At 47.8% G+C, this 72,089-nt stretch overlaps 1 protein-coding gene, 3 non-coding genes and 1 pseudogene across 4 annotated transcripts; 4 read left to right on the forward strand and 1 right to left on the reverse strand.

Annotated features, from left to right (window-relative positions):
* Positions 1-21,962: 21,962 nt before the first annotated feature.
* LOC136965724 (U5 spliceosomal RNA) lies at positions 21,963-22,080 on the forward strand. Its single transcript, XR_010879331.1, has one exon. It is a non-coding gene; the product is annotated as a U5 spliceosomal RNA (small nuclear RNA).
* An 873-nt stretch (positions 22,081-22,953) lies between these two features.
* LOC136965736 (U2 spliceosomal RNA) lies at positions 22,954-23,145 on the forward strand. The gene has a single exon (XR_010879342.1). It is a non-coding gene; the product is annotated as a U2 spliceosomal RNA (small nuclear RNA).
* Positions 23,146-27,019: 3,874 nt separating this feature from the next.
* LOC136965738 (U2 spliceosomal RNA) lies at positions 27,020-27,196 on the forward strand (annotated as a pseudogene).
* Positions 27,197-27,894: 698 nt separating this feature from the next.
* LOC136965725 (U5 spliceosomal RNA) lies at positions 27,895-28,012 on the forward strand. The gene has a single exon (XR_010879332.1). It is a non-coding gene; the product is annotated as a U5 spliceosomal RNA (small nuclear RNA).
* Positions 28,013-47,750: 19,738 nt separating this feature from the next.
* On the reverse strand, positions 47,751-48,539 carry LOC136965582 (uncharacterized). The gene has a single exon (XM_067259765.1). It carries the CDS (start codon positions 48,495-48,497, stop codon positions 47,751-47,753), a length of 747 nt encoding a protein of 248 aa, XP_067115866.1. The 5' UTR covers positions 48,498-48,539.
* Positions 48,540-72,089: the final 23,550 nt, after the last annotated feature.

Raw genomic sequence — 72,089 nt, forward strand, 5'->3', positions numbered from 1 at the left:
AGGGGAACTTGGAAATTTTAAAGTGTCATTATGATAATATGTTGGTCTTTTTACTGGGTGACTTACCTGGGATGGATGAGGAGGCTTTTCGAGTGGCGGTGGGCTGGGGAAGGTTGAGATACAAACGCAAATTCACAACAACATCAGTGAAAACATTGCGGGAATTACTCACCTCTCCAGGAGAAAAACCATCTCCTCAAGCCCTCCGGCCGATGAGTCCGGAGGACTTCCCACCATTGCCGGCATCCATGGATATGGGGGTCCTAACTCCAATACAGGAGGACTCCCATACCAGTGTGGTCACCCAGGGAGATGGATACTTACCTTTGGTAGGGATGAGGGAAACCCCAGAGGTCTCTGGAACATCTCCTGTGGGGGAAACAAAAAACATCAAACAGTCACATGGGCTAAACACAGTTGGAACTACCTTACTTACCTTTAAAGAGGCCCTGAACTTTACACCTGGGGTCTCTGAAATTGTGAGGGAGAGGGTCCAAGTTGCCCCCAGTAGTGGCAGTGAGGTGGCAATTAGCCCGACTATTGCCAGCCCACCCCCAACAGTGGAGACCAGTTTCCCTCCCAAAGTGCTGTTGACGCGGTTGAGTGACACTATGGTGGGTACAAGGGGCCCTAACCCCACCTTGACCCTGAATCCTAACCCCAACCCTCCCTTCCCCATATCTAATCCTCCCCCTTCCCCAAACCCCATGGTGGAAGGGGGACTTAACCCCTCCCTGATCCCTCATCCTAACCCCAACCCTCCCTCTCCTATACCTCACCCCAACCCTCCCCCCTCCCCCCTCCCCCTGGAACCTACTTACCGTCACGCCCTCAGCCAGTCACAGCCAAAGGTCCTCCATCGAGAGGAGCCCGTTATCCATCCGACCTGTTGGAGGAAAATACAAGATTGGCAGTTAGACGTAGTGAAACCCATAGTGGTAGTGGGTGACAATAATCTCTCGGCTATCCCTACTTTTAAGGATGATCTTATCCAAGTTGACAGTTTCCCAGGGGCGAACTGCCATCATTTAAGGGGGGTGCTAGAGAAATTGACACCAAACTCTAACACAGAGCATGTCATCCTGTCAGTGGGGATGGTCAACTGTCTCGACAGACAGAAACCCATGACCACCGTGAAGCAACTGCAGCAGCTTGGGAAAACCTGCCAAAAACAATTTCCCAGAGCTGTTATCTACGTGCCATTCATTAATTTCTCGGACAGGTTGGCTAAGGACCAGCAAAAATTATTTAACGCTTTTAACTTTTATATTTTTAGTAAATCTCCTTTTCAAAAGTTACCTGAGATGGATGAACTCCAATTCCAGGTAACGGGACGGGATCCAGTTCTCTGGACCACTAAAACCGCAGAGAGAATGCTAAGATTATGGATCAGTGATTTATTAATATAAACATCTAAAGGTTGCATACCCCCTGCTGTCTTCCGGGTGGGAGGTGAGGGATTCCTGGGGAAAGAGAAAAAAAGTTATTTAACAATTCCAGGATTCAGAAAAGAGTGTATATATGCACATACCTACTTACCTGTGATACTTACCTGGGATGACCAGTGGGGGGCAGAAGGGTTCCTGTAGGACAACAAAATAAAAAAGATCAACACAGATCTAAAGTATAGGGTATTGAGTTGTTTACTTACCTGGGATACTTACCTACTAGGATACCTACCTTGATGGGAATATAAATCCTCCTCTTCACCTTTTTACCTGGGGATTATAAAACCATTAAATTAAAACATAAGACTTGTGCCAGTGCAACTCTAGCCCTAGATTGGGCTAAGACTTCTTCACAAACCTAACCCTAACCCTAGGACCACCCAGTTTTTCTTTTAACCCTACCCTAACCCAAACCTAACCCTAACCCTAACCCCAACCGGTGAGGGTTCACGCCTGAACATAATCGTCACTTCCCCCTGATGGATTTAGCTCCAGTCCCTGGGCGACCTCACTGAGTCATCTATTCTAATCCCTACCAGTGAGAGTTGACGCCTTAACATAACTGTCGCCTCCCCCCCGTATCAACTCGTATCATATTCCCAATGGTGTTTACCTTGACCCCCTGAAATCAAGGACCCTGGGATCAGCTATAACGATTATGAAGAATACTCACAATCCTTTAACACTCTGATGATGTTAACCACGACCCCCTCTGGGTCGGGACTCTGATGGGAATCCATTTGACTAATGATAACCAACACTCGGGTTATGGAAGACAGAAGAGGAGACTCATTATTTTAGCCATCTATTGACTTTGCACCTGTCATCAAAGACCCTCCCTGCCAATCAAAGAACTAGGAGAGACCTTCGGTTTTTACATTTTATTCTCATCACAACTTTTGGCTGCGGTACTTTTGAATCCGCGCCGAGGGGCTTTTCTGACTCTGAGCACGCTTCCGCATTAACCCTGCTACCAGAACATGTCAAGTGGATTCGGAGACGGCTATCCATGTGCTCGACCTATACTCATAGATTATGCATTGTTTCTTGTTGTATGTTTGTGTGTTATTATCCCTCTGAGTGTTCCTCACTCACCTTGTGGCGAGCATTTCAGGGGCACCCGGCCTGGGTTCCCTTCGGGGTTCCTGGAGGGGCCTAGCCCCTGTTCGGATGTGGTGGATGACTCAGCATTGGCATAGCGAGTGCCTCAGTCCTGAGCCTAAGTGGGTCGAAGTACTGAACTACTGGGCTCGGGGGATTTTCAGACATAAAACCTAACACGCCGGAGCATACAAGGCTGTGATCTGAATCCACATCAGAATGTCAACAATTTACCCGCTTGTTAGATTGGAACCACTGACTTGTTCGCACCGTCTCCCTCCACTAGCGTGCCCCTTCATGCAACACTTCCTAGCCGGGCACTGGGATATGCCCCCCTGATTTGTGCAAGGCGGATCTCCTAGTCAGAGACATGGAACTAGATGTGCTGAGACTTCCGTTTGGACAATTTTTGGAGATGATACCGGCCGTTCAGTGGGTTGATGTGGCGAGGGGACTGGTTTTATATGATTTACCCGCATGTGACAACTCACAGCCATGTATCTCGCTTCTCCTGATTCTCGCGGTGTGACTAGGGACCCACCGGGCGGGCATCCACTTTTTTCACAAGGAACTCAGGTTATATACTAGGACATCGCGTCTCGGGTCTACCTGGCTTAGTTTAGCATTTTTTAGCTTAGCTTAGCATCATTAGCCTAGCCCGACGTGGCATTCGGCAGGTTTAATATGACCCACACGTTTTTTTCTAACTCAGACATTTTTGGTAGCTTAGCTTAGCTTAGCATTGTTAGCTTCTACCTAGCACGTTAATTGGCATGGTAGACATGTTCCACACGGTTTTTTACCCATCTAGGCCATTTTGTTAGCTTAGCCTAGCTTAGCATTGTTAGCTTAGCCTCTCAGTTTTTCGCCGATTTGCATTTTCCACGCGTTCTATACCGACTGGATTGTCTTTGCTATCTTAGCCCTACCTAGCGTTGTTAGCCTAGCCTGATCCTATGTTAGAATTCTAGCTATTTTGAATTAGCTTAGCACTTAGCTCACGGTTTTGAGGCTTCTATACCTGATTCCTACTAATATGAGCCCCTAGGTTAGCCGAGCCCCCCTTCAGAGGGACGCTCCATTCCTGGTGGGCACTCTAGTCAGTTACCTTCGACCCCAGGCCTATCATCTCCGTCTCTCCGGTGTCCCTCCCTGTAACCAGGTTTTGTGGGGACCCACACACTAGTTGGGACTTGGGGCTCTCTCACATCATGGAGTGTGATCCCCCTCCCTGTGTTCGGTTTGGTTTTTTGAGTACCTGGCCATCGTCACCTCTATCAGGGTCCGCCTCCCCTGGATACACTTAGGTGCTCTGGCTGGGACCCCCCATTCTCTACCTGACTTGGATCGTATCGCCTATTAGACACAAACAAATCTGATGTGGAGCCCGCTGCGGGAAGAAACAATATTCTTGTTTTGGATTTAATTGCCTCCATTGATCGCGTACGCGCGTCTGGACTTCTACTCCGGATCTGGGTCCACGTTACAAACTGTCCCTAATGTCCCCTGCATTCACAACATTCTCACCTAGAAGACCGTGGATGTGTTCGCTGGGGTATCGACTAATTGGCCCTACCAGCTTGCACAGTGGGGGGACCGCTTAGGGGGTGTGGATTTAGTATGGGACCAGGGTGGCCCCCATCAGACTGTCCATGGAATGGTAGACTCCCCTACTTAGCCTGCCACGGTTAGTGGCCATCTGTTAGCTGTACTTCCTTCGCCGTTGGATTTTAGCCTTCAGCTGGTTCACCTACCAGCAGCCCCCTACCCTGACCTCTACTACCATGAATGGACCTAGATTGTGTTGCATGACGCTCGGCTCCTGGTTCTGCTGGCCTCCTCGGCCAGTCCCCCACCAGGAGCTACCTGACGCCCAATGGCATAGTCAGAGGACATGGCTCTACAGCAGTAAGTTAACCTAGCATGCGGAAGCCACTACTCAGAGTTTATTCACATCTAACAGCCTACGTATTTCCAATTTTTCCTCTCATTTGGATTCACATCCAAGGACACTGAGGCCTGGATCGGTACCAGGGGCTATCACCGTGTGTTGGCCACCTAGGGATGTTCCTTTTGTACGTTCCCTCACTCCCACACGTGATGATGGAGCCCCCACCGGGTTACCCCCCTCACCACATGTGGAGAAGAATGAAGTGGATGCCACGCCCTGTACTCTCACAATACACATCCCTGTACAACTGCAGAAGTTGTGACCAGGTGACATCTACCCACAGAGGTGGTTTTACCTGTGGCTGTGCCAGTAGGTTACCTGTGGAGAGGCGCCCTGGCGCCTACTTTGTGTATACACACCACTCTATGTGGTCATCTTCCTGGAGGGATTACACTGAAGACCAAGAGACAGTGGATGCTACGGCCTGTTCTCTCCAAATACACATCCCTGTACAACTACGGAGGTTGTGACCAGGTGACATCTACCCACGGAGATGGTTTTACCTGTGGCTATGCCATTAGGTTACCTGTGGAGTGGCGCCTTGACGCCTACTTTGTGTATACACACCACCTTTTATGGTCATCTTCCTGGAGGGATTACGCTGGAGACCACCATATAGACTGGACCACATTTTTTCACACACATATGGATTTAGGCCTACTCTCTACTCTAAGAACCAAGACCGTTCTGTCCATTGAGGCCTAGGCCGGTGTCTTGATGAGTATCTTGTTCGCTGGCTAATACCATAATCTCTGGACCACCTGGACTCACTGCGGGGCGTTTTACCCTCAGCGGTGATCTTGGTCTTGGGCCCTGTCATGGGGTTTTGGCCTTGGGTGACTGCCTGGGGTGGCTGTTGACATCAGGTATATCGGATGTGATCCTGGTGTCTTGCCTACCGGCTGTCATCGGTCAGGGCATGGATTAGGCACTATGGTCTGCATTGATGATTGGGGAATATCGGATGTGACCTCGGCCACTTTGCGGACTCTGGTGGTCTGGGTTGTGTTGTTGTCCAGAGTAGGGATGTGCTTGTGTGACATGGTTTCTCTGTGAGACGGCTGGCTCTGGGCCTCTGGATTATGTTGGTCGTGACCTTTAGGGTGATTCTTAGTCTGAGAGCTGTTTTTATCACGTTTTTGTCACTGTTTTGTGGATATTTTGCCCATCATTGGATTATTTTGGAGTCCTATTTTTGCCTTGGAATGTTCTGGTTTTGCCTTTTATTCTAAGGGATTATAATATATTATATTAATAGGGATAATATTATTTTACTGTTTACTGCTAATGTGTAGTCCAGTCCCTTATTGCTGCTCAACATAATTTTTTCGCCTGTACCTACACCCTGTTGTAGTGATCACGGACGCGCAGGGGCTTCCCTGGGATTTCCTCTCAGTGACGTCACCGCAGCAGGTCGTTCTTCTGCGGCAGCTATTTTTTCACATAACGTAACAGTGCAGACCGGTTCTACACCTGTGTAAAACGTGATTCGTTTTTCCCCTACACTCTGAGGATTGTACCACTCTACTGCCTCTTGGTTTGGAATTTTTTCTCATCTCCAAGTCTCCGTTTTCTGCTACCGAACGGCGTTGCTAGTTTTGCAGTGTTTGTTTACATCGGACTTGGCTGCACGTCCCGGTTCGCCACGTCAATCACGGACCTTACACTCCAATGGCAAGTGACGTGATTTGGAGATCCCGCCCCTTGACGTCCTCTCTCCAAAAACTTTTTTCTTCACCGTCACTAATACTCCGGTATTAATAAGCCTGTGTGTTCGTTTGATACTGTGACTGCCGACCGGAGCTGCGTGACCGTAAGACCATCTCCCACCCCTCAATAATTTTTCTAACTTGCTTTTGCCGCTCATAAATTGTTTATCTAGTTTTTTATCGAATTATTAGCTTGTTTTGTGCCATATTCAGTACCATGCTCTGAACGCATGCGTGCTAGCGGACCTGTTGCTAACTAGCCCACTTGTTTTTTGCCCATGAACGCACCTGCTGCTACCACGCGCTGCAAGCATCCATCTTAGGATCTCCCATCTCACCTTCACTTCTCCATCTTCTGGGGCCATATGTAAGTTTTTCTTTCTAGTCTAGTTTGGTTGATTGATTTAATAGGGTGCATTTATTAATAACTTGGGCCTACCACCTCATACTCACACCCCACGCGTTTGCATGAACTGCTGATAGTGTGTGTGCATGCGTGTACTGCATGTCTGTGTATTTATATGTATGCATGGATATAATGTACTTTCTTTCTCTTTTCTTCCCTCTCCCTCCTCCCCCTCCCATTCCATGCTCACACGTTCCTTTCTGTGCATAAGCACACACACATAATCTCAGGCTTTGCTCACACACATACTCTCTCACACACTCACACACACATTCTGTCTCCCTCTCTCTACTATTCTCTACTGGACTGTTCCCCTCTCTCTCCTTCTCTAGGCACACACACATATTTTAGGCTTCTCTGTGCATTAAGCACTCACACATAAAGACAAACCCCCTTCCACAGGTTTTTCTGGACCCCTTTTCACTAATCCTAACCCATGCTTCTTATTTCCCAGATCTTCTCTCACTTGGCTTGTTCACCACCCTGAGTGTACACACATGCCTCACACACACGCGCGCCCTCCCTCTCTCTCTCTCTCCCTCTCTACTCTTTTCCCTAGACAATAATTCTGAATACCGCTTCTGGTGAGCTGGCAGGAGGGCACCGGGGTGACCACCATCCTCCTTCTTTGGTGTAGCCTCGAGGTCCCCTGTCAGTCCGTAGCCTAGGATGGCCCTGGTTCCTGCTCATGTTTTATTTCCGTCACCTGACGAGTCCTGGGAGAGGACGAAACCGGTCGTGGCCAGTTAGGACCCCGTATATCCCTGCTTAATTTCTGGCATGGGCCCGGCAGGAGGCACCGCCCAGGGAATGGAGTCCTGCGTTTTTGACTACAACTTTTATTTGCTCTAACAGGAGCGCCTCTCTCTATACCTCTCTCACCCCACTCCCACCACAATTGTCTGCATGGCTTTATCTTCATCGCACTCATGTGCAGTGAGGACAGGGCTATGACACTCATGTATCTTGTTTGCTAACCCCTTCCTTCCACAGCCCTGCATTTCCTAGGGGCCCTCCCCACATCTGCACCCAGGATTGGTATAGATTCTTAACTTTCCAGGTAGAACCTTTTTTAGCTTTTCAGATTAAGTTAGCTACCCGGTCAAGGTAGGACACGCACTCACACACTCAATTGCACCTTATATGTCCACACAGGCCCTTTATTTAATTTCTATCCCTCCTGCGTTCCTCGTGTACTCCCCCCAGACGCCGGCATGTTGCTCCCTCTTTTGCCCTTCTCCACGTACCTCAACCCAACCGTCACCATCCCATAGGCTGGCCTACTGTGACTTAATGGGGTAGGATTGCCCCCCTGTCACTTACCCTAACCCCAACCTGGGAGGGTCTATGCCTAAAACTTAACCGAAAGGCTGACCTACTGTGACTTAATGGGGTAGGATAGCCCCCCTGTCACTTATCCTAACCCCAACCTGGGAGGGTCGATGCCTAAAACTTAACCGTTGCTTCCCCCCAGTGGGTTTAGCTCTGATTACTGGGCCACCTCACTGGGTCACCTGTCCTAACCCCAACCGGTGAGGGTTCACGCCTGAACATAATCGTCACTTCCCCCTGATGGATTTAGCTCCAGTCCCTGGGCGACCTCACTGAGTCATCTATTCTAATCCCTACCAGTGAGAGTTGACGCCTTAACATAACTGTCGCCTCCCCCCCGTATCAACTCGTATCATATTCCCAATGGTGTTTACCTTGACCCCCTGAAATCAAGGACCCTGGGATCAGCTATAACGATTATGAAGAATACTCACAATCCTTTAACACTCTGATGATGTTAACCACGACCCCCTCTGGGTCGGGACTCTGATGGGAATCCATTTGACTAATGATAACCAACACTCGGGTTATGGAAGACAGAAGAGGAGACTCATTATTTTAGCCATCTATTGACTTTGCACCTGTCATCAAAGACCCTCCCTGCCAATCAAAGAACTAGGAGAGACCTTCGGTTTTTACATTTTATTCTCATCACAACTTTTGGCTGCGGTACTTTTGAATCCGCGCCGAGGGGCTTTTCTGACTCTGAGCACGCTTCCGCATTAACCCTGCTACCAGAACATGTCAAGTGGATTCGGAGACGGCTATCCATGTGCTCGACCTATACTCATAGATTATGCATTGTTTCTTGTTGTATGTTTGTGTGTTATTATCCCTCTGAGTGTTCCTCACTCACCTTGTGGCGAGCATTTCAGGGGCACCCGGCCTGGGTTCCCTTCGGGGTTCCTGGAGGGGCCTAGCCCCTGTTCGGATGTGGTGGATGACTCAGCATTGGCATAGCGAGTGCCTCAGTCCTGAGCCTAAGTGGGTCGAAGTACTGAACTACTGGGCTCGGGGGATTTTCAGACATAAAACCTAACACGCCGGAGCATACAAGGCTGTGATCTGAATCCACATCAGAATGTCAACAATTTACCCGCTTGTTAGATTGGAACCACTGACTTGTTCGCACCGTCTCCCTCCACTAGCGTGCCCCTTCATGCAACACTTCCTAGCCGGGCACTGGGATATGCCCCCCTGATTTGTGCAAGGCGGATCTCCTAGTCAGAGACATGGAACTAGATGTGCTGAGACTTCCGTTTGGACAATTTTTGGAGATGATACCGGCCGTTCAGTGGGTTGATGTGGCGAGGGGACTGGTTTTATATGATTTACCCGCATGTGACAACTCACAGCCATGTATCTCGCTTCTCCTGATTCTCGCGGTGTGACTAGGGACCCACCGGGCGGGCATCCACTTTTTTCACAAGGAACTCAGGTTATATACTAGGACATCGCGTCTCGGGTCTACCTGGCTTAGTTTAGCATTTTTTAGCTTAGCTTAGCATCATTAGCCTAGCCCGACGTGGCATTCGGCAGGTTTAATATGACCCACACGTTTTTTTCTAACTCAGACATTTTTGGTAGCTTAGCTTAGCTTAGCATTGTTAGCTTCTACCTAGCACGTTAATTGGCATGGTAGACATGTTCCACACGGTTTTTTACCCATCTAGGCCATTTTGTTAGCTTAGCCTAGCTTAGCATTGTTAGCTTAGCCTCTCAGTTTTTCGCCGATTTGCATTTTCCACGCGTTCTATACCGACTGGATTGTCTTTGCTATCTTAGCCCTACCTAGCGTTGTTAGCCTAGCCTGATCCTATGTTAGAATTCTAGCTATTTTGAATTAGCTTAGCACTTAGCTCACGGTTTTGAGGCTTCTATACCTGATTCCTACTAATATGAGCCCCTAGGTTAGCCGAGCCCCCCTTCAGAGGGACGCTCCATTCCTGGTGGGCACTCTAGTCAGTTACCTTCGACCCCAGGCCTATCATCTCCGTCTCTCCGGTGTCCCTCCCTGTAACCAGGTTTTGTGGGGACCCACACACTAGTTGGGACTTGGGGCTCTCTCACATCATGGAGTGTGATCCCCCTCCCTGTGTTCGGTTTGGTTTTTTGAGTACCTGGCCATCGTCACCTCTATCAGGGTCCGCCTCCCCTGGATACACTTAGGTGCTCTGGCTGGGACCCCCCATTCTCTACCTGACTTGGATCGTATCGCCTATTAGACACAAACAAATCTGATGTGGAGCCCGCTGCGGGAAGAAACAATATTCTTGTTTTGGATTTAATTGCCTCCATTGATCGCGTACGCGCGTCTGGACTTCTACTCCGGATCTGGGTCCACGTTACAAACTGTCCCTAATGTCCCCTGCATTCACAACATTCTCACCTAGAAGACCGTGGATGTGTTCGCTGGGGTATCGACTAATTGGCCCTACCAGCTTGCACAGTGGGGGGACCGCTTAGGGGGTGTGGATTTAGTATGGGACCAGGGTGGCCCCCATCAGACTGTCCATGGAATGGTAGACTCCCCTACTTAGCCTGCCACGGTTAGTGGCCATCTGTTAGCTGTACTTCCTTCGCCGTTGGATTTTAGCCTTCAGCTGGTTCACCTACCAGCAGCCCCCTACCCTGACCTCTACTACCATGAATGGACCTAGATTGTGTTGCATGACGCTCGGCTCCTGGTTCTGCTGGCCTCCTCGGCCAGTCCCCCACCAGGAGCTACCTGACGCCCAATGGCATAGTCAGAGGACATGGCTCTACAGCAGTAAGTTAACCTAGCATGCGGAAGCCACTACTCAGAGTTTATTCACATCTAACAGCCTACGTATTTCCAATTTTTCCTCTCATTTGGATTCACATCCAAGGACACTGAGGCCTGGATCGGTACCAGGGGCTATCACCGTGTGTTGGCCACCTAGGGATGTTCCTTTTGTACGTTCCCTCACTCCCACACGTGATGATGGAGCCCCCACCGGGTTACCCCCCTCACCACATGTGGAGAAGAATGAAGTGGATGCCACGCCCTGTACTCTCACAATACACATCCCTGTACAACTGCAGAAGTTGTGACCAGGTGACATCTACCCACAGAGGTGGTTTTACCTGTGGCTGTGCCAGTAGGTTACCTGTGGAGAGGCGCCCTGGCGCCTACTTTGTGTATACACACCACTCTATGTGGTCATCTTCCTGGAGGGATTACACTGAAGACCAAGAGACAGTGGATGCTACGGCCTGTTCTCTCCAAATACACATCCCTGTACAACTACGGAGGTTGTGACCAGGTGACATCTACCCACGGAGATGGTTTTACCTGTGGCTATGCCATTAGGTTACCTGTGGAGTGGCGCCTTGACGCCTACTTTGTGTATACACACCACCTTTTATGGTCATCTTCCTGGAGGGATTACGCTGGAGACCACCATATAGACTGGACCACATTTTTTCACACACATATGGATTTAGGCCTACTCTCTACTCTAAGAACCAAGACCGTTCTGTCCATTGAGGCCTAGGCCGGTGTCTTGATGAGTATCTTGTTCGCTGGCTAATACCATAATCTCTGGACCACCTGGACTCACTGCGGGGCGTTTTACCCTCAGCGGTGATCTTGGTCTTGGGCCCTGTCATGGGGTTTTGGCCTTGGGTGACTGCCTGGGGTGGCTGTTGACATCAGGTATATCGGATGTGATCCTGGTGTCTTGCCTACCGGCTGTCATCGGTCAGGGCATGGATTAGGCACTATGGTCTGCATTGATGATTGGGGAATATCGGATGTGACCTCGGCCACTTTGCGGACTCTGGTGGTCTGGGTTGTGTTGTTGTCCAGAGTAGGGATGTGCTTGTGTGACATGGTTTCTCTGTGAGACGGCTGGCTCTGGGCCTCTGGATTATGTTGGTCGTGACCTTTAGGGTGATTCTTAGTCTGAGAGCTGTTTTTATCACGTTTTTGTCACTGTTTTGTGGATATTTTGCCCATCATTGGATTATTTTGGAGTCCTATTTTTGCCTTGGAATGTTCTGGTTTTGCCTTTTATTCTAAGGGATTATAATATATTATATTAATAGGGATAATATTATTTTACTGTTTACTGCTAATGTGTAGTCCAGTCCCTTATTGCTGCTCAACATAATTTTTTCGCCTGTACCTACACCCTGTTGTAGTGATCACGGACGCGCAGGGGCTTCCCTGGGATTTCCTCTCAGTGACGTCACCGCAGCAGGTCGTTCTTCTGCGGCAGCTATTTTTTCACATAACGTAACAGTGCAGACCGGTTCTACACCTGTGTAAAACGTGATTCGTTTTTCCCCTACACTCTGAGGATTGTACCACTCTACTGCCTCTTGGTTTGGAATTTTTTCTCATCTCCAAGTCTCCGTTTTCTGCTACCGAACGGCGTTGCTAGTTTTGCAGTGTTTGTTTACATCGGACTTGGCTGCACGTCCCGGTTCGCCACGTCAATCACGGACCTTACACTCCAATGGCAAGTGACGTGATTTGGAGATCCCGCCCCTTGACGTCCTCTCTCCAAAAACTTTTTTCTTCACCGTCACTAATACTCCGGTATTAATAAGCCTGTGTGTTCGTTTGATACTGTGACTGCCGACCGGAGCTGCGTGACCGTAAGACCATCTCCCACCCCTCAATAATTTTTCTAACTTGCTTTTGCCGCTCATAAATTGTTTATCTAGTTTTTTATCGAATTATTAGCTTGTTTTGTGCCATATTCAGTACCATGCTCTGAACGCATGCGTGCTAGCGGACCTGTTGCTAACTAGCCCACTTGTTTTTTGCCCATGAACGCACCTGCTGCTACCACGCGCTGCAAGCATCCATCTTAGGATCTCCCATCTCACCTTCACTTCTCCATCTTCTGGGGCCATATGTAAGTTTTTCTTTCTAGTCTAGTTTGGTTGATTGATTTAATAGGGTGCATTTATTAATAACTTGGGCCTACCACCTCATACTCACACCCCACGCGTTTGCATGAACTGCTGATAGTGTGTGTGCATGCGTGTACTGCATGTCTGTGTATTTATATGTATGCATGGATATAATGTACTTTCTTTCTCTTTTCTTCCCTCTCCCTCCTCCCCCTCCCATTCCATGCTCACACGTTCCTTTCTGTGCATAAGCACACACACATAATCTCAGGCTTTGCTCACACACATACTCTCTCACACACTCACACACACATTCTGTCTCCCTCTCTCTACTATTCTCTACTGGACTGTTCCCCTCTCTCTCCTTCTCTAGGCACACACACATATTTTAGGCTTCTCTGTGCATTAAGCACTCACACATAAAGACAAACCCCCTTCCACAGGTTTTTCTGGACCCCTTTTCACTAATCCTAACCCATGCTTCTTATTTCCCAGATCTTCTCTCACTTGGCTTGTTCACCACCCTGAGTGTACACACATGCCTCACACACACGCGCGCCCTCCCTCTCTCTCTCTCTCCCTCTCTACTCTTTTCCCTAGACAATAATTCTGAATACCGCTTCTGGTGAGCTGGCAGGAGGGCACCGGGGTGACCACCATCCTCCTTCTTTGGTGTAGCCTCGAGGTCCCCTGTCAGTCCGTAGCCTAGGATGGCCCTGGTTCCTGCTCATGTTTTATTTCCGTCACCTGACGAGTCCTGGGAGAGGACGAAACCGGTCGTGGCCAGTTAGGACCCCGTATATCCCTGCTTAATTTCTGGCATGGGCCCGGCAGGAGGCACCGCCCAGGGAATGGAGTCCTGCGTTTTTGACTACAACTTTTATTTGCTCTAACAGGAGCGCCTCTCTCTATACCTCTCTCACCCCACTCCCACCACAATTGTCTGCATGGCTTTATCTTCATCGCACTCATGTGCAGTGAGGACAGGGCTATGACACTCATGTATCTTGTTTGCTAACCCCTTCCTTCCACAGCCCTGCATTTCCTAGGGGCCCTCCCCACATCTGCACCCAGGATTGGTATAGATTCTTAACTTTCCAGGTAGAACCTTTTTTAGCTTTTCAGATTAAGTTAGCTACCCGGTCAAGGTAGGACACGCACTCACACACTCAATTGCACCTTATATGTCCACACAGGCCCTTTATTTAATTTCTATCCCTCCTGCGTTCCTCGTGTACTCCCCCCAGACGCCGGCATGTTGCTCCCTCTTTTGCCCTTCTCCACGTACCTCAACCCAACCGTCACCATCCCATAGGCTGGCCTACTGTGACTTAATGGGGTAGGATTGCCCCCCTGTCACTTACCCTAACCCCAACCTGGGAGGGTCTATGCCTAAAACTTAACCGAAAGGCTGACCTACTGTGACTTAATGGGGTAGGATAGCCCCCCTGTCACTTATCCTAACCCCAACCTGGGAGGGTCGATGCCTAAAACTTAACCGTTGCTTCCCCCCAGTGGGTTTAGCTCTGATTACTGGGCCACCTCACTGGGTCACCTGTCCTAACCCCAACCGGTGAGGGTTCACGCCTGAACATAATCTTCACTTCCCCCTGATGGATTTAGCTCCAGTCCCTGGGCGACCTCACTGAGTCATCTATTCTAATCCCTACCAGTGAGAGTTGACGCCTTAACATAACTGTCGCCTCCCCCCCGTATCAACTCGTATCATATTCCCAATGGTGTTTACCTTGACCCCCTGAAATCAAGGACCCTGGGATCAGCTATAACGATTATGAAGAATACTCACAATCCTTTAACACTCTGATGATGTTAACCACGACCCCCTCTGGGTCGGGACTCTGATGGGAATCCATTTGACTAATGATAACCAACACTCGGGTTATGGAAGACAGAAGAGGAGACTCATTATTTTAGCCATCTATTGACTTTGCACCTGTCATCAAAGACCCTCCCTGCCAATCAAAGAACTAGGAGAGACCTTCGGTTTTTACATTTTATTCTCATCACAACTTTTGGCTGCGGTACTTTTGAATCCGCGCCGAGGGGCTTTTCTGACTCTGAGCACGCTTCCGCATTAACCCTGCTACCAGAACATGTCAAGTGGATTCGGAGACGGCTATCCATGTGCTCGACCTATACTCATAGATTATGCATTGTTTCTTGTTGTATGTTTGTGTGTTATTATCCCTCTGAGTGTTCCTCACTCACCTTGTGGCGAGCATTTCAGGGGCACCCGGCCTGGGTTCCCTTCGGGGTTCCTGGAGGGGCCTAGCCCCTGTTCGGATGTGGTGGATGACTCAGCATTGGCATAGCGAGTGCCTCAGTCCTGAGCCTAAGTGGGTCGAAGTACTGAACTACTGGGCTCGGGGGATTTTCAGACATAAAACCTAACACGCCGGAGCATACAAGGCTGTGATCTGAATCCACATCAGAATGTCAACAATTTACCCGCTTGTTAGATTGGAACCACTGACTTGTTCGCACCGTCTCCCTCCACTAGCGTGCCCCTTCATGCAACACTTCCTAGCCGGGCACTGGGATATGCCCCCCTGATTTGTGCAAGGCGGATCTCCTAGTCAGAGACATGGAACTAGATGTGCTGAGACTTCCGTTTGGACAATTTTTGGAGATGATACCGGCCGTTCAGTGGGTTGATGTGGCGAGGGGACTGGTTTTATATGATTTACCCGCATGTGACAACTCACAGCCATGTATCTCGCTTCTCCTGATTCTCGCGGTGTGACTAGGGACCCACCGGGCGGGCATCCACTTTTTTCACAAGGAACTCAGGTTATATACTAGGACATCGCGTCTCGGGTCTACCTGGCTTAGTTTAGCATTTTTTAGCTTAGCTTAGCATCATTAGCCTAGCCCGACGTGGCATTCGGCAGGTTTAATATGACCCACACGTTTTTTTCTAACTCAGACATTTTTGGTAGCTTAGCTTAGCTTAGCATTGTTAGCTTCTACCTAGCACGTTAATTGGCATGGTAGACATGTTCCACACGGTTTTTTACCCATCTAGGCCATTTTGTTAGCTTAGCCTAGCTTAGCATTGTTAGCTTAGCCTCTCAGTTTTTCGCCGATTTGCATTTTCCACGCGTTCTATACCGACTGGATTGTCTTTGCTATCTTAGCCCTACCTAGCGTTGTTAGCCTAGCCTGATCCTATGTTAGAATTCTAGCTATTTTGAATTAGCTTAGCACTTAGCTCACGGTTTTGAGGCTTCTATACCTGATTCCTACTAATATGAGCCCCTAGGTTAGCCGAGCCCCCCTTCAGAGGGACGCTCCATTCCTGGTGGGCACTCTAGTCAGTTACCTTCGACCCCAGGCCTATCATCTCCGTCTCTCCGGTGTCCCTCCCTGTAACCAGGTTTTGTGGGGACCCACACACTAGTTGGGACTTGGGGCTCTCTCACATCATGGAGTGTGATCCCCCTCCCTGTGTTCGGTTTGGTTTTTTGAGTACCTGGCCATCGTCACCTCTATCAGGGTCCGCCTCCCCTGGATACACTTAGGTGCTCTGGCTGGGACCCCCCATTCTCTACCTGACTTGGATCGTATCGCCTATTAGACACAAACAAATCTGATGTGGAGCCCGCTGCGGGAAGAAACAATATTCTTGTTTTGGATTTAATTGCCTCCATTGATCGCGTACGCGCGTCTGGACTTCTACTCCGGATCTGGGTCCACGTTACAAACTGTCCCTAATGTCCCCTGCATTCACAACATTCTCACCTAGAAGACCGTGGATGTGTTCGCTGGGGTATCGACTAATTGGCCCTACCAGCTTGCACAGTGGGGGGACCGCTTAGGGGGTGTGGATTTAGTATGGGACCAGGGTGGCCCCCATCAGACTGTCCATGGAATGGTAGACTCCCCTACTTAGCCTGCCACGGTTAGTGGCCATCTGTTAGCTGTACTTCCTTCGCCGTTGGATTTTAGCCTTCAGCTGGTTCACCTACCAGCAGCCCCCTACCCTGACCTCTACTACCATGAATGGACCTAGATTGTGTTGCATGACGCTCGGCTCCTGGTTCTGCTGGCCTCCTCGGCCAGTCCCCCACCAGGAGCTACCTGACGCCCAATGGCATAGTCAGAGGACATGGCTCTACAGCAGTAAGTTAACCTAGCATGCGGAAGCCACTACTCAGAGTTTATTCACATCTAACAGCCTACGTATTTCCAATTTTTCCTCTCATTTGGATTCACATCCAAGGACACTGAGGCCTGGATCGGTACCAGGGGCTATCACCGTGTGTTGGCCACCTAGGGATGTTCCTTTTGTACGTTCCCTCACTCCCACACGTGATGATGGAGCCCCCACCGGGTTACCCCCCTCACCACATGTGGAGAAGAATGAAGTGGATGCCACGCCCTGTACTCTCACAATACACATCCCTGTACAACTGCAGAAGTTGTGACCAGGTGACATCTACCCACAGAGGTGGTTTTACCTGTGGCTGTGCCAGTAGGTTACCTGTGGAGAGGCGCCCTGGCGCCTACTTTGTGTATACACACCACTCTATGTGGTCATCTTCCTGGAGGGATTACACTGAAGACCAAGAGACAGTGGATGCTACGGCCTGTTCTCTCCAAATACACATCCCTGTACAACTACGGAGGTTGTGACCAGGTGACATCTACCCACGGAGATGGTTTTACCTGTGGCTATGCCATTAGGTTACCTGTGGAGTGGCGCCTTGACGCCTACTTTGTGTATACACACCACCTTTTATGGTCATCTTCCTGGAGGGATTACGCTGGAGACCACCATATAGACTGGACCACATTTTTTCACACACATATGGATTTAGGCCTACTCTCTACTCTAAGAACCAAGACCGTTCTGTCCATTGAGGCCTAGGCCGGTGTCTTGATGAGTATCTTGTTCGCTGGCTAATACCATAATCTCTGGACCACCTGGACTCACTGCGGGGCGTTTCACCCTCAGCGGTGATCTTGGTCTTGGGCCCTGTCATGGGGTTTTGGCCTTGGGTGACTGCCTGGGGTGGCTGTTGACATCAGGTATATCGGATGTGATCCTGGTGTCTTGCCTACCGGCTGTCATCGGTCAGGGCATGGATTAGGCACTATGGTCTGCATTGATGATTGGGGAATATCGGATGTGACCTCGGCCACTTTGCGGACTCTGGTGGTCTGGGTTGTGTTGTTGTCCAGAGTAGGGATGTGCTTGTGTGACATGGTTTCTCTGTGAGACGGCTGGCTCTGGGCCTCTGGATTATGTTGGTCGTGACCTTTAGGGTGATTCTTAGTCTGAGAGCTGTTTTTATCACGTTTTTGTCACTGTTTTGTGGATATTTTGCCCATCATTGGATTATTTTGGAGTCCTATTTTTGCCTTGGAATGTTCTGGTTTTGCCTTTTATTCTAAGGGATTATAATATATTATATTAATAGGGATAATATTATTTTACTGTTTACTGCTAATGTGTAGTCCAGTCCCTTATTGCTGCTCAACATAATTTTTTCGCCTGTACCTACACCCTGTTGTAGTGATCACGGACGCGCAGGGGCTTCCCCTCAGTGACGTCACCGCAGCAGGTCGTTCTTCTGCGGCAGCTATTTTTTCACATAACGTAACAGTGCAGACCGGTTCTACACCTGTGTAAAACGTGATTCGTTTTTCCCCTACACTCTGAGGATTGTACCACTCTACTGCCTCTTGGTTTGGAATTTTTTCTCATCTCCAAGTCTCCGTTTTCTGCTACCGAACGGCGTTGCTAGTTTTGCAGTGTTTGTTTACATCGGACTTGGCTGCACGTCCCGGTTCGCCACGTCAATCACGGACCTTACACTCCAATGGCAAGTGACGTGATTTGGAGATCCCGCCCCTTGACGTCCTCTCTCCAAAAACTTTTTTCTTCACCGTCACTAATACTCCGGTATTAATAAGCCTGTGTGTTCGTTTGATACTGTGACTGCCGACCGGAGCTGCGTGACCGTAAGACCATCTCCCACCCCTCAATAATTTTTCTAACTTGCTTTTGCCGCTCATAAATTGTTTATCTAGTTTTTTATCGAATTATTAGCTTGTTTTGTGCCATATTCAGTACCATGCTCTGAACGCATGCGTGCTAGCGGACCTGTTGCTAACTAGCCCACTTGTTTTTTGCCCATGAACGCACCTGCTGCTACCACGCGCTGCAAGCATCCATCTTAGGATCTCCCATCTCACCTTCACTTCTCCATCTTCTGGGGCCATATGTAAGTTTTTCTTTCTAGTCTAGTTTGGTTGATTGATTTAATAGGGTGCATTTATTAATAACTTGGGCCTACCACCTCATACTCACACCCCACGCGTTTGCATGAACTGCTGATAGTGTGTGTGCATGCGTGTACTGCATGTCTGTGTATTTATATGTATGCATGGATATAATGTACTTTCTTTCTCTTTTCTTCCCTCTCCCTCCTCCCCCTCCCATTCCATGCTCACACGTTCCTTTCTGTGCATAAGCACACACACATAATCTCAGGCTTTGCTCACACACATACTCTCTCACACACTCACACACACATTCTGTCTCCCTCTCTCTACTATTCTCTACTGGACTGTTCCCCTCTCTCTCCTTCTCTAGGCACACACACATATTTTAGGCTTCTCTGTGCATTAAGCACTCACACATAAAGACAAACCCCCTTCCACAGGTTTTTCTGGACCCCTTTTCACTAATCCTAACCCATGCTTCTTATTTCCCAGATCTTCTCTCACTTGGCTTGTTCACCACCCTGAGTGTACACACATGCCTCACACACACGCGCGCCCTCCCTCTCTCTCTCTCTCCCTCTCTACTCTTTTCCCTAGACAATAATTCTGAATACCGCTTCTGGTGAGCTGGCAGGAGGGCACCGGGGTGACCACCATCCTCCTTCTTTGGTGTAGCCTCGAGGTCCCCTGTCAGTCCGTAGCCTAGGATGGCCCTGGTTCCTGCTCATGTTTTATTTCCGTCACCTGACGAGTCCTGGGAGAGGACGAAACCGGTCGTGGCCAGTTAGGACCCCGTATATCCCTGCTTAATTTCTGGCATGGGCCCGGCAGGAGGCACCGCCCAGGGAATGGAGTCCTGCGTTTTTGACTACAACTTTTATTTGCTCTAACAGGAGCGCCTCTCTCTATACCTCTCTCACCCCACTCCCACCACAATTGTCTGCATGGCTTTATCTTCATCGCACTCATGTGCAGTGAGGACAGGGCTATGACACTCATGTATCTTGTTTGCTAACCCCTTCCTTCCACAGCCCTGCATTTCCTAGGGGCCCTCCCCACATCTGCACCCAGGATTGGTATAGATTCTTAACTTTCCAGGTAGAACCTTTTTTAGCTTTTCAGATTAAGTTAGCTACCCGGTCAAGGTAGGACACGCACTCACACACTCAATTGCACCTTATATGTCCACACAGGCCCTTTATTTAATTTCTATCCCTCCTGCGTTCCTCGTGTACTCCCCCCAGACGCCGGCATGTTGCTCCCTCTTTTGCCCTTCTCCACGTACCTCAACCCAACCGTCACCATCCCATAGGCTGGCCTACTGTGACTTAATGGGGTAGGATTGCCCCCCTGTCACTTACCCTAACCCCAACCTGGGAGGGTCTATGCCTAAAACTTAACCGAAAGGCTGACCTACTGTGACTTAATGGGGTAGGATAGCCCCCCTGTCACTTATCCTAACCCCAACCTGGGAGGGTCGATGCCTAAAACTTAACCGTTGCTTCCCCCCAGTGGGTTTAGCTCTGATTACTGGGCCACCTCACTGGGTCACCTGTCCTAACCCCAACCGGTGAGGGTTCACGCCTGAACATAATCGTCACTTCCCCCTGATGGATTTAGCTCCAGTCCCTGGGCGACCTCACTGAGTCATCTATTCTAATCCCTACCAGTGAGAGTTGACGCCTTAACATAACTGTCGCCTCCCCCCCGTATCAACTCGTATCATATTCCCAATGGTGTTTACCTTGACCCCCTGAAATCAAGGACCCTGGGATCAGCTATAACGATTATGAAGAATACTCACAATCCTTTAACACTCTGATGATGTTAACCACGACCCCCTCTGGGTCGGGACTCTGATGGGAATCCATTTGACTAATGATAACCAACACTCGGGTTATGGAAGACAGAAGAGGAGACTCATTATTTTAGCCATCTATTGACTTTGCACCTGTCATCAAAGACCCTCCCTGCCAATCAAAGAACTAGGAGAGACCTTCGGTTTTTACATTTTATTCTCATCACAACTTTTGGCTGCGGTACTTTTGAATCCGCGCCGAGGGGCTTTTCTGACTCTGAGCACGCTTCCGCATTAACCCTGCTACCAGAACATGTCAAGTGGATTCGGAGACGGCTATCCATGTGCTCGACCTATACTCATAGATTATGCATTGTTTCTTGTTGTATGTTTGTGTGTTATTATCCCTCTGAGTGTTCCTCACTCACCTTGTGTCGAGTGGCGAGCATTTCAGGGGCACCCGGCCTGGGTTCCCTTCGGGGTTCCTGGAGGGGCCTAGCCCCTGTTCGGATGTGGTGGATGACTCAGCATTGGCATAGCGAGTGCCTCAGTCCTGAGCCTAAGTGGGTCGAAGTACTGGGCTCGGGGGATTTTCAGACATAAAACCTAACCCATCCATGTGCTCGACCTATACTTATATATTATGCATTGTTTCTTGTTGTATGTTTATATATTACTATCCCCCTGAGTACTCCTCACTCACCCTGTGTCGAGTGGCGAGCGCTTCAGGTGTTACCCGGCCTGGGTTCCCCTCGGGGTTCCTGGAGGGGCCTAGCCCCTGTTCGGATGTGGTGGATGACTCAGCATTGGCATAGCGTGTGCCTCAGTCCTGAGCCTAAGTGGGTCGAAGTACCGAACTACTGGGCTCGGGGGATTTTCAGACATTAAACCTAACCCCTAACCCTAACCCTAAGGAAAGAAAAGCCAAGCGGGCGGGCCGAGCCCCTCTGCGGCCCGTGGCGTTTCCGCGCCTTTTTTTTCCCGAGAAGGATGCGGTTCGCCCCGGTTCGCCCCGCGGACGGGTGAGTCAGGGCCAACGGAGGGGTTGGGGGTAGGCCGTTTGGGTCGTTTCAAATCGACGCTCTGGTTCCCCTTCAGCACGCACAAGCCTTTCGCCTTTTACTAAAGACTTCCGTGGAGGGGAGCGCCGATGAGTGGAACGTGGTATTTTTGGGAGGCTTTGCCCGAGGGAGGGCAGAGCCTGATGGACGTGTGACAAAAGCAGGGTGAGGTTGGCTTTGGGGTTAGGTGCGTGCGTGCGGGTAAGGCTTTCGTCTTTGCTTCTTCCGTAGCAGTTTCAATTCTGTTTCCTTTTGGCCTCGGCTTTCCGCTTCCGTCCCTGCTTGTTCTGCGGCTTTTGGCCTCGGCTCTCCGCTTCCGTGGTTTCGGCCGTTCTCGGTGTGGTGACCGAGCGGCCCAGGTGGTGCACGGAGGGTCCGCGCGCCGGAGGCGTCCGATAACGCGGTCATCGCTTCTCGGCCTTTTGGCTAAGATCAAGTGAGTATCTGTTCACATCGAGCAGATATTGACCCGCCCCCGTCGATACCGGATCGCCTGATAGGGATCCGGTGACGGGGGTGGGTCGGAGCGGTCGTCTGCCTGGGGGTTTCGGCCCCGACGCCAGACGGGGACTTGTCCCCTTTTCAGAGCGTTGGGTGCTTCGGCTCCCAACGTTGCTGGTAACCCAGAGGCGGGCCAGGCCGCCGGAGGGCCGGACTACCAGGATTTGGAATCCTCGCAAGAGGATAGGAAAATCCTCGCCGAAGGGCAGCCTGGGAGAAGTGGTGAAGGGATGGTGCCTTCCCAGGGGCCGTCGCGATAGAGGGCAGAGGGCCAGTCGCTCGACTCCACTGGCGAGGACGACTGGGAGGAGAGCGCGACGGGGACTTTGGGGCGAAAGCCTCAACCCCCGCCAACCTTGGACTCCCGCTTGTAAACCCCCTAGGGGGTAATTGAAATGTGCGCCCCCTTGTGGAGCTTTTTTCCTGTACCCCCTTGTGGGGATCCTGTATGTTTTGACTGTCTTTGTTGATTGTCTTTTATTCTGAAATGGTTTTAAGAGTTGATAAATACTTCTTTTTCTTAAAAAAAAATAAAAAAATAAAAAATCTGTTCTTATCAGTTTAATATCTGATATGTCCTCCATGCGAGGACAACATATTAAACGAATTTTTGCAACAGGGAGTCGGAACAGGGGCTCGCTCCGTCCGCTCCGCGCATCGCCCCGGTATTGCAGCGTCTCCGGGAAGGGTGCAATCTTTCTAAGCGTGTCAAAGAGAAAAGCTAGTGAGGGAGGGAGGGAGGGAAGGAAGGAGGGAGGGAAGGAGGGAATGTCTGAATGAGTGAGGTTTGGGGGAGAGGGGTTTAGGTTAGGGCTAGGGTTTTTGGGGTGAGGGTCAAAAAACCCTCAAAAGGGGGGGGCCCCCCAACAAAGCGGAACAAGCGATCCCTACAAAAAAAACGGGGTGAAAAGGGGGTGTGGGCGGAGCCCTGTCGGCCGGTGGCGTTTTCCCGCCCTTTTAGATAAAAAAAAAAAAAAGAAAAGTGACTGACTGGTTAGGGTTAGTGAGTGACTGAGTGACTGCCACTCACCACACAAACAGACTTGAGGGTTCTAGGGGTTAAATTTGACCGGTTAGGGCTAGGCAGCGGGAACTGGGGTGGTCTACTTGGGAAGACTAGGCAACAACTGGCTTTCTGGGGACTGCGTGACTTGACCATCGAAGGACGTATTTTAATCATAAAAACTGTGAACCGGCACCGCAACCTCAACTGGATGGCGGCCCACGAGATCCTCCCGGTCAGAGCCGTCATGCACTCCCGGGGCATGGGAACAACATCGAGGTGCCCACGGCCGACTTGTGGCGGAGAGGAGACCGTGCGGCACCTGCTCTGGGAGTGCAGGGCCGCCCGGGACCTGTGGATCCAAGCGGGGCCCCTGATAACCCCTAGCCTGCCAGCAGGGGAGGTCCTAACAGCACAGCTGGTGCTCTACGGGGTGAGCCAGAGACCCATACCATCGGGACAATTCCGCCAGCTCTGGCTCACCCTGACATGCTGCAAAGAGGCACTGTGGACCTCCAGAAACCTGCTGGTGGGGAAGCGCGTGGAGACGGCCACCCAGGCAGTGGCGATGCTGGCTACAGGGACCCTAGGGTGGTACGTCCCACGCGCCATTCGGAAGGGGCCCCCACCCACGTGAAGTGGTCCGGGCGGCCGCGGCCTGACTGCGCCGGAATGGCTGCCGTGGTCGAGGATCTCCGCTGGGCCCCAGAGGAAGACCGGAGCGGTGACCGGTTCGGTGGAGCGGGAGGAATCGGCCACGTTCATGGACTCCAAGCTCCCCCTTCTTTGCACAACAGAGACTTTTAAAACTTTTACACACATTTCTTAACATGTCTTAACCCTGTATTGATGTAACACTTTTTATGGCTTTTATTACACTGTGTTTTAAAGTATTGTTTTGTTTTAAGTATTGTCTTTTAACATGCATACTTTTAAATATGATCGAGCACATGTGTTTTTTATCCAATTTTATGTGTTTTTAAGACATGCAAATTGAAAATTGAAATTTATACTTGAAATGTGTTTTTAACGCTCTGTCTGGCTGCAAATGATTAATAAATTCTTTCAAAAGAAAAAATATGTTCTTATCAAAAGCGACGGTGGCCGGGGACGGTGGTGCGGCGGTGGCGGCGAGCGGCGGAGTGGCGGTGGCGGAGAGCGGTGTGGCGGTGATGGCCGGTGGCGGGTCGGAGGGCGGAGTCGGTGGTGCCAGTGATCGGGGCCGAGCGGTGTATGAGGCACGGTCACTGGCGGAGGAGAGAGGAGAGGCGAGCGGGGCCCAGGGCGGAAGGGTCGACGGAGCTGCAGGGGTCAGCGGGACGCCCGCGCCTGCAGCTGGCGTTACGTCCGTGGCGGACTGCGTCGGGGTACCCGGCGTCAGTACCGGCGGCAGGGGAGCGACGGGAGCAGTTGGTGGAGCGGCGGTCGGAGACGGTGGCGCACCGGGGAGCGGAGCGGCGGTCGGCGGCGGCGGCGCGCCGGGGAGCGGAGCGGCGGTCAGCGGCGGAGCGACAGGCGGCGGTGTGCCCGGTGGCAGCGGGGCGCCAGGCGGAGGGGCCGGGGACGGGGCCAGGAGGCTGCGTCGCCCGTAGCAGGGAATGAAGGATTCCCTCCGGTTTACCTGGAAGGACCCTGCAACAAAGAGGCTGGTGAGGGATGACTTCACCAGGGGGGTGGTGATGGGGCTGCTGCGGCTCACCCCGGCCGAGGTCCTGTGCCTCCAAGACAACGTTCCGGAGAGGGGGTTCGATTTGACCCTGAGGACGGGGCCCATCGCTGCATCTGTCCTGGCCAGGTGCAGGGCTCTGGGGCAGCAGAAGCCCCTGAGCCACTACGAGGTGGTGGACCTGGCCAGGCAGAACCTCCGGGTGGTCACGGTGACCATGTTTAGCCCCCACGTGCCTGAGCAGGCGATCGTCGCCACCCTGGCGAGGTACGGGACGGTCGTCTCGGCGGCCAGGCACGTCAGGGACGTGTTCGGGTTCTGGGTCGGCAGGAGGCAATATCAGATCCAGCTGGGGGAGGATCCGGAGGGCGTGGACGGGCTCAGCCACCCCCCGGCCTATTTCACCGTGGGGGCCGACCGGGGGTATCTCCATTACCCCAGGCAGCCCCCCAACTGCCGGAGGTGCCGAGCGGTGGGGCACACAGAGTCCGCCTGCCCGGGGCCCCGCTGCAGGGGGTGCGGGGTGGAGGGCCACCTGCTGCGGGACTGCACTGCCCCGAAGACCTGCAACGCCTGTGGGGAGCGGGGGCGCGTGTGGCGGGGGTGCCCGACCAGGGCGCGGTCGTACGCTGCCGCAGCAGGGGGGCCCGGGGGGGCCACGGAGGAGGAGCAGCAGCAGCGGGCGCGGCGGGGGGGCGGGGGTGTTTTCTTTTTTGGGGGGTTTGGATTTCACATTTTGTTTTGTGCAGGAGGTGCACTTGAGGGACCGGGGGGACGCTCGGGATTTCACACGGGAGTGGGGTAGGGGAGGGGCCGTGTGGAGCGTGGGTGGGGTTCATTCTTCGGGGGTGGGGATTTTGTTTGGGTCGGGGGGGGTCCGGGTGGAGGGTTCTTTTACGGTTATGCAGGGGAGGGGGATCGGGGCGGACATCACGGTGGGGGATTTTAAAATGCGGGTGATTTGTTTCTACGGTCCTCAGGGGAGGGTGGAGATGGAGGAGCTGGTGGAGAGTGTGGCTCCCCATTGCGCCACCAACAGGGCGCTGGTGGTGGGGGGGGATTTTAACTTGGAGTTAGGGGGCACGGGTGAGGGTAGTGTAGGGGCCTGGAGGGTTTTGTTCAAGGGGCACGGGCTGGTGGATGGGGGTGGGTGCTGTGCGCTTTCGCCGGGGTAGTGTGGGCGAGGGCGGAGGGTTTGCTGGGGAGGGTGGTGAGGGGTTTTCACGTCACTTGGGCACGGGTGGAGAGGGGTGTGGGGGGGTCGGGTGGGCGGAGGAACCGCTTCATTTTGTGGCTCGTCATCTCCCTCTTCAAACGGGTCCTGTGGCAGGGGAGGAAGGAGTGGGTGCTCCGGGGGGTTGACTGGGGGGTGGAGGGCTGCTTTCGCCGGGTGGAGGACAGCCTGAGGGTCCGGATGGGGGCGGACGTGCGGCGGTGGGGCCTGCGCGCCGCTCGTGACCGGTGGAAAGGGGGGCTGGGCCTCATATGAGGGGCCTGGCGCTTTCGGGTGTTTGGGGCGGTTTAGGGTTGGCTCCCTGTGTGGGGCCTGTGGCGTGGGTGTTGGGGAGTGTGGCAGCCCCCTGTGTGGGGTTTTGGGTGTGTATTTATGGGTGTTTTTTGTTTTGGCTCCCTTGAGCGGGGCTTGTACTGTCGTAGTGTGTTTTTTTGTTTTGGCTCCCTTGAGCGGGGCCTGTCCTGTTTTTGTGTGTTTTTTGTTTTTGGCTCCCTTGAGCGGGGCCTGTCCTGTCCTTGTGTGTCATTGTGGTGTGGGGGGTTTTCTGCCCCCTGCTGTTTGTTTTGTGTGTGCTTTGTTTTTGTTGGGGTTTTCTGCCCCCTGCTGTTTGTTTTGGTGTATGTAGTGTATGTGGGGTGTGTATCCCCAGTTGTATATTTGTGTGATGTGAATAAACATTTAAAAAAAAAAAAAATCTGTTCTTATCAGTTTAATATCTGATATGTCCTCCATGCGAGGACAACATATTAAACGGATTTTTGCAACAGGGAGTCGGAACAGGGGCTCGCTCCGTCCGCTCCGCGCATCGCCCCGGTATTGCAGCATCTCCGGGAAGGGTGCAATCTTTCTAAGCGTGTCAAAGAGAAAAGCTAGTGAGGGAGGGAGGGAGGGAACGTCTGAATGATTGAGGTTTGGGGGAGAGGGGTTTAGGTTAGGGCTAGGGTTTTTGGGGTGAGGGTCAAAAAACCCTCAAAAGGGGGGGGCCCCCCAACAAAGCGGAACAAGCGATCCCTACAAAAAAACGGGGTGAAAAGGGGGTGTGGGCGGAGCCCTGTCGGCCGGTGGCGTTTTCCCGCCCTTTTAGATATAAAAAAAATAAATAAAGTGAGTGACTGGTTAGGGTTAGGGTTAGTGAGTGACTGAGTGAGTGACAGAGAGAGAGAGAGAGAGAGAGAGAGAGAGAGAGAGAGAGAGAGAGAGAGAGAGCTGGCTGACATTCAGCGGCCGAGGTGAAAAATAGGAAGGCAATCGGAATGAGTTTTTTATTGCCGTGTCAGTCGACACCAACACGGAGTGGACTGGCTGGAAGGCGCATACGATAAACACGTACGGATCTTAATGGAGAAAAAGCCATCAATGAAATGGAGAAAGTGCGGTAAGGAAAGAAAAGCCAAGCGGGCGGGCCGAGCCCCTCTGCGGCCCGTGGCGTTTCCGCGCCTTTTTTTTCCCGAGAAGGATGCGGTTCGCCCCGGTTCGCCCCCGCGGACGGGTGAGTCAGGGCCAACGGAGGGGTTGGGGGTAGGCCGTTTGGGTCGTTTCAAATCGACGCTCTGGTTCCCCTTCAGCACGCACAAGCCTTTCGCCTTTTACTAAAGACTTCCGTGGAGGGGAGCGCCGACGAGTGGAACGTGGTATTTTTGGGAGGCTTTGCCCGAGGGAGGGCAGAGCCTGATGGACGTGTGACAAAAGCAGGGTGAGGTTGGCTTTGGGGTTAGGTGCGTGCGTGCGGGTAAGGCTTTCGTCTTTGCTTCTTCCGTAGCAGTTTCAATTCTGTTTCCTTTTGGCCTCGGCTTTCCGCCGACATCTACCTCCTCCAGGAGTGTGCCATTCCCTACAAAGGGATGGATGCACTTCTGGAGGGGGAGTGGACTCGGGGAGACTCTCTCTGGTCAGGTTCCAACACGGCCAGAGCGGACGGGGTCGGGATGTTGGTGGCCAATCCATTCCTCCGACAAACCAGCCATCGAGTCGTCGAGAGCGGGCGGATCCTGGCCGTCGACCTGGAGGTCCGGGGTTCCCCGCTCAGGGTCATCAACATCTACGGCCCCACCAGCGTCGCAGAGAGGGTCTCCCTCTACGCCAAGCTCCGACCTCTCCTGATGACCCCCATGCCAGTAGTGGTAGGGGGCGACTTCAACTGCGCTCTGAGGGACGAGGATCGGAGCAAACCCAGGAAGGACAGATCCACCACAGCACTACAGGACATAATCAACGACTTCTCCCTGGTGGACGTCGGCGGCACCTCCCCCCCAACACACACGTGGGTGAGATCCTCGGGCTCTGCCTCTTCAAGGATCGACATGTTCTTGCTCTCGCCAGGCCTGGGAGTGTGTTCCTTCAAGACCCAGGCGACGCACTTCTCAGACCACAGGATGCTGACCGTGACCCTGCGATGGGAGGGGCCAGCCAGACCAACGAGGGGGCCCTGGAGGATGAACACATCGGCACTCCAGGACCCCTCCACTAGCCACTCCTTCTCCAGGCGCTACCTGGAGTGGAGGACCCTGAAGGAACTATTTACATCCCCGATAGAGTGGTGGGAAATGGTTAAGTCCCGGGTCAAGGGGTTCTTCGGAGGGGTGGGAAGGAGGAAGGCTAGGGAACAAAGGGCCCGTTTTCACCACCACAACGAGGCCCTACAACGCCTTAGCCTCCTCCAACTCAGAGGATTCGACGTGACCCGGGAGCTGTCAGAGACCAAGGAACATCTGGCCACACTCTATCGGGAAGAACAGGAGAGGAAGACCTTCAGGGATAAACTCCGGGGCCTGGAGGAGGAGGAGAAATGCACAAGATCTTTTTTCCGCAGGGCACGGTCCAAACAACAAGGCATCCTGTCCCTCTATAACTCCAGCGGCCAGACCGTCACGGACAGCGACGACATCAGGGAGGTGACCGAGGAGTTTTACGGCCGGCTGTTTGACACCAAGCCGGCAGACGGGGCTCTGGCGGAAACCTTCCTCGACGGTCTGGACCAAATCAAAGAGGGGGGCGAGAGCGAGGAACCAGAGCTGAGCCTGGAGGAGCTCACCCGGGCCGTGCACTCCATGAACACCCGGAAGGCCCCGGGACCGGACGGGATCCCGGCGGAATTCTATCAGGCCTTCTGGGAACTCGTCAAGGGCGATCTGGCCCAGGTCCTCCGGGCAGTCTACAGGGAAAGGAGGCTAGGAGAATCAATGCGACAGAGTACAGTTACACTAATACCCAAGAAGGGGGACCTCCGGAACTGGCGCCCCATCAACCTCCTCTGTTCGGACTACAAGATTCTCACGAAGGCCCTCATGTGGCGCTTCCAAACACACCTCCCTACAGTCATCAACCCGGACCAGACCTGCGGCGTCCCCGGAAGGTCCATCAACGACAACTTGCTCCTGGTGAGAGACCTCATCTTCCACTCCCAGGAGCGGAGGTCCCCCTTCGCGCTCCTCTGCCTCGACCAAGAGAAGGCCTTCGACCGGGTAAGCCATGGCTTCCTGCAGGAGGTGCTAGGGAGGATGAACTTCCCACAACACCTCATCCACTGGACCAGGCTCTGCTACAACAACATCACGAGCAGAGTCCTGGTCAACAAACAGCTCACAGACCCCTTTCCTATCCGGTCTGGGGTCAGACAAGGATGCCCCCTAGCACCCCTGCTGTACGTCATCTACCTGGAGCCTTTCCTCCGTAAAATCAGAGCTACACACACCATCCAGGGTTATCACCTCCCGGGGGCCCAGGGAGAGAGGCTTCAGGTGGTGGCGTACATGGACGACATCACCATCGTCGGCACGGATAGTCGGTCCATCGCCGCGGCAACGAAGGTGGTGGACGACTACTGTGCAGCCACTGGCGCCCTGGTCAATCGAGGTAAGAGCGAACTGTACCTGTCGCAACACTGGAAAGAAGCGATGACCACCTCTTTCCCTGTAAAAACAGACAACATCAAGCTGCTCGGAGTCACCTATCAGAACAACGGGAAAGGGACCCTGACCTGGGCCAACACCATCAGTCAAGCCAAGCAGAAGATTGCCCAATGGAGTGCGCGGTCCCTCACAATAACGGGTAAGATCCTGATCCTGAAGGCAATAATCCTCCCCAATGTCGGTAGGGTGTTTCCCCCGGACAGGGTGACGAGCAAGACCATCGAGCGGCTGATGTTCGCCTTTGTCTGGGGGAGCAACATGGAGCGCTTGAAGAGGACCATCATGTACAGCGCAGAGGAGAAGGGGGGGAAGGGGGTCCCAGACATCCTCAACATCATAAGGGCACAGGGCCTCTCCCAACTGGTCACAAATATCCATAAACCGGACAGGAAGGCAGGAGCCTTTGAGAGGTACTTCGCCACACCCATACTCAGAGCACTCCGTATCACCAACACCACCATCAACCACACTGTGCCCTACTGCTGGGACCCCCCGAAAGTATACAAGGAGTGGAAGAACTTTGCCTTCAGGACGGGTCTGCCCGCAGCCGGCCTGGCCTCCTGGAAATACAAGGACATCATGGCACACATCAGAGGGAAGGACAACATCACACCACCCAAGGCCAGGCCGGCCCTGGACATCCAACAGGTATGGAAAAACATTAGCCACAAGTGCATCAGCAATAAGCAAAAGGATTTAAACTGGTCAACTGCTCACGGCTGTCTCCCCACCAGAGAGTTCATGTACAGACGGCACATAGCCCGTACCGAGCTCTGCCCCCACGGTTGCACTGACACTGAAAACATTTACCATCTGTTTGTCAAGTGCACCGTGGCCAGGCGGGTCTGGGCCCTGTTTGTTCCCTCTGTCTCCCTCTACAGGAACATCATCTTGCCTCGCTTGGCGGCGGACGACATCCTGTTCGGTCCTCCGGGAGGCTGCACGACCCCCCGCCTACAACATCAGTGGAGGATCGTCAGCGCCGTCAAGCAGGTGATATGGGAGACAAGGAACATCAGGGTCTACCATAAACAGGACCAACCTCTCACCGTCCAGAGGAGGAGAATCACTCTCCTCCTCAGGGACTACGCCATCCTGGACTTCAAACACCACCCGGACACCGCCAGAGACACATGGGGGGTTGAAAGGTGGAAGGACGTGTCCATCTAGCTCAGCCCCCCATGCCACCACATCGCCACACCAGCTCTGCACTCCGCCCTCCGTCCCCGAAAGCCAGACGGCGTTCCCCGTTCAACACCCTCATCGCCCCCAACACCACCACCTTCCCCTATCACCTCACAGGGTTCCAGTTGGCCACATCAGCCCAGCAGCAACATCCTCCACCCCTCAAGGACCGGTCAACCCCCCCACCCCATCTGCTGCAGCACCTGGAACCCTCCTCCCTGGACCCCCGAAAAGGACACTACAGCCCCCCCCCCCCCCCCCCCGGCACAAGGACAAGCCCCTCCCCCCCCCATCTCATCAAGAAGACTGGCCCCTCCGCCCCCCCCTTTTTCACCCAAACACCCCACCCTACTTACCCGGACACCACAGGGCACACTGCACTGCACCTGGACTGGGCCCGAACTGCAGCACCCCCAACCATCCCTGGAGGAGGGGATACCCCCTCGAATGGCTCCTCCCGAGGTTTCTTCGAAATTTTCTCAAAAGAGTTTTTGTGAGGAGTTTTTCCTCGCTTTCTTGGAGGGTTTTAGGTTGGCGCAGGGAGGGCCCACACTCTGGTGAAAGATTAATGAGTTTTTGAGGTAATTGTTATTGGGTGATTGTATATGTTTTGTATTATTTGCATTGGGTGAAATGTGGTGGAAGTTATAACATGTATTTGTAAATATTTGTTTTTAATTTTGGTAAAACCAATAAATACGTAAAATTTTACTAAAGACTTCCGTGGAGGGGAGCGCCGACGAGTGGAACGTGGTATTTTTGGGAGGCTTTGCCCGAGGGAGGGAAGAGCCTGATGGACGTGTGACAAAAGCAGGGTGAGGTTGGCTTTGGGGTTAGGTGCGTGCCTGCGGGTAAGGCAGGTTTTGTCTTTGCTTCTTCTGTAGCTGTTTCAATTCTGTTGCCTTTTCCTTGGCTTTCCGCTTCCGTCCCTGCTTGTCCTGCCGCTTTTGGCCTCGGCTTTCCGCTTCCGTCCCTGCTTGTCCTGCCGCTTTTGGCCTCGGTTTTCCGCTTCCGTCCCTGCTTGTCCTGCCGCTTTTGGCCTCGGCTTTCCGCTTCCGTGGTTTCGGCCGTTCTCGGTGTGGTGACCGAGCGGCCCAGGTGGTGCACGGAGGGTCCGCGCGCCGGGGGCGTCCGATAATGCGGTCATCGCTTCTCGGCCTTTTGGTTGAGATTAAAGAGCAGTATCGACCAACATCGATACTAATCAAAAATCTCTCCTTGGGCCGTGGGCGTTACCCTTTTCAGTTGGTTTTTGTCCTTATCATTTTGAATTTGATTTGTCTTGATACTGTGTTTGATTTCTGTCTCTGTCTTTGTTCCCAGGTCCACAGACGGTTACCGGAGCCAGTGCTGGAGGAGGAGTCACTCACCGGAAATGTCCATTCTTCCACTGGCCTAGCCCAGTGCTAGGCCAGGTGAGTGCCTCCAAGGCCAGTACTTTTCCGGTCCCCCTGTGGGCCTTGTCTTGTCTTGTGTTTGTGTAGTTTAGCCTGTTTTTTTTGTTTAGCTTCTTGTTTGTTCTGTGTGTCCTATTTGTTTAGATATTGTTAGGTGTTCCCTTTCTGTCTTGTTTTAGTAGTTTGTCCATAGCTTGTTTGTCCATAGTCTTGAGTTTTAGTGTTTGTTTGGTGTAGCCTAGCTGTGTGTCTTGTTAGTGTGAGTGTTTGTCTCAGTATTTTTCCGTTTGGTGTAGTCTTTTATTCTTGTCTTGTGTTTTTGTGTATTGTCTAAGTGTATTTGTGGTTAATTTCTTTTGGCCGGTCTTTTCAGTTGCTTTTACTTTGTTGATTTGGTTTTTGGTGGGGTGTTTGTGTAGTCCAGTTCAGTGTTTGTTACCCTCCATTGTATTGTTAGTGCCCCCCCCCCCCCCCCTCCATCCCCTCCCCTACCCCCCCCCCCCCCCCCACACCAGTGTTTGTCTCTCCCCTACCCTCTTGTGTTGGTGTTCCCTCCCCCCCCCCTCCTGTTCCCTCTTGCTGTGTCACCCCCCCCCCCCCACGTGTCTGATTGTTTTTTGTTCAGTGTTGTTCGTGCCTCCAAAATGTCGGCCGCTCGTGCTGGCATGAGGAGGCACAACAGTGTCCGTTTTTTGTTCAAGGTGGTGGGTGGAGTAAAGGTGGAGATGTCCAGGTTGGACTTCTCAAGGAAGGTGCTGCAGAAGCTGCTCAGGTTCTCGCCGGCCGAGCTGAACTGCATCGTGGCCTTGCCTGCTGGGCAGGGCTTCGATGTCAGCTTCAGCACGGCCATGGTACTGAAAGAATTCTGGACACGTTTCGAGGTGAGCAAAGATCAAGTTACCCAAACGTTCTGCGTGGAAAAACTGACTGACAACACCTTGAAAGTGGTGATTGTCAGGATGTTTAATGAAACTGTGAACCCCGAGGATATCTGTGTCTGGTTGAAAAGGTACTGCACAGTTAAAGGGGTTCCAGTTAGAGTGAAGGATCTGGATGGCATATGGAATGGAGCTTGGAGAGTGCCCATCCAGCAGGTTCCAGATCCGACAGGTTTTGAAGGACTGAGGCAGTTACCCTCAATCATAGTGTTGGGGGAGAACAGGGGCTTCGTGCACTACATGGGACAGCCAAAGTTATGCAGAAAGTGCATGAAGCATGGGCACCTCGCGGAGGCGTGCCAGGAGGTGGTTTGCGGAAAATGTCGGGAGATCGGGCACGTCTTCGCGGAGTGCCCAAATGGGAGAGCTTGCAACTTGTGTGGCGAGCTCTCCCACCTGTTCAGAGACTGTCCTCAGTCCTTCGCCAACAAGCTCCGGGCGGTCAGGGCGCCCGTGGAGCCTGTGGTGGCCGAAAGGGGGCCCGTGGAAAAGAGGGCGGAGGGGGCCAAAGAGGTGGCGGAGGGAGTAAAAGAAATGGAGAAGGTGGCGGAGGAAGAGGTGGAGGAAGTGGCGGCGGACCCTGTTTTAACTCCTTTTAAGCAGGTGGCCGCCGAGCACAGACAGTCAATGGAGAAGGAGAAAGAGCAGAGCGCGGGAGAGGAGGCTGGGGGATCAGAGGAGACAGGAACTTCCAGCTCCTCTCCCAGCACCAGTGACTCGGCGGCCAGCGATGATTTTATCCAGTGTGGGCAGCTTTTACTCGGCAAACGCGATAGAGATCTGTCCGCTGACATCGATCCAGCCAGTAAAAAGGGGAGGCCTGAAGTGAGCTCTGGAGAGTCAGATTCCTCTCCTAGGGTATTCCCTTCCAGCTCTCCTAACCAAGTGTCGTTTTTAAACATGAATCTCACGACTTCCACCCCCAAGGAGAGCTCAGGCCTCCCCAGACGCGACAAAAAGAAAAAAGGAGTCAAAAGCGAAGAGGTAAGCCTGATTTTATGATTTTAGTACCTGTTTTATTGTTTTACCCTCTTTTAAGATCCCCCCCCTCCACGTTTTTAGTTTAAATGCACGTCCTTTTAACCCCTTTTACCCCTTTTAATGGCGCTCACTTTTAGCACCATAAATGTAAGATGCATCACGACCACTTTTAGGGCGCAGTCCGTTTTATCATTTTTAAGTACTGTAAAAAGCGATGTGATTTTATTACAGGAATGTGGACTGCCTTTTAAAAACTCTTATTTTAAGTGGGAACGGATGTGGAGCCACGGGCCCTCCTGCTGGAGCGGCTCCAATGCGAACAAAAATGACGGAGTGGCGGTTTTAATAAAGAATCCACATGTGTTGGTGAAGGGGTGCACTGTTTTTAGAAATGGACGGGCGCTTTTACTGAATTTGACTTTTTTAGGGAAGGATTTTAAAGTAATCAATGTCTATGGTTTTAGTGATAAAAATGAACGTTTTACCCTTTTAGAAGATCTGCAGTCCCACCTGCTAGGTAGGGCCCCCCTTATTTTAGCAGGGGATTTTAACAGTGTTTTAACCAGGGCTGACAGGAGAGGTGCAGGGGTTGATTTTAAGGTAGACAAGGCGTCGACTCTTTTAAGCAGTACAGTAAGAGACTTTAGATTGACTGACTGTTTTAAGACCTTGCATCCCAGAGAGGAGGGCCTCACCTGGTTCAGTGATGACGGCACCAAAGCCTCTCGCATAGACTACGTTTTTACCCGGGACGCCCCCCCAACCGATGCTAGATTGACCCCGGTTTTCTTCTCGGACCACTCTATGCTGTCCTGCACCCTTTCACTATCCTCGGGTGTGACTGTAGGGAAGGGTCTGTGGAAACTGAACTGCTCCCTGTTGGAGGATGAGGAGGCCGCAAGGCAGTACAGGGAGCAGTTCAGGGACTGGCAGACCCTCCAGGACTGTTTTGACACTAGGGCACAGTGGTGGGAGATGGTGAAGGGTAGGACCAAAGCCTTTTTTAGTCAGTTAGGGAGAGTTAGGAAAAAGAAAACAGATAGGTGCATGGTGGGACTGCAGAAACGTTTAGAAAGATATTTTACTTTGAGAAACCAGGGCATTGATTTTAACGATGAGATAAAAGCAGTAAAACAAGAGATGGCTATTTTATCGTGGGAAAAAAGCAAGGGGGTTATTTTAAGAAGTAAAGAAAGAGATCTAGAAGAGGGAGAAAAGTGCACCAGGTACTTTTTTAAGAAAATTTTAAGTAGGAGTGGGACTATGTCCAAATTAAAAAACAAGGAAGGAGAAATGATGGAGAAAACCGATGACATTTTAAAAGTAGTAGAAACTTTTTATGGGGAACTGTTTGGGGAAAAAGTAATTTTAAAAGAACGAACAAAAGAGGTTTTAGGGTTTTTAGAAAAAACAGTCGAGAACAAGGGCCAACTAGAGGAGGATTTTAACATAGAAGAATTAAACAAGTGTGTCAAGGGTTTTAAGGGAGGGAAGTCTCCGGGGGCAGATGGGCTGCCTCTGGAGTTTTATCTCACCTTTTGGGACATTTTAGCACACGACCTCCTGACTGTTTTTAAAGACTTAGAGGACCTCGACAGACTTCCAGACAGTTTTAGAGTAGGGATAGTGTCATTACTCCATAAAAAAGACGACAGGACCGACCTGAAAAACTGGAGACCCATCACGCTTTTAAATTTTGATTTGAAACTTTTTAGCAAACTTTTAGCAAACAGAATGTCCACGGTTTTAGGTTCAGTGATCCACCCGGATCAAACCTGCGCCATCCCGGGAAGGAAGATCACCGACAGCCTCGTACTGATCAGAGACGCCATCTGTCTTGCGAGAGACAGAAACATTCGTTTAGCAGTACTAAATTTAGACTTTGAAAAAGCTTTTGATCGGGTCTCGCACCAGTACCTGTTTCAGGTACTGCAAAAAATGGGCTATCCGGACAGGTTTATAGCGTGGGTGGGGCTGTTGTATAGGGGTATACACAGCAGAGTTCTAGTTAACGGGAAACTCACAAACGCAGTTAATGTCCGCTGCGGCGTCCGTCAGGGTTGTCCGTTATCTCCCCTTCTCTTTGTCTCCTGTATCGAACCCTTGGCGCAGGTTTTGAGAAGGGACCAATGGATCACTGGGCTGGGAGTCCCGGGGAGCGGGGGGCTCTCAGCCACATGTGTTTTATATATGGACGACGTCAATGTTTTATGCACCGACCGACCTTCCATCGACAGGACTCTGGACAGGACTGACTGGTTCGGACTGGCGTCAGGGGCCAAACTGAACAGAAACAAGACAGAGGCCCAGTTTCACGGCCCCTGGCGCACACAGGACTTGACAGGACTGCCACTCACCACACAAACAGACTTGAGGGTTCTAGGGGTTAAATTTGACCGGTTAGGGCTAGGCAGCGGGAACTGGGGTGGTCTACTTGGGAAGACTAGGCAACGACTGGCTTTCTGGGGACTGCGTGACTTGACCATCGAAGGACGTATTTTAATCATAAAAACTGTGATTTTACCTCTGTTTTTATTGGTTTCAGCTGTTTTTTCCCCCCAAGAAGGGTGCTTTTAGCCTTGGACCGCTTGGTCTTTTACTTTGTATGGAAGTCCAAGTGGGAAAGGCTGAAAAGAGAGGTCATGAAGCACAGCCTTTTTAATGGGGGGAGGGGCCTCCCAAATTTTGCTTTATTTTTGACGAGCAGGTACACCGCCCTCCATGTGGGCCTGGCAAGCAAGGACACAAAGACGGGCCAGCTGGTGAGATTCTGGATGGGCGGGTACCTGCGAGCACTGAGGCTCCTCCCCATCGACCTGAGAGTGCCGGTGGCCTTCGACCTCCCACCGGCCTACTCAGTTTAAAAAAAGTTTTTGAAGGATTTTAATCTTGAACAGCAGACAGAGCGAGTTTTAACTAACCATCGTTTTATTCTCTCTGTTGTGCAGGAGGGGGAGCCGGTGAGTCCAGTGCGCGGGCTCGCGCTAGGCGAGCCCTCCACGGTTTGGCGCAACGTGGCCCATCCTGCTCTGCTGAACCGGCACCGCGACCTCAACTGGATGGTGGCCCACGAGATCCTCCCGGTCAGAGCCGTCATGCACTCCCGGGGCATGGGAACAACATCGAGGTGCCCACGGCCGACTTGTGGCGGAGAGGAGACCGTGCGGCACCTGCTCTGGGAGTGCAGGGCCGCCCGGGACCTGTGGATCCAAGCGGGGCCCCTGATAACCCCGAGCCTGCCAGCAGGGGAGGTCCTAACAGCACAGCTGGTGCTCTACGGGGTGAGCCAGAGACCCATACCATCGGGACAATTCCGCCAGCTCTGGCTCACCCTGACATGCTACAAAGAGGCACTGTGGACCTCCAGAAACCTGCTGGTGGGGAAGCGCGTGGAGACGGCCACCCAGGCAGTGGCGATGCTGGCTACAGGGACCCTAGGGTGGTACGTCCCACGCGCCATTCGGAAGGGGCCCCCACCCACGTGAAGTGGTCCGGGCGGCCGCGGCCTGACTGCGCCGGAATGGCTGCCGTGGTCGAGGATCTCCGCTGGGCCCCATAGGAAGACCGGAGCGGTGACCGGTTCGGTGGAGCGGGAGGAATCGGCCACGTTCATGGACTCCAAGCTCCCCCTTCTTTGCACAACAGAGACTTTTAAAACTTTTACACACATTTCTTAACATGTCTTAACCCTGTATTGATGTAACACTTTTTATGGCTTTTATTACACTGTGTTTTAAAGTATTGTTTTGTTTTAAGTATTGTCTTTTAACATGCATACTTTTAAATTTGATCGAGCACATGTGTTTTTTATCCAATTTTATGCCCTTTTAAAGTGTTTTTAAGACATGCAAATTGAAAATTGAAATTTATACTTGAAATGTGTTTTTAACGCTCTGTCTGGCTGCAAATGATAAATAAATTCTTTCAAAAGAAAAATCTGTTCTTATCTAACCCTAACCCTGCCCGAATGGGAGAGCCTGCAACTTGTGTGGCGGGCTCTCCCACCTGTTCAGAGACTGTCCTCAGTCCTTTGCAAACAGGCTCAAGGCGGCCAGGGCGCCTGTGGAGCCTGTGGTGGAGGAGGTGGAAGCAGAGAGGGAAGGCCAGGGGAAGGAGGGGGCGGCCCCGGTTTTAGACCCTGTTTTAACATCGGTTTTAACTTCTGTTTTAACCCCTGTTTTAACACCCCTGAGCCAGGAAACGGAGGAGGTGGAAGTAGGACCGGGAACGGGAGCAGAGGAGGGGAGTAGGGGGAAAGGATCAGTAGAGACTACTTCCACCTCCTCTCCGAGCACCAGCACCAGCGAAGGGGATTTTATCCAGTGCGGGCAGAATTTTATGGGGAAGCGGCCCAGAGATCTGTCCTCTGACATCGATCCTGCCGTGACAGGGAGGCCTGAAGTGAGCTCTGGGGAGTCAGATTCCTCCCCTAGGGTATTTCCTTCGAACTCTCCTAACCAGCTGGAGTTTTTAGACGTGGAACTCACCTCCACCCCCAAGGAGAGTAAAGGCCTCCCCCAAACTAAGAAGAAAAAAGAAATGAAGAGCGAGGAGGTAAGTCTCCCCATTTTATCATGATTGTGTTTTATCAGTTTTATGCCTTGTGTTTAGGGGACTGCGACGCCACACGCTGCCCAGCACTGGCGACGGCCCCATCCAGAGAACAAGTGACGACAGCCCGGGACGGCCCCTGGATGGGGCCCCACCTCAGGATCCAAGAGCGGACCCAAAAGGACCTGAGGACGCCAGTGCTTTTTAAGTCTTCCCCGTGTTTATGGCTTTTTAAGATTTTTTTAAGGAGGCTGGAATTTGTTGCTTTTACCGTTTTGACCCACAGTTGCTCTGTTTCCTCTCTCGTGCAGGGATGCGGGGAGGCCGCTCGGACCCTTCCTGCTCTGCTGGGCGGGTGCCGGACCCTCCCCTGGACGGAGGCCCATGAGATCCTCCCGGCCAGAGCCGTCAAGCACTCCCGGGGCACGTCGACTACATCTAGGCGCCCACGGTCGACTCAGGGCGGAGAGGAGACTGTGAGGTGGCCCGCCCTGGGAGTGCAGTGCCGTCTGGGACCTGTGTTTCCAAGGGGGGCCCCTAGAATCCCGTGCCTGCCGGCGGAGGAGGTCCGGGTGGGCCGGAGCCCCTCCGCCAGCTCTGGTCCACCCCACCGCAATGCAAAAGACTCTTTGGACCTCCAGAAACCGGTCGGCAGGGAAGCGCGTGGAGAAGGCCACCCCGGCAGCGGCAGTACTGGTTGCAGAGACCCAAGGGTGGCACTTCCCACGCGCCATTCGGAGGGGGCCCCCACACGCGCGAAGTGGTCCGGACGGCAGCGGCCTGGCTGCGCTGGAACAGCTGCCACGGTTGAGGATCTCCGCTGGGCCCTTGAGGGGGGGGGTTGCGGGCCCGCTTGGCGGAGGGGGGAGTGGACTGCCCGGGCGGGCTCGCCTCGTTCCTGTACGGGAGAGGAGCAGAGCTTTTAAAGCGCACAGTGTTTTTAAAGACACTTTTGAAAATGTTTTCTCCTTTTAAAAATGTCTTAACTTGCCCAAAAAAAAATGTACTATGTTTTTTTCTTTTATGGCCTTTTAAACACTGTGGTATGCACACAAGATTCATTTTTAGGCACTTTTAAAACCCGTAATTGATGCAGTGCTTTTAATGAAGATACACCAGTGTTTTTAATTTCCTACAATTGTTTTGCCAGTTTTGTACATTTTTAAAAAGTAATGATATTTTTTAAGCAAAAAAAAACAGGAGAAGGTTTTAGTGTCTTGTTCAACTGAATTTGTCAACGGTTATGTAATAATAAAAGGTTTCAAAAGAAAAGGAAAAAAATCTGTTCTTATCGACGGAGCTGCAGGGGTCAGCGGGACGCTAGCGTTACGTCCGTGGCGGACTGCGTCGGGGTACCCGGCGCCAGTACCGGCGGCAGGGGAGCGACGGGAGTGTTTGGCGGAGCGGCGGTCGGAGACGGCGGCGCACCGGGGAGCGGAGCGGCGGTCGGCGCCAGGGAGCGGAGCGGCGGTCGGCGGCGGAGCGACAGGCGGCGGTGTGCCCGGTGGCAGCGGGGGGGGCCCTGAGAACGGGCCCCCCCGGGATTTTGTTTGGGTCGGGGGGGGTCCGGGTGGAGGGTTCTTTTACGGTTATGCAGGGGAGGGGGATCGGGGCGGACATCACGGTGGGGGATTTTAAAATGCGGGTGGTTTGTGTTTACGGTCCCCAGGGGAGGGTGGAGATGGAGGAGCTGGTGGAGAGTGTGGCTCCCCATTGCGCCACCAACAGGGCGCTGGTGGTGGGGGGGGATTTTAACTTGGAGTTAGGGGGCACGGGTGAGGGTAGTGTAGGGGCCTGGAGGGCGTTATTCGAGGGGCACGGGCTGGTGGATGGGGGTGGGCGCACTACCCCGCGTTTGGATGGTCCCACGTGGCGTAATTCCCGTGGGGTCCAGAAGCGTATAGATTACGTCTTCTTGCCGAGGTCCTTGGGGCCGGTGTCGGGGCGGGTGCTCCCCGTCTTCTTCTCCGACCACGATGGGGTCCTGCTGACTGTCCGGGCCTGGGTGCCGGTCTTTGGCCCGGGGTACTGGCGACTTAACCTGGGGGTCCTGGAGGAGCAGGCTTTCTGCGACTCCGTGGGCCACTTCTTTCAGGGCCTCAAGCCCCTCTTCGCAGGGGTGGTCGAGTGGTGGGAGACTGTTAAGGCCCACTTGCGGGACTTTATCCAGGGGCACTGCAGGAGGGAGGCGAGGGCCCAGAGGGCGGAGACCGCGGCGCTGCAGAAAGAGCTGGAGCACTCCTGGGGAAACCAGGGGGTGTCCCCCGACGTGCAGCGTTGCGCCGCTCTCAGGGCCCTGTTGAGGGCCATCCACGAGCGTTAAGCTCGCACTTTCCTCCTGAGGATGCGTCAGAAGTTTGTGGAGCAGAACGAGACGTGCTCGGCCTCCTTCTTTGCCTCGGTCAAGGAGGTGAAGGGGAGGTCAGTGTTTTCGGGAGTGAAGGACCCGCATGGTAGCAGGGAGTCAGGTGGCTGAGCGGTGAGGGAATCGGGCTAGTAATCCAAAGGTTGCCAGTTCGATTCCCGGTCATGCCAACTGACGTTGTGTCCTTGGGCAAGGCACTTCACCCTACTTGCCTCGGGGGAATGTCCCTGTACTTACTGTAAGTCGCTCTGGATAAGAGCGTCTGCTAAATGACTAAATGTAAATGTAGCAGAGCCTGCCCGTATGGTGGAGGTCGCCACCGACCACTACACCACTGTGCGTTCTTTAGTGACAGGGAGGTAGATGATGCAGGTTAGAGGCCAGGGATCCGGTACTGGGCCTAGACCAGACGGCCCTGTATTCCGAGTTGGTACGGGGTGGCTGTGCGCCGGTCGCAGGGGTTAAAGCAACAACAAAATCCTGAGTCTGAACTTTTTTTTGTTGGGGTGAGTGAGAGGGGGGTGTCGTCCTGTGGCGTGGACACATTGGCAAGGTAAAAAATAAATAAATAACATTTAGAAATGAATGATTGCAGATTATGGTGGGACTTTTGAAACTGCATAACCAAGACAGGTCAGCAATAGTATTCCACCTCACTACAATATGGTACTAACACATGTAGCATTTATGATTTATTTTTATATCAAGTTTAGCTGCTAAGCTTTGTCCTTCAAAGGTTACAAGCTGACCTACAATCACATGGTGACATGTTATAAGGGTATGTGAAATTCAGTCAGTGGAAGAAGATTTGCAACCATTTAATTGAGGATATATGAAAAAGGACCCGTTAAAGTGCAACAGTGAACTGTAGATAATACTTTACTTTAGTATATTGCAACATTTTGAACAAACTACTTTGTTCAAAAGAAATAATCGTAAATTAAATACTAGGAAATTAATAGAAAATATATCAATAAAATAATTAAAACAAAACATTCAAATGTAACTGGTAACTTCACTGTTGGGAAATAAATACAAAACAGAAAACACACACATTGATCTATTTCTTTCTCTTTTAGTGGATTTTAAGTCATCAGAACTCAGAACTGCCTTTTTGCAGAGGCAGTTGAGGCTGGTGCAGAGGAGGTAGGGGGGGCTTTGGCTACATAGCTACATACATTTGGCTAGATACATGCGTATCTTCAGGTCACACACACGGTCAGTTATTGATGCCGGTACATCAGCTGTGGTTGTTGCTCCCGGTAACAGAGTTGTGTGTTGGAGAGCGCGAACAGCTGCTCTATGAGCAGGGTCTAGCTCATGACGTCCAAGTACTTTTTTACCGCTAGTTGCATAACTTAGCTTTCTCGAGCACAGAGTGCAGAAGCAAGCACCTGCTTCTCTTAACTTTTTACACCAGCTACCAAAAGGCTTACTGTCCTTCCCTATCTCTTCTACCCATGCCCAGCACCATTTATTTTTCAACCCTTTATCAACTAGGAGGGCATCTTCCCCAGGATTCATGAACTTGCTCTCCATCCTACTCTCCTTCGGTGTGACGTCTCTCTACTCGAGCATCTACGCAGCATAGGCAGAGCGATAGAGAGCGAAGTCGGTGGTTGAAGCACATTTTCCCAAGACCCGCCCCAATCTACTTCTGATTGGCTAATAATGTTATTTTGAGAGCGGGAGAGTTGTGCTCCTTTTATTGGCAGACAAACTCATAAACTCCAAAGTGATGGTGACGATATCGAAACGTGTTTAAAATAATAATAATTTAAGACTTTTTTACACAGCCAAACGCCGCACGCCGGAAATCCGGCACAGTGCCGTAATACTTTAATCCCTGCGGTCAACCAGACCGTGGCGGGTATCCCCACCACGGTCTGGTTGTCTGTACAACTGCCTGTTATGCTCGGTCTCAAAGACTTGAATTGACTGCGTTTGCACAAAGGCCTGCCGTTGCGTGAGATCATGCACCGTCATGGCCTGGCACGGGTTTTTGTGTGGGAGGGTCACTGTGTTTTGTGTGCGTGGCCCCCTGTTAGTGGCCGTTGCATGATGTTTCCTGCCCTTGAGCTATGATGCCTGCCCCTATCTATAGCCCTTGTGTTATGTGTATTGCCCCTTATGGGAGCCTTGTGTTTTTTTGTTCATTTTTAATTATTTGTGGGTGTGTGGGGCTTGGGGTATGGTGGATGGGATGGGAAGAGGTGATTGTATGGATTACGGTGTAGCATTGGGTTCTGGTTGGACTGTGTGGGTTGGGGTGAGTGGGGTTTTGGCCCCGCGCCCTTCTTGTTTTAGTGTCCGATGTGAATAAAACTAAAAAAATAAATAAATATCTGTTCTTCTCGAACGAATACTGTCTAAGACCCGTCCTTGTCGATACCGGATCGCCTGATAGGAATTTAATTGAGTTTAATGTGTTTAATCTGAATTCGGTTTATTCGCCATGTATGTTATCAAATCAAATCAAATTTATTTGTATAGCCCTTTTTACACGCAAGCATGTCACAGAGGGCTTCACATATGCCCATAGAACTGCCCCTCAACCAACCTAAACCCTCAAGGAAGACAAGGAAAAACTCCCAAAAAACTCTCAACAGGAGAAAAATGGAAGAAACCTTGGGAGGAGCAATTCAGAGAGGGATCCCCTCCTCCAGAGACGGTTGGTGAGAGAGAGGAGCAGAACACAGGCTAAACATAGTCATACAGTGTCGGTGGGTTTTTAAAACACCAAAATCCATTGTTCAACTTTATAGATGTAGGACAGGACCGGGAGACTCGCGACCAGGTCCAGCGTTGGCTGACCGACGACCAGGCAGGTGCTGACAACTCAAACCCCCCACACCACAAGGGATGTGTGTGGGGGGGGGGACAGAGAGAGGAGAGCAGGGATTAGAGGATGCCAGGAGCAGATAACAGTTACAGTCATAATAGAATGAGATCCCCACCGGTCAAGTGTGGACTGGTGCAGCAATTTAACAGAGCAAAAAAGGGGAATTTGATGCAACCCCACACACCAAGACAGCGACAGCCCCCCCCATTTGGAACATGAAATCTGTTCCAGGGGAAGAGAACTCTAAAATAAGTTATACTTATAGAATAAGGATGGAAGCAACCCGTCCCCCATTGCCTCCAACTAGTAACATACTTACCTTTAACAGTCGTAGAATTGACTAAACAATAACGTTTTTAACCTAATTTTAAATGTCGAAACAGTATCAGACTCCTTAATTGAGACGGGTAATTTGTTCCAGAGAAGAGGTGCTCTATATGAGAACGCCCTACCTCCAGCTGTTTTTTTCTTAACTTTGGGAACCACCAGATAGCCGGCATCTTGAGATCTAAGTGTCCTTGCGGGGCAATAGGGTGCAAGGAGACCGGAGAGGTACAGTGGTGCCAATCCATGCAGAGATTTGTATGTTAGTAGTAGAACTTTGAAGTCAGCTCTGGCTTGGATAGGGAGCCAGTGTAGAGAGATAAGAGTAGATGTTATGTGATCAAACTTTCTTGATCTGGTCTATTGACCAGATCAAGAAAGTTTGATCAGCAGCAGCATTTTGCACCCACTGTAAATTTTTTAGGTGGGTAATTGGGAGGCCAGAGAACAACACATTGCAATAGTCCAATCGGGACGTAACAAATGCATGTATTAGTTTTTCGGCATCGTCCTTTGAGAGAAATTTTCGTATTTTGGCAATATTACGTAGATGGAAAAATGCAGTTCTGGTAATTTGCTTAATATGGTACTCAAACGAAAGGTCTGGGTCCATTGTGACTACTCAATTTTTTACTAGCTGGCTTTGAGAGACTTTGACGCCGTCTAGGTCTAAGGTCAGATTGGGAAAATTATTTCTATATGTTTTAGGACCGAAAATTTGAACCTCGGTTTTATCCGAATTTAGAAGAAGGAAATTTGCAGTCATCCAAGCTCTCAACCTAGAAACACATTTTTCCATAGCATGTGGAAATTCTCCAGACTTTATAGACATATATAGCTGAGTATCATCTGCATAACAGTGAAAATTTACCCCAGAGCTTCTAATTATGTTTCCTAAAGGCAGCATATAGAGAGAGAATAACAGAGGGCCTAGAACTGAACCCTGTGGTACTCCGTATTTTACAGTGGAGCTCCTGGATGAGCAGCCATCATAGTGGACATATTGTGATCTATCAGATAGATACGATCTAAACCACTGAAGTGACGTACCAGAAATCCCATTGGCCTGTAGTTGCTAAGACAACCTGGATCCAGGTTTGTTTTTTTTAGAAGGGGCTTAATAATAGCTTGTTTGAAATCGATGGGGACTTGGCCAATTACAATAGATTCATTAATAATACTAAGCATGGGTGGTCCAATAATAGGGAGAAGTTCCCTACAGAGTTTAGCAGGGAGGGGATCGAGAAGGCAGCTAGTGGGTTTCGAGGAGTCTATCAGCTTGATGAACGCTTCCATAGAAATAGGGTTAAAGTGAGTGAGAGCCTCAACATGCAGCATGCTTGGTATAGGGGAAAGTTCAGTGTTGATGGCCACTCCTCCAGGACTAGTCTGTAGTTTGTCCCTTATTGCATAGATTTTTTGGTCAAAGAAATCTAAGAAATCATTGGGAGAGAAATCTGAACTAGCACAGAGTGTACTTTTCTTAGTGAGACTTGCAACAGTATCAAATAGGAACTTAGTGTTGTGTTTGTTCTTACTAATCAACCTAGAGAAATAATCCGATCTGGACCTGATGAGGACATGCTTGTACTCCATTAGGCTGTCCTTCCAGGCCAGGTGGAAAACCTCCAATTTAGTGGTACGCCACTTATGTTCTAGTTTTCTAGTGGACCTCTTAAGAGTGCGGGTTTCCTCTGAATACCATGGAGCCAGTTTCTTGTCCTTTCTTTTCCTTGGTTTGAGAGGGGCAACAGAGTCTAGGGATAGCTGAAGAACCAAATTCAGATCCCTCGTTTTAGTATTTAATGATTTATTTGGGACGTCAAGGACTTCTAGTGCAGCGGGCAGAATATTAGCCAGTTCCAGAGCTGTGTTTGGGGTTATGCAGCGGCTAGTAAAAATATTCTTAGTGCCTCCAAGGCTCTGGCAGAGGTCCATTTTGAAGGTGACCAGGCAATGGTCTGATAATATAGGATTGTGGGGGTGGACAATGACGTCACTAATCTTAATTCCCCGCGTGAGAACTAAATCCAATGTATGCGAGTGAAGATGGGTAGGTTTGGAAACCACCTGAGTGAGACCTGTGGAATACATTAGAGCAGTAAAGGCCTTACTTAAAGGATCTTTTGGGTCATCCACATGAATGTTAAAATCACCCATAATCAAGACGTTATCAGTATATGTCACAAGATCAGCACTAAAATCTGCAAATTCCTCCAGGAAGAGGGAATACGGGCCGGGGGGCCGGTATAGAGTAACTATACAAAATGAGGGAGGGGGGCCAGGAGTAGTAGCATTATTCCTTTTTAAAATGGTTGGTGGTTTCATGCAAATTATTTAAAATGATTTAAAGGTATTTACAGATTTTAGGTTGAGGTTGAAGCTAGCTTTATATATCATAGCAACACCACCACCTTTCTTTGATACACGAGGGATGTGTGAGTACGCAAAATCCGGAGGCGATGCTTCATTCAGGGGGGAATATTCATCAGGTTTTAACCAGGTTTCGGTGAGTCCAATCAAGTCCAGGCTGTATTCAGACATTAGATCATTAATCAAAACGGCCTTTGTGGATAGAGATCTGATGTTTAGGAGCCCAACATTCCAGTATGGGTTTTTGGCAGATTTAGACGTAGATAATTCTTCTGAGAAGGTGGCACTGTCATCAGAAAACTTAGTAGGAAGCGCAACGGGGGAGCAAGGCTGAATACATATTAAATTGGTATAATTCCTAATACTTGAAGGCCGAAATTTAGAGAAAGGGCGGGGGACCGACACCGTCTCAATGGGAGAAACGATATCAGCAACCCCACTGATTACACTACAAGCTAGGCTATCGGGCCCCCAACAGCTCACAGCATACCTATCAGACTCTCTAAGAGACTGTAGCCCGGCTTGTTCTAGTGAGTGTCAGGCCTGCTCTAAAATAGCTTCAATATTCCTAGACAATAGGAAAGCACCTCTCCAGCTCGGATGGAGCCCGTCACTTTTCAACAAGCCAGGTTTGGCCCAGAAACTAGACCAATTATCTACAAATCCTAAACCCTGTTCTGAACAGAAGCGAGCCAACCAGCGGTTAAGAGAGACAAGTCTGCTGTAGATCTCGTCAGTCCCCCTAACAGGTAGTGGGCCAGAGACTATTACTTGATGCCGACACATCTTTTGAGCAAGGTCACATGCCCGAGCTATATTAACCTTCGTGACCTCTGACTGCCTTAGCCTAACATCATTGGTGCCGACATGAATGACAATATTCTCATACCTATCATCAGTGCGTGCGCCATGTGCCTTAGCTTGGGCCTTTGCCTTAGCCCTAGTGCTAGCCAGCACCCTGAGATTAGCTTCTATGTCGGTAGCTCTGGCCCCAGGTACACAGTAAACTGTCGCTGGTTGCTCCAATCTAATGTTACGAGTGATGGAGTCACCGATCACTAACGTCTGAGGAGTCCCACTCCCACCATGCTGCAAAGGTGAAACCGGTGGGGCTGATCTTGAGTCCTCCCTAGCGCTAGGACTCCCTGCCAGTGATGTTGCGCCAGTCGCATCTAAAGTTACTAGCATACGTTCTTCCTCAAGCGACTGAACGCGACTCTCTAACAGAGTCAACTTTTCGAGCAAAATGACACATGTAGGACAATGTGAGTGGGTGTGAGACATTATAGTTAACTTACGTTAATAGTTTATGCCAGCCAAGGAAATCCGTCAAGAGCGTTGAGTTGGCTAGTTCAACAGGAACAGTAGTGTCGGGCTCCAAGGAAGAAATCCGCGAAGAAAGCCGCGCCGAGTAAACCTATAAGTAAGATAGTAAATGTATAGGTTAAATCGGGAAGGACAAAATAAATGAATAAATTAAGTAATATATATATATTCGATTAACAGGGAGCAAGAACAAAAGCTTGTATAACATCCACCTATGTTATACAAACGGCAGCATATTGCGACAACTTTACCGCATACAAAAACAAAGTGAAGCATTTTATTTTAACCGTTGGGCTGTCTCAGACCCCCCACATTGCAAAGGTTAAAAGAAAATTATTTGTATTTGTTTTTGTATTGGGTAAAAATGGGTAAACACAACGATGGTTCGTTATGAACCTTTGGGTCATGTGACCCGAAGGCACAACACAAGGGTTAAGGCCTAATTGAGCCTAACACTGCCATTGTTTTAGCACGACTTAGCACCTGTTTTCTGAAGTCGCCCAACAACTCACCTATCAACACTCAACCAAGGTAGGTAAAGAATGGGGAATTGTAATATTCAATCAAAAAAAATTACATTGGGACTAGGCTCTGGCTGGGTTAGGTTTAGGGAAGGTCTCACCCATTGCTGGGTTGGAGTTGCACTGGCACTAGTCCGCTATGTTCATGTTAAATGATTACCCCAAGATAAATAAGTGAATATTCTGGCACTTGCCAAAAGACTCAGATGTGTCAGGGTATAAAATGAGGCGGCAAACATTTTGAATGCGTGAGACCTTGGTTGAGAGATTTGTGAGAGATCGAGAAAGTTAGTTACTTGTGTGCCATTAGCGAAATCCTGTTTTGTTCATTTGTCTGTGTGGTGTGTATAAAATATATGTTATTAATATTAGCTTTAGTGTACTTTATCGTGCTGCCTTAGTTTAGTTCATTGTGTGTTTCCATAGTTAGTTTATATTCAGTATTACTTATACTTAGTCATTTAGCAGACGCTCTTATCCAGAGCGACTTACAGTAAGTATAGGGACATTCTCCCCGAGGCAAGTAGGGTAAAGTGCCTTGCCCAAAGACACGTCATTTCCCACTGCCGGGAATCGAACCGGCAACCTTCTGATTACTAGCCCGATTCCCTAACTGCTCAGCTGTCTGACTAGAGTTTGTAGTAGGCCTAGTGCTAGCTGGAGAAATGCAGAATAGGGCCAACAAGAGACAAAGGTCCTTTATGTGGGAGCACTTTGATATGGTCTCCCCTAACAAGGTGCAGTGTTTGCAATGCTCTATGCATTTGTGATATTGTAACAATACCTCTTTAATGTTAAGGCATCTGTATGCTAAGCACCCAGGGCTGGCCAACCCACCTGCACCCAATGCAGAGTATGCTGCTGGGAGGCCTGCGGTCCTACCACGAGGTATGATTGCTTACACAATACAGTCATATAATGTTCAGCAGTTGTACATAATTATATATGTATGAAAGTTACAATACAATTAATATGTTAAATGGTTAATACATATTCAAACGATTATTTGTCTTGACAGCCAGGAAACAAGCACTTGATAATGCACTGGTGGAGATGGTAGAGAAGGATTTACAGACGTTTTCTGTGGTGGAGGATGAGGGCTTCAGAGTATTTGTTGGGCTGGATCCAGCCTACACTCTAACAAGAAGAGCGTTAAAGATCATTGGGCCTCATTCTCGAACATTTTCTGAAGTTTCTTCTGGAATGTTTCTTACGGGCTTCTGAAAAACAGACGTAAGAAAAAGACATCCGTCTTGAGCCTTTTCTTGAAGGTGGCGAGACAGTCAGTGTCCCTGATGGAGGTGGGGAGTTGATTCTACCATTGGGGGGCCAGACAGGAGAAGAGCTTGTGTTATAAGGGCACGCAACAGCAGTGACGTGTGCAGTCAGAATCGACACAATTAGGAAAGCAACAGGAACGTACGTTATGTCCAAGCGAAAAGCAATTGTGCCATATTGTATGCCTAGGGTGCACACTCGTCCCTTTAAAAAGGTCGAGTGATCAGTGATAATTGGATGGCCTGGTTGAATTTATATGATGTTCAAGTGCAAGTTAATGGTTCTATTTGTCAAGTGCAATGGTTTTATTTGTCACATACAACATCATACGTTTAAACATACAATAAACATCATGTTTATTGTATGCACCTTCCTGCCAAAGCAAATTCCTTGTCTGTGCAAACTTTCATGGCGAATAAATCCCATTCTGATACTAGTAAGATGAGCAGTGGAATTGTTCTCCACTGGATCTAACAGTGTGCACACTAAGCAAGGTAAATGATTATAATTATTTTAATCCGAGGATGTCTGTAGAGCTGATGTGAACGCAATCATTAACAATTTCTCACAAATTCATTAACACTTCTAACATGGAGAGTTTACTTAAATGCGTTTGCACATCTTGTGTTTTTTTTAAGGAATCGCATTTGAGACAACTCTGGGCGATTTACGACTGCTATTTCGAGTTCGGAAATTCTACTGAAGTTCAGAACAAATCCCAGATGAGAAAACTTTCATGAATGCCAAATGTTTTCCTAAATCCAATTCAGAAGAAATTCCTTCTTAAATTCTTAACTGCGTTCGAGAATGAGGCCCAATGTGTGTGAGAAATACCACACCAAGGAGAAGGTGACAGCTGAGCAGTTTGTGGACCTCCAATAACATGGATTCATACCTGGGCGTTACATGCCACTTCACCAAAGAAGATGAATTATGTTCAAGACTGCTGGGTGTACCTGAGTTCACTGGAACACACACAGCACAGCATATTAAGGATGCAAATGATTTTCTCATAGCAGACTTGGGTCTGCAAGGCAGATTCAGGTGTCTTGTTACCGACAATGCATCAAATTTGCTTCTCTGTGCCTCACTAATGAAAATAAGTCATGTTTTGCCCGTACACTGAACTTAGTGGCGAAAAAGGCCCTTGATGATACTCCTGATATGGCAGCGATCCGCTCAAAAGCAAGGAGGATTGTAACATTATTTAAAACAAGTTGTATAGCCAAGGACAGGTTGGCAGTTGTCCAAAGACAGATGGACAGGCCACAGCTGAAGTGGAGACACGATGGAACAGCAACTTCTCTATGTTTGCCCATCCCTACTGTTTCCTATGGTGTGTTCCTATTAGTCCTTCAACTGCACATAAAATAAGTTGGCTTTTATTAAAGCATTTCTAAAAAAACTTTGATGGGGTTCCTCATTTGCCCCAATAGCACTTAGGTAGGTTTAGTGTAAATAAACCCTTTGTTTGGCCAGCCCCTATAACCCTGCACACTGTGCTTTGAATAAGAGGTTCTGAACCAAAAAAGAAAGTGTATGAACATTTTATCCACCCCCACTAACACACCAAAAGAATGATGCTGAGCCAACTCAGGAGGTGCCCAATGCCTATAAAGTGCTATACATTGGGTGCCAAATGTGCAGAAAATTGGTCTTTAAAAGGACTTAAAGTTCAAAGATTTTGAATAAAACCATAGGATTAAAAAGAGCTAAAAGTTTTTTTTCCCCCATAAAAGAATACAAGAATAAGAAGTTTTTAAAAGAAGAGAGAGCTTTTAATGTTTCACCTCATCAAGGCTTCCTCCGAGAAGTACTGAGCTCATTGAGCCAAACAGGAAGTTTTATAGGGATTTGGAGGAAGGCGCTTGTCCACCTCCTGTGGATTGTGATTGGCTCTCCAGGCCATACCCCTCTCACTCCCCTGTGTTTAATTAAGGCGTAATTGAGCCAAACACGCCCATCGTTTTAGCACGTGTTCATGTTTTCTGAAGTCGCCCAACAACTCACATCCTATCAACACTCAACCAAGGAGAGAGGGGAGCCCCCTCTCTTTGCTTTTGTCTTTGCTTCTTCAGTAGCTGTTTCCTTTTTGTAGGTTTTTCCTTTGCTTTTGTCTTTGCTTCTTGTGTAGCTTTGGCCCTTGCTTTTGGCTTTGCTTCTTCTGTACCAACTATGCAAGGAAATATGATGGGTGCACTTTGCTCCAAAGCAGTACCTGAATATTCTCATCAGTTTTCCAGGTAATCTTGAAACACAAAGAGGAGACTTTTTATTCAATTGTATAAAGTATTTTCATTGCCTATATGTTGACAAGCCTCTGTATTACTTCCTCCCCTCCTTCTGGCTTCCCAAATGTTATAGGTGCAATATACTGTCCCCATGGGTGTGTCCAGGCCCACTGGAAGACTCAGGGGCTGACTGCCAAAGCGTTTCTAAAATGCCCTCTAGAGTGGCAATAATGAGACCAAGTGCCCTACTGTCTGCCATTCACATTGTGAAATATGCTTGAGTGCCCAGGATGCCCCTTAACGCAATAAATGATAGTGTGCCGTCTACATTTAAAATCATGTCTTAATGAATTCCTTTATAGTAGAGAAAATGTGATGCAGTACCCTATAAGGTGCCTTTACAATGGTCTAAATTTGACTGTTCCCGTGCCCTTACTTCCAGTGGAAAAGGGTGCTGTTATGAAGTGCCCTTTATGCTGCCCTACATGAGTGTAAACCCTTTCCCAAAGAAGACGATTAGATGCTGTGCCCAAAAGTCTCCCCTACAATGTGCCCACTAGGGCATTATTGGGTGTGCTCAAGCCTTCGGCGAGAGCACAACCTTTGTTCTCTCACATATATATTTATTATTATTATTTATTTTCGCCCCCCCCTAAGGATCAGTCTATTTGGACTACATACACAACGGCAGTGTCAAAAGGTTCGTCTTGGCAGCGATTGGGTGGTTGTATTTTTATTTACGTTCCGTTGCATGGTTTAAGTAGAAATTGCGTTTTTGTGGTGAAAAGTGAAGCTAACGGTGGCTAATTTGCTAGCCACAGTCACTTACGTTACTAACGTCACGAAAACACGCGTGACTACCTGTAGCAGAACATTCGTTTCACATCTGTTAACTTGGGGGATAGCTAGGCTAACTATAGCTTTACTGCAAGGCAGCTGCAGGAACGCCACAAGCAAAGAGGCCAGGGTGATAACTATTTACTCATTTTACTTTGTGATGTGAAACACAATTATGAAATGTAATGTATAATATTAGCTGATATTATTAAGGAAGTAGGCCCACATCTACTTTTGGAAACGGTAGTCTACTATTTCACTGAAGCATTAGCATCATGACATTAGCCTCTGTTGCCCGGGCAACACTTACTACAGTGGTCTATGATGCATCTGTTTTCAATCTTTAAAATAAACATTCCTCACAAATACATTTTCGTTGTAGGATTTATTATGACATTACATTACAAGTAAACGATTTGTCGGTGAAATTATCATTACCTGTGGTTTCAAACCAGTGTTGCTCACTGCAATGCTGTAGCCTACGCGAGACACTACAAAAACATCTACACAGCTGTAGGAAGTCAAACGGCGACAGAACATGTTCGGCACTCCCCTTACTTAATCAAAAGTCTATCTAACTACTAACCTGAACTTCATTGCCACAGCCTAAACGTTGCCAATCTGTTCATGAAAATAATTAATTTCAGCCTAAACCGTACAACGGAACGTTAAATCCAATTCAACCAACGCAATCGCTACCAAGACGAACACAGCAGTAGTCTACTAGTACTGTACCGTAGTAGTACAATTTACCGGGGCAGCTTCTCCACACAGGGCTATTTCGCATTTTGCGTTGTTACTGACAATGATCGCTACCAGTGAGCTTTTTATGAATGAGCGATTTTCCTCTAAATAAATGTCAAGCTTCTTTACGTTTTGGGGGGCATATTTTCAGTTAGCAGATGGGACTGTCTGAATCGCGATTCCATCTTCTACTGCCGGGTAACGTCGTAGAATAATCTTCAAAGGGGGTTCTTTATTAATGAATGAATGCAATGAGTAGGATACATGCCTGAAAATATCACGAGAAGGGAAAAACTTAAATGACGTTTAAGTCATAGAGATTAGGTCCATTTTTACACCGGTCTGCCAAATTTATTCGTTTTGATTCAACGATGAGGCTGCCTCTTGCAGGGGAAATGAGAAGACATCTATTTCATTCTACACTTCACTCGTATTTTCAATTGTAAATGAGCAGCAAAAAAAAATGCTGTTAAATCTATTTAATCTTTATAAATAATAAGTATGCATTTTCATATAAATATACATAAATCAGTTGTAAAAATGTCATTCAAAAACGGACCCCTGTGCAACCGACGCAAGCAAGCACACCCTACAATTTCCCCAGAAATTGTACCCTCTCTAGTTCTTTTTGCCCCCTTAAATCTCAGTCAATATTTGGCCTACATAGACAACTTAAGTGTCAAAAGTTTCGTCTTGGTAGCGATTGAGTTGTGGTGGCTAGCTTTTTAGCCAAACAGGTGCAAAGGATGAACGCAGAGAGTCGGTCCAAGTTTTCAGATGCAAACGGCAAAGATTTTATTGATCAATTCATTTACATTACATTAAGTCATTTAGCAGACGCTCTTATCCAGAGCGACTTACAGTAAGTACAGGGACATTCCCCCGAGGCAAGTAGGGTGAAGTGCCTTGCCCAAGGACACGTCAGTTGACACGGCCGGGAATCGAACCAGCGATCTTCTGATTACTAGCCCGATTCTCTAACCGCTCAGCCACCTGACTCCCCAATTCAGGGAACACATACGGTTAGGTCTCTCCGAGCACAAGATAGAGAGCCTAATTCAATCATGAAAACAGACAGCATTTATAGTGCATGGACAACCCCTTATCATAATGGCAGTTTAGCCTGCCATGGTGTTTATCTCCTAAACCCCTAAAATGTCAGTTTGCCCTGCCCTCTGAGTTCTCGTGGGTGCCCCTCGTTATCTCTTGTGAGCGTTTAGTAAATATGTGATGTTCTCTTACAGTGCGTGTCCACTGCAGTGATGCGAGCGACAACATGTTTTTCATTAATTTTCAATGGAGCCAGGCGAATCGCTTACCGACGCGACCGAGTTGAGATTTTCTCAACTTTGTGCAAATTAGTGATTTTCGCTAGCGATGGCCAATCGGAGTGTTTTCTTGCTTCTCGTAACGTAGCAACCATGGAGAACATTTCTAGCTTTCTAGGTTTCAAGGTGGAGGAGAAACTAATCGTTTGTGTGGCTGCTTACCCAGTCCTGTACGATACATAGCTGTATTCGTACATTTACATTTATTCATTTAGCAGACACTTTTATCCAAAGCGACTTCTGAGAGAGAGCTTTACAAAGTGCATAGGTCACTGATCATAACGACAAGATAGCCACAAAAACATTGCGAGTAGCCAAAACATGAAACACACATTATGAACAACCAAAGCAAGTGCCAAAGGGAAGAACCATAAGAGCATGTAGTTAAACAAGTTACAATTATCAACATGAACCGCTATAAGTGCAAGTGTACCTGTGGAAAAAACAAGCAACAATAATAAAACAATATATCACAGCGAGTACAAAAATTTAAATCAGTTACCACTAACCACAAGAGCAACAAGTCTCTAAGCAAGAGTCATTGTGATCCTTGAGGAAACTAGCATCGGGTCAAGCAAACCATTCCTACCGTTGTACTCCCGGAACAAGTGCGTCTTGAGCCTTTTCTTGAAGGTGGAGAGACAGTCAGTGTCTCTGATGGAGGTGGGGAGTTGATTCCACCACTGGGGGGCCAGACAGGAGAAGAGTTTGTGTTGGGACCGGGCGGTCTTGAGCGGTGGGACCACCAGGCGGTTGTCTGAAGAAGACCGTAGGTGACGGGTGGGGGTGTAAGGCTGCAGGAGAGACTTGATGTAGACGGGTGCAGAGATGTTAATAAAAAACGATGCATGGCGCAAGGTTGCCAAAGTTGTTGGTGCTTGTACTTTCAAATCTAGTCACAGTCTAGTCACATTACGTAACTTCGTTCTGTGGTAACTAGCTAGCTAGCCCGACTGGAACTCCCTATCGTATCGACAGATTAGCAAACTTTGAGTTATATAATAAAACGTTTTTTACACATGTCAACGTTTATGTCTATTAAACAGTTTTGTATTTTGTATACAAGTTGTATTTTGATCGATGTTGCGAGTACGTAAACCCAAGTCTGCACAGTTGGCCATGACAACTACAACAGTGACTTTAGAGAACTACATTTTACATTAATCTGTTTGAAACGCCCCCGAGCGTGGTGAACTGTGGGAAGGCGAGCGATGGTAAGCCATTCGCGTCGCTGCAGTGGACACGCACTGTTAGTAACCTGCTGAGAGGCAAAATGTCAAGACAACCCTGTCTACTGTGTTTTTCCACCCAGGCCTAACCAGAAGGTGTCTTACATCCAGTTTTCAGCCTACGACAGTTGCCTGTATTTTTATTTACGTTCCGTGGCATGGTTGAAGTTCAAATTACGTTTTTGTGGCAAAAAAGTGAAACTAACGGTGGCTAACTTGCTAACCAGTCACTGACGTTACTAACGTCACGAAAACACACGTGACTACCTGTAGCAGAACATTCGTTTCGCATCTGTTAACTTGGGGGATAGCTAGGCTAACGCCACAAGCAAAGAGGCCAGGGTGATAACTATGTACTCATTTTACTTTGTGATGTGAAACACAATTGTGAAATGTAATGTATGATATTATCTACTTTCGGAAACGGTAGTCTACTATTTCACTGAAGCATTAGCATCATGACATTAGCCTGTGTTGCCCGGGCAACACATACTACAGTGGTCTATGATGCATCTGTTTTCAATCGTTAAAATAAACATTCCTCACAAATACATTTTCGTTGTAGGATTTATCATGACATTACAAGTAAACGATTTGTGGGTGAAATTATCATTACCTGTGGTTTCAAACCAGTGTAGCTCACTGCAACCCTGTAGCCTACGCGAGACACTACAAAAACATCTACACAGCTGTTTAGGAAGTCAAACGGCGACAGAACATGTTCGGCACTCCCCTTACTTAAATCAAAAGTCTATCTAGACCAGTGGTTCCCAAACTTTTCTGGCTCACGTCACCCCTAAACATATCTCTCTCCATCCACGGCACCCCTATTTTTTACTTTTTACTCTCAGCCTCCTTTGTGTCATATTTATACTTTATGCCATTTGATTTAACCTTGTGATATGTTGAATAGGCTATAACTGTTTTTATTATAGGCATTACATTGGGAAAGTGAGGTTTATCTCATTTTTGTTATATTCAAATGAACCACTCTCTTTAATTCAACTCATTTAATAGAACTTTTGAATAAATAGTGAACAGAATATGAACAGACACTGTCACCCTGAATATCTCATCTCCGGTAACTTGTTCAACTACATGCAACATGTAACTTGATCAACTACATGCTCTTATGGTTCTTATTTAGTTTTCACAATGTATGCTTCATGTTTTGGCTACCCGCAATGTTTGGGTTAGGGTTAGGTTATCTTGTTGTTATGATCAGTGACCTATGCACTTTTGTAAAACTCTTTTGGAAGTCACTTTGGATAAACGCGTCTGAATGCATAAATGTAATGTAATGGTAGCATGGTTGTCCAGTTCTTTGCAAACTAAAAAGTTATCTGTAAATTTGTCCTCATTAACGTATCTCACGTTAGCGATCAGCTGGCAAAGGCCACTAGCATCAGTGGACTCGTCTATTTGAAGCACAAATTTCCACCTTAGCCGTAGTTTCTCATTCAGTATACAGATTTCATGTCCCCTGACATATCATCAATGCAACGTTTGATTGTGTTATCAGAGAGTTTTTTTTTTCCTTTGCAGCATCTGGCCCTAGCATTACCTCATCCATTTTTTGCAGGCTGGTAATATGAGCGACTCTGCTGTGTGTGGCTTTTTAGATTTAGCAAACAACTCGGCAACAAAAAAAACTAGCCTTTTGTGCCTTCTCATACATGCACGGTAGAAAGCATACGTTCGCTCTGTGTGGTATTCTGTGTTTTAAGTCTTTTAAAATATTCAATGTCTTTGTTCTGGCGTGCCGGGTGCTTGGTCTCCAGGTGCCTTGCCAATTTGCTAGGCACCATGGCTGCATTATCCAACGTCTCCCTGCAGACCAGGCATACTGGTGTGGGGCACGTTACCTACTGGAGGTACGAGTCGTTATAATGCCTCACTTTTCTCTTTGCCGAATTCGATTCCAATGTCTGTTCCTGTGGAGGTGGATGCATTCTCTTTAAAAACGTATCCATTGCCCCTACCTGCACTCCTCCATCTGCTGTCAATACGGAATAACGAACGAAGTCAACGAAAGAACTGTTGTTGACGTTAAGCCCTGAATCAACTGTGAACTGTAGCCGATTGTTGTTTGTGCCAAAAATAGCCTAAATCTTTAATGATATAATATCAATAAAATGAATTTAAAAATGTATTATGTTTTTTTTTTTTTATGTCATTAAATTATCAAGCTTTAGGCCATTCCGCGGCACCCCTGAGCATGCGTCACGGCACCCACTTTGAAAACCCCTGATCTAGACCAACTACTAACCTGAACTTCATTGCCACAGCCTAAACTTTGTCAATCTGTTCATGAAAATAATTAATTTCAGCCTAAACCGTACAACGGAACGTTACATCCAATTCAACCAACGCAATCGCTACCAAGACCAACACAGCAGTAGTCTAGTACTGTACTGTAGTAGTACAATTTACCGGGGCAGGTTCTCCACACAGGGCTATATCGCATTTTGCGTTGTTACTGACAATGATCGCTACCACTGAGATTTTATGAATGAGGGATTTTCCCCTAAATAAATGTCAAGCTTATTTACGTTTTTGGGGACATATTTCAGCAGATGGTACTATTTGAATCGCGATTCCATCTGAGATAGCTATACCCTTATAAAAACAAAGTCTATTAAAGTATACTATGAGTGTACTAAAAAATGGATAGTACACTTTTAGTTCACTTTTGATATACCTTTAAGAAGTATGCTTAGAAAACTTTTGATATACTTTTAAGATGTATATTATATATAAGAAGTTATATATTAAGAAGTATACTTGTAAACAAAAACATCGTATACATTTCTTCTGGAGTAGGATGGAGGCTACGTTTTCTTTTAATAAACTGCAAAAACAGTCAAAATACTTTTACAGTACATTACAAGTAAAACATTTTAGATCCATCTTGTATATTCTAATTATTAATGTCTAGGAAAATATATTATGCATTGCACATTGAAACTTTTTTGTTACTGAAACTGTAACCTTATTACGGCCAAAACATTTTGAAGCCCTATACTCTTATACAATACTAATAATTATCAATTGGAGTATTAATGGGAAAAACTACTTGAGAAAGAAGCAGACAGAAGGGTTGCATTATGCATTTGAAGGTTATACTGTCAAACTGACTGAAGAAAGAAATAACGTAAAAAAAAGAAGATAGCGTGGCTCATTGGCTGGTCAATTCCCATGATGCAAGGCGGTTCATAGTATGAAAATTTGCTGATAAATTTGCAGTTTGTTCGAAATACAAATGTAACTTCGTGAATTTCGTTTTTTTATTGTGTCTGCCTCGAATGTAGTGTTTTGTTGTGTGGTAATTGTCATTGTTGTGCTAGTTTACCACTAACTTGCTAGCCACAGTCACTGATGGATTTTTTTCTCACTTCTACTTGACTGACAGACGCTGAGACAGCTGTACTTATTTTAGCAATGGGTAGTGTTAAAGTCTTGGGACAATGGCATATCATCCTCATAAGAAAGATCATAAGAAAAGAAGACATAGACACAATATATTTTCTGTATATGATCCCAAAGTCTTCCGACACCAATAGTTTCAACCCTGGTGGGTAAAATACTATTGTACGGATCACCAGTTCTCTTATACCTGTTGTTGGAGACGGGGTGAGTGAGATTTAAGCACGAGTGCTTTCGTGGGGTCTCACCTTAACTGGGGTCCCACAGGGTGTTTCCTCGTTAAAGCTACCACACCTAACCCTTTCACAATTGTGTTTCACATCTCAAAGTAAAATGAGTAAATAGTTATCACCCTGGCCTCTTTGCTTGTGTCGTTTCTGCAGCTGCCTAGCAGTAAAGCTGTAGTTAGCCTAGCTATCCCCCAAGTTAACAGTAGTCAAGCGTGTTTTCGTGACGTTAGTAACGTCAGTGACTGTGGCTAGCAAGTTAGTGGTAAACCAGCACAACAATGACAATTACCACACAACAAAACACTACATTCGAGGCAGACACAATAAAAAAACGAAATTCACGAAGTTACATTTGTATTTCGAACAAACTGCAAATTTATCAGCAAATTTTCATACTATGAACCGCCTTGCATCATGGGAATTGACCAGCCAATGAGCCACGCTATCTTCTTTTTTTTACGTTATTTCTTTCTTCAGTCAGTTTGACAGTATAACCTTCAAATGCATAATGCAACCCTTCTGTCTGCTTCTTTCTCAAGTAGTTTTTCCCATTAATACTCCAATTGATAATTATTAGTATTGTATAAGAGTATAGGGCTTCAAAATGTTTTGGCCGTAATAAGGTTACAGTTTCAGTAACAAAAAAGTTTCAATGTGCAATGCATAATATATTTTCCTAGACATTAATAATTAGAATATACAAGATGGATCTAAAATGTTTTACTTGTAATGTACTGTAAAAGTATTTTGACTGTTTTTGCAGTTTATTAAAAGAAAACGTAGCCTCCATCCTACTCCAGAAGAAATGTATACGATGTTTTTGTTTACAAGTATACTTCTTAATATATAACTTCTTATATATAATATACATCTTAAAAGTATATCAAAAGTTTTCTAAGCATACTTCTTAAAGGTATATCAAAAGTGAACTAAAAGTGTACTATCCATTTTTTAGTACACTCATAGTATACTTTAATAGACTTTGTTTTTATAAGGGTATAGCTATCTCAGATGGAATCGCGATTCAAATAGTACCATCTGCTGAAATATGTCCCCAAAAACGTAAATAAGCTTGACATTTATTTAGGGGAAAATCCCTCATTCATAAAATCTCAGTGGTAGCGATCATTGTCAGTAACAACGCAAAATGCGATATAGCCCTGTGTGGAGAACCTGCCCCGGTAAATTGTACTACTACAGTACAGTACTAGACTACTGCTGTGTTGGTCTTGGTAGCGATTGCGTTGGTTGAATTGGATGTAACGTTCCGTTGTACGGTTTAGGCTGAAATTAATTATTTTCATGAACAGATTGACAAAGTTTAGGCTGTGGCAATGAAGTTCAGGTTAGTAGTTGGTCTAGATCAGGGGTTTTCAAAGTGGGTGCCGTGACGCATGCTCAGGGGTGCCGCGGAATGGCCTAAAGCTTGATAATTTAATGACATAAAAAAAAAAAAACATAATACATTTTTAAATTCATTTTATTGATATTATATCATTAAAGATTTAGGCTATTTTTGGCACAAACAACAATCGGCTACAGTTCACAGTTGATTCAGGGCTTAACGTCAACAACAGTTCTTTCGTTGACTTCGTTCGTTATTCCGTATTGACAGCAGATGGAGGAGTGCAGGTAGGGGCAATGGATACGTTTTTAAAGAGAATGCATCCACCTCCACAGGAACAGACATTGGAATCGAATTCGGCAAAGAGAAAAGTGAGGCATTATAACGACTCGTACCTCCAGTAGGTAACGTGCCCCACACCAGTATGCCTGGTCTGCAGGGAGACGTTGGATAATGCAGCCATGGTGCCTAGCAAATTGGCAAGGCACCTGGAGACCAAGCACCCGGCACGCCAGAACAAAGACATTGAATATTTTAAAAGACTTAAAACACAGAATACCACACAGAGCGAACGTATGCTTTCTACCGTGCATGTATGAGAAGGCACAAAAGGCTAGTTTTTTTTGTTGCCGAGTTGTTTGCTAAATCTAAAAAGCCACACACAGCAGAGTCGCTCATATTACCAGCCTGCAAAAAATGGATGAGGTAATGCTAGGGCCAGATGCTGCAAAGGAAAAAAAAAACTCTCTGATAACACAATCAAACGTTGCATTGATGATATGTCAGGGGACATGAAATCTGTATACTGAATGAGAAACTACGGCTAAGGTGGAAATTTGTGCTTCAAATAGACGAGTCCACTGATGCTAGTGGCCTTTGCCAGCTGATCGCTAACGTGAGATACGTTAATGAGGACAAATTTACAGATAACTTTTTAGTTTGCAAAGAACTGGACAACCATGCTACCATTACATTACATTTATGCATTCAGACGCGTTTATCCAAAGTGACTTCCAAAAGAGTTTTACAAAAGTGCATAGGTCACTGATCATAACAACAAGATAACCTAACCCTAACCCAAACATTGCGGGTAGCCAAAACATGAAGCATACATTGTGAAAACTAAATAAGAACCATAAGAGCATGTAGTTGATCAAGTTACATGTTGCATGTAGTTGAACAAGTTACCGGAGATGAGATATTCAGGGTGACAGTGTCTGTTCATATTCTGTTCACTATTTATTCAAAAGTTCTATTAAATGAGTTGAATTAAAGAGAGTGGTTCATTTGAATATAACAAAAATGAGATAAACCTCACTTTCCCAATGTAATGCCTATAATAAAAACAGTTATAGCCTATTCAACATATCACAAGGTTAAATCAAATGGCATAAAGTATAAATATGACACAAAGGAGGCTGAGAGTAAAAAGTAAAAAATAGGGGTGCCGTGGATGGAGAGAGATATGTTTAGGGGTGACGTGAGCCAGAAAAGTTTGGGAACCACTGGTCTAGATAGACTTTTGATTTAAGTAAGGGGAGTGCCGAACATGTTCTGTCGCCGTTTGACTTCCTAAACAGCTGTGTAGATGTTTTTGTAGTGTCTCGCGTAGGCTACAGGGTTGCAGTGAGCTACACTGGTTTGAAACCACAGGTAATGATAATTTCACCCACAAATCGTTTACTTGTAATGTCATGATAAATCCTACAACGAAAATGTATTTGTGAGGAATGTTTATTTTAACGATTGAAAACAGATGCATCATAGACCACTGTAGTATGTGTTGCCCGGGCAACACAGGCTAATGTCATGATGCTAATGCTTCAGTGAAATAGTAGACTACCGTTTCCGAAAGTAGATAATATCATACATTACATTTCACAATTGTGTTTCACATCACAAAGTAAAATGAGTACATAGTTATCACCCTGGCCTCTTTGCTTGTGGCGTTAGCCTAGCTATCCCCCAAGTTAACAGATGCGAAACGAATGTTCTGCTACAGGTAGTCACGTGTGTTTTCGTGACGTTAGTAACGTCAGTGACTGGTTAGCAAGTTAGCCACCGTTAGTTTCACTTTTTTGCCACAAAAACGTAATTTGAACTTCAACCATGCCACGGAACGTAAATAAAAATACAGGCAACTGTCGTAGGCTGAAAACTGGATGTAAGACACCTTCTGGTTAGGCCTGGGTGGAAAAACACAGTAGACAGGGTTGTCTTGACATTTTGCCTCTCAGCAGGTTACTAACAGTGCGTGTCCACTGCAGCGACGCGAATGGCTTACCATCGCTCGCCTTCCCACAGTTCACCACGCTCGGGGGCGTTTCAAACAGATTAATGTAAAATGTAGTTCTCTAAAGTCACTGTTGTAGTTGTCATGGCCAACTGTGCAGACTTGGGTTTACGTACTCGCAACATCGATCAAAATACAACTTGTATACAAAATACAAAACTGTTTAATAGACATAAACGTTGACATGTGTAAAAAACGTTTTATTATATAACTCAAAGTTTGCTAATCTGTCGATACGATAGGGAGTTCCAGTCGGGCTAGCTAGCTAGTTACCACAGAACGAAGTTACGTAATGTGACTAGACTGTGACTAGATTTGAAAGTACAAGCACCAACAACTTTGGCAACCTTGCGCCATGCATCGTTTTTTATTAACATCTCTGCACCCGTCTACATCAAGTCTCTCCTGCAGCCTTACACCCCCACCCGTCACCTACGGTCTTCTTCAGACAACCGCCTGGTGGTCCCACCGCTCAAGACCGCCCGGTCCCAACACAAACTCTTCTCCTGTCTGGCCCCCCAGTGGTGGAATCAACTCCCCACCTCCATCAGAGACACTGACTGTCTCTCCACCTTCAAGAAAAGGCTCAAGACGCACTTGTTCCGGGAGTACAACGGTAGGAATGGTTTGCTTGATCCGATGCTAGTTTCCTCAAGGATCACAATGACTCTTGCTTAGAGACTTGTTGCTCTTGTGGTTAGTGGTAACTGATTTAAATTTTTGTACTCGCTGTGATATATTGTTTTATTATTGTTGCTTGTTTTTTCCACAGGTACACTTGCACTTATAGCGGTTCATGTTGATAATTGTAACTTGTTTAACTACATGCTCTTATGGTTCTTCCCTTTGGCACTTGCTTTGGTTGTTCATAATGTGTGTTTCATGTTTTGGCTACTCGCAATGTTTTTGTGGCTATCTTGTCGTTATGATCAGTGACCTATGCACTTTGTAAAGCTCTCTCTCAGAAGTCGCTTTGGATAAAAGTGTCTGCTAAATGAATAAATGTAAATGTACGAATACAGCTATGTATCGTACAGGACTGGGTAAGCAGCCACACAAACGATTAGTTTCTCCTCCACCTTGAAACCTAGAAAGCTAGAAATGTTCTCCATGGTTGCTACGTTACGAGAAGCAAGAAAACACTCCGATTGGCCATCGCTAGCGAAAATCACTAATTTGCACAAAGTTGAGAAAATCTCAACTCGGTCGCGTCGGTAAGCGATTCGCCTGGCTCCATTGAAAATTAATGAAAAACATGTTGTCGCTCGCATCACTGCAGTGGACACGCACTGTAAGAGAACATCACATATTTACTAAACGCTCACAAGAGATAACGAGGGGCACCCACGAGAACTCAGAGGGCAGGGCAAACTGACATTTTAGGGGTTTAGGAGATAAACACCATGGCAGGCTAAACTGCCATTATGATAAGGGGTTGTCCATGCACTATAAATGCTGTCTGTTTTCATGATTGAATTAGGCTCTCTATCTTGTGCTCGGAGAGACCTAACCGTATGTGTTCCCTGAATTGGGGAGTCAGGTGGCTGAGCGGTTAGAGAATCGGGCTAGTAATCAGAAGATCGCTGGTTCGATTCCCGGCCGTGTCAACTGACGTGTCCTTGGGCAAGGCACTTCACCCTACTTGCCTCGGGGGAATGTCCCTGTACTTACTGTAAGTCGCTCTGGATAAGAGCGTCTGCTAAATGACTTAATGTAATGTAAATGAATTGATCAATAAAATCTTTGCCGTTTGCATCTGAAAACTTGGACCGACTCTCTGCGTTCATCCTTTGCACCTGTTTGGCTAAAAAGCTAGCCACCACAACTCAATCGCTACCAAGACGAAACTTTTGACACTTAAGTTGTCTATGTAGGCCAAATATTGACTGAGATTTAAGGGGGCAAAAAGAACTAGAGAGGGTACAATTTCTGGGGAAATTGTAGGGTGTGCTTGCTTGCGTCGGTTGCACAGGGGTCCGTTTTTGAATGACATTTTTACAACTGATTTATGTATATTTATATGAAAATGCATACTTATTATTTATAAAGATTAAATAGATTTAACAGCATTTTTTTTTGCTGCTCATTTACAATTGAAAATACGAGTGAAGTGTAGAATGAAATAGATGTCTTCTCATTTCCCCTGCAAGAGGCAGCCTCATCGTTGAATCAAAACGAATAAATTTGGCAGACCGGTGTAAAAATGGACCTAATCTCTATGACTTAAACGTCATTTAAGTTTTTCCCTTCTCGTGATATTTTCAGGCATGTATCCTACTCATTGCATTCATTCATTAATAAAGAACCCCCTTTGAAGATTATTCTACGACGTTACCCGGCAGTAGAAGATGGAATCGCGATTCAGACAGTCCCATCTGCTAACTGAAAATATGCCCCCCAAAACGTAAAGAAGCTTGACATTTATTTAGAGGAAAATCGCTCATTCATAAAAAGCTCACTGGTAGCGATCATTGTCAGTAACAACGCAAAATGCGAAATAGCCCTGTGTGGAGAAGCTGCCCCGGTAAATTGTACTACTACGGTACAGTACTAGTAGACTACTGCTGTGTTCGTCTTGGTAGCGATTGCGTTGGTTGAATTGGATTTAACGTTCCGTTGTACGGTTTAGGCTGTAATTAATTATTTTCATGAACAGATTGGCAACGTTTAGGCTGTGGCAATGAAGTTCAGGTTAGTAGTTAGATAGACTTTTGATTAAGTAAGGGGAGTGCCGAACATGTTCTGTCGCCGTTTGACTTCCTACAGCTGTGTAGATGTTTTTGTAGTGTCTCGCGTAGGCTACAGCATTGCAGTGAGCAACACTGGTTTGAAACCACAGGTAATGATAATTTCACCGACAAATCGTTTACTTGTAATGTAATGTCATAATAAATCCTACAACGAAAATGTATTTGTGAGGAATGTTTATTTTAAAGATTGAAAACAGATGCATCATAGACCACTGTAGTAAGTGTTGCCCGGGCAACAGAGGCTAATGTCATGATGCTAATGCTTCAGTGAAATAGTAGACTACCGTTTCCAAAAGTAGATGTGGGCCTACTTCCTTAATAATATCAGCTAATATTATACATTACATTTCATAATTGTGTTTCACATCACAAAGTAAAATGAGTAAATAGTTATCACCCTGGCCTCTTTGCTTGTGGCGTTCCTGCAGCTGCCTTGCAGTAAAGCTATAGTTAGCCTAGCTATCCCCCAAGTTAACAGATGTGAAACGAATGTTCTGCTACAGGTAGTCACGCGTGTTTTCGTGACGTTAGTAACGTAAGTGACTGTGGCTAGCAAATTAGCCACCGTTAGCTTCACTTTTCACCACAAAAACGCAATTTCTACTTAAACCATGCAACGGAACGTAAATAAAAATACAACCACCCAATCGCTGCCAAGACGAACCTTTTGACACTGCCGTTGTGTATGTAGTCCAAATAGACTGATCCTTAGGGGGGGGCGAAAATAAATTATAATAATAAATATATATGTGAGAGAACAAAGGTTGTGCTCTCGCCGAAGGCTTGAGCACACCCAATAATGCCCTAGTGGGCACATTGTAGGGGAGACTTTTGGGCACAGCATCTAATCGTCTTCTTTGGGAAAGGGTTTACACTCATGTAGGGCAGCATAAAGGGCACTTCATAACAGCACCCTTTTCCACTGGAAGTAAGGGCACGGGAACAGTCAAATTTAGACCATTGTAAAGGCACCTTATAGGGTACTGCATCACATTTTCTCTACTATAAAGGAATTCATTAAGACATGATTTTAAATGTAGACGGCACACTATCATTTATTGCGTTAAGGGGCATCCTGGGCACTCAAGCATATTTCACAATGTGAATGGCAGACAGTAGGGCACTTGGTCTCATTATTGCCACTCTAGAGGGCATTTTAGAAACGCTTTGGCAGTCAGCCCCTGAGTCTTCCAGTGGGCCTGGACACACCCATGGGGACAGTATATTGCACCTATAACATTTGGGAAGCCAGAAGGAGGGGAGGAAGTAATACAGAGGCTTGTCAACATATAGGCAATGAAAATACTTTATACAATTGAATAAAAAGTCTCCTCTTTGTGTTTCAAGATTACCTGGAAAACTGATGAGAATATTCAGGTACTGCTTTGGAGCAAAGTGCACCCATCATATTTCCTTGCATAGTTGGTACAGAAGAAGCAAAGCCAAAAGCAAGGGCCAAAGCTACACAAGAAGCAAAGACAAAAGCAAAGGAAAAACCTACAAAAAGGAAACAGCTACTGAAGAAGCAAAGACAAAAGCAAAGAGAGGGGGCTCCCCTCTCTCCTTGGTTGAGTGTTGATAGGATGTGAGTTGTTGGGCGACTTCAGAAAACATGAACACGTGCTAAAACGATGGGCGTGTTTGGCTCAATTACGCCTTAATTAAACACAGGGGAGTGAGAGGGGTATGGCCTGGAGAGCCAATCACAATCCACAGGAGGTGGACAAGCGCCTTCCTCCAAATCCCTATAAAACTTCCTGTTTGGCTCAATGAGCTCAGTACTTCTCGGAGGAAGCCTTGATGAGGTGAAACATTAAAAGCTCTCTCTTCTTTTAAAAACTTCTTATTCTTGTATTCTTTTATGGGGGGAAAAAAACTTTTAGCTCTTTTTAATCCTATGGTTTTATTCAAAATCTTTGAACTTTAAGTCCTTTTAAAGACCAATTTTCTGCACATTTGGCACCCAATATATAGCACTTTATAGGCATTGGGCACCTCCTGAGTTGGCTCAGCATCATTCTTTTGGTGTGTTAGTGGGGGTGGATAAAATGTTCATACACTTTCTTTTTTGGTTCAGAACCTCTTATTCAAAGCACAGTGTGCAGGGTTATAGGGGCTGGCCAAACAAAGGGTTTATTTACACTAAACCTACCTAAGTGCTATTGGGGCAAATGAGGAACCCCATCAAAGTTTTTTTAGAAATGCTTTAATAAAAGCCAACTTATTTTATGTGCAGTTGAAGGACTAATAGGAACACACCATAGGAAACAGTAGGGATGGGCAAACATAGAGAAGTTGCTGTTCCATCGTGTCTCCACTTCAGCTGTGGCCTGTCCATCTGTCTTTGGACAACTGCCAACCTGTCCTTGGCTATACAACTTGTTTTAAATAATGTTACAATCCTCCTTGCTTTTGAGCGGATCGCTGCCATATCAGGAGTATCATCAAGGGCCTTTTTCGCCACTAAGTTCAGTGTACGGGCAAAACATGACTTATTTTCATTAGTGAGGCACAGAGAAGCAAATTTGATGCATTGTCGGTAACAAGACACCTGAATCTGCCTTGCAGACCCAAGTCTGCTATGAGAAAATCATTTGCATCCTTAATATGCTGTGCTGTGTGTGTTCCAGTGAACTCAGGTACACCCAGCAGTCTTGAACATAATTCATCTTCTTTGGTGAAGTGGCATGTAACGCCCAGGTATCAATCCATGTTATTGGAGGTCCACAAACTGCTCAGCTGTCACCTTCTCCTTGGTGTGGTATTTCTCACACACATTGGGCCTCATTCTCGAACGCAGTTAAGAATTTAAGAAGGAATTTCTTCTGAATTGGATTTAGGAAAACATTTGGCATTCATGAAAGTTTTCTCATCTGGGATTTGTTCTGAACTTCAGTAGAATTTCCGAACTCGAAATAGCAGTCGTAAATCGCCCAGAGTTGTCTCAAATGCGATTCCTTAAAAAAAACACAAGATGTGCAAACGCATTTAAGTAAACTCTCCATGTTAGAAGTGTTAATGAATTTGTGAGAAATTGTTAATGATTGCGTTCACATCAGCTCTACAGACATCCTCGGATTAAAATAATTATAATCATTTACCTTGCTTAGTGTGCACACTGTTAGATCCAGTGGAGAACAATTCCACTGCTCATCTTACTAGTATCAGAATGGGATTTATTCGCCATGAAAGTTTGCACAGACAAGGAATTTGCTTTGGCAGGAAGGTGCATACAATAAACATGATGTTTATTGTATGTTTAAACGTATGATGTTGTATGTGACAAATAAAACCATTGCACTTGACAAATAGAACCATTAACTTGCACTTGAACATCATATAAATTCAACCAGGCCATCCAATTATCACTGATCACTCGACCTTTTTAAAGGGACGAGTGTGCACCCTAGGCATACAATATGGCACAATTGCTTTTCGCTTGGACATAACGTACGTTCCTGTTGCTTTCCTAATTGTGTCGATTCTGACTGCACACGTCACTGCTGTTGCGTGCCCTTATAACACAAGCTCTTCTCCTGTCTGGCCCCCCAATGGTAGAATCAACTCCCCACCTCCATCAGGGACACTGACTGTCTCGCCACCTTCAAGAAAAGGCTCAAGACGGATGTCTTTTTCTTACGTCTGTTTTTCAGAAGCCCGTAAGAAACATTCCAGAAGAAACTTCAGAAAATGTTCGAGAATGAGGCCCAATGATCTTTAACGCTCTTCTTGTTAGAGTGTAGGCTGGATCCAGCCCAACAAATACTCTGAAGCCCTCATCCTCCACCACAGAAAACGTCTGTAAATCCTTCTCTACCATCTCCACCAGTGCATTATCAAGTGCTTGTTTCCTGGCTGTCAAGACAAATAATCGTTTGAATATGTATTAACCATTTAACATATTAATTGTATTGTAACTTTCATACATATATAATTATGTACAACTGCTGAACATTATATGACTGTATTGTGTAAGCAATCATACCTCGTGGTAGGACCGCAGGCCTCCCAGCAGCATACTCTGCATTGGGTGCAGGTGGGTTGGCCAGCCCTGGGTGCTTAGCATACAGATGCCTTAACATTAAAGAGGTATTGTTACAATATCACAAATGCATAGAGCATTGCAAACACTGCACCTTGTTAGGGGAGACCATATCAAAGTGCTCCCACATAAAGGACCTTTGTCTCTTGTTGGCCCTATTCTGCATTTCTCCAGCTAGCACTAGGCCTACTACAAACTCTAGTCAGACAGCTGAGCAGTTAGGGAATCGGGCTAGTAATCAGAAGGTTGCCGGTTCGATTCCCGGCAGTGGGAAATGACGTGTCTTTGGGCAAGGCACTTTACCCTACTTGCCTCGGGGAGAATGTCCCTATACTTACTGTAAGTCGCTCTGGATAAGAGCGTCTGCTAAATGACTAAGTATAAGTAATACTGAATATAAACTAACTATGGAAACACACAATGAACTAAACTAAGGCAGCACGATAAAGTACACTAAAGCTAATATTAATAACATATATTTTATACACACCACACAGACAAATGAACAAAACAGGATTTCGCTAATGGCACACAAGTAACTAACTTTCTCGATCTCTCACAAATCTCTCAACCAAGGTCTCACGCATTCAAAATGTTTGCCGCCTCATTTTATACCCTGACACATCTGAGTCTTTTGGCAAGTGCCAGAATATTCACTTATTTATCTTGGGGTAATCATTTAACATGAACATAGCGGACTAGTGCCAGTGCAACTCCAACCCAGCAATGGGTGAGACCTTCCCTAAACCTAACCCAGCCAGAGCCTAGTCCCAATGTAATTTTTTTTGATTGAATATTACAATTCCCCATTCTTTACCTACCTTGGTTGAGTGTTGATAGGTGAGTTGTTGGGCGACTTCAGAAAACAGGTGCTAAGTCGTGCTAAAACAATGGCAGTGTTAGGCTCAATTAGGCCTTAACCCTTGTGTTGTGCCTTCGGGTCACATGACCCAAAGGTTCATAACGAACCATCGTTGTGTTTACCCATTTTTACCCAATACAAAAACAAATACAAATAATTTTCTTTTAACCTTTGCAATGTGGGGGGTCTGAGACAGCCCAACGGTTAAAATAAAATGCTTCACTTTGTTTTTGTATGCGGTAAAGTTGTCGCAATATGCTGCCGTTTGTATAACATAGGTGGATGTTATACAAGCTTTTGTTCTTGCTCCCTGTTAATAGAATATATATATATTACTTAATTTATTCATTTATTTTGTCCTTCCCGATTTAACCTATACATTTACTATCAACTATCAACTGACTATCTAAATTGTGGAAGCACATCATCAGTAG

The sequence above is a fragment of the Osmerus mordax genome, chromosome 21 (assembly GCF_038355195.1).
Source record: "Osmerus mordax isolate fOsmMor3 chromosome 21, fOsmMor3.pri, whole genome shotgun sequence".
NCBI lineage: Eukaryota > Metazoa > Chordata > Actinopteri > Osmeriformes > Osmeridae > Osmerus > Osmerus mordax.

Bases quoted from the DNA above. Each gene is read 5' to 3' on its own strand.
- LOC136965582 (XM_067259765.1), bottom strand. From the start codon at position 48,497: ATGTCTCACACCCACTCACATTGTCCTACATGTGTCATTTTGCTCGAA.